This window comes from Pristiophorus japonicus, chromosome 5 (genome assembly GCF_044704955.1).
Source record: "Pristiophorus japonicus isolate sPriJap1 chromosome 5, sPriJap1.hap1, whole genome shotgun sequence".
Classification (NCBI taxonomy): Eukaryota; Metazoa; Chordata; class Chondrichthyes; family Pristiophoridae; genus Pristiophorus; species Pristiophorus japonicus.
Window position 1 is genome coordinate 298,423,973 of NC_091981.1, and position 72,089 is coordinate 298,496,061.

A 72,089-nucleotide genomic window follows, 5' to 3' on the forward strand; every position below is an offset into this window, starting at 1 on the left:
TGAGCTGCAAGCTCTGCAAAACCTGCTAACCACTACATGGCAGTGGAAGATCGGTCCATAGTGGATCAAAGCAATTTCGAGCCACAGAGAGAGGAGGCAGATGCTGAAGTATACAGGGTGCACACATTTGAGACGAAATATCCACCTATAATGCTAAACGCAAAATTGAATGACTTACCTGTAGCCATGGAACTGGACACTGGCGCTAGCCAATCTATCACGAGTAAAAAGATGTTTGAGAGACTGTGTTGCAACAAGGCACTCAGACCAGCCCTGAGCCCCATCCACACGAAACTGAGAACCTACACCAAAGAGCTTATCACTGTCCTGGGCAGCGCCATGGTCAAGGTCACCTACGAGGACACGGTGCACAAACTGCCACTCTGGATTGTCCCGGGCGATGGCCCCACATTGCTTGGAAGGAGCTGGCTGGGCAAAATCCACTGGAACTGGGATGACATCCGAGCGCTATCACATGTCGATGAGGCCTCATGTACCCAGGTTCTTAACAAATTTCCTTCTCTTTTTGAGCCAGGCATTGGAAACTTTTGCGGGGTGAAGGTTGGTCCCAGAGGCACGACCCATTCACCACAAGGCGCGAGCGGTACCTCACATGATGAGGGAGAGTGTGGAAATCGAGCTGGACAAGCTGCAATGCGAGGGCTTCATCTCCCCAGTGGAATTCAGCGAGTGGGCCAGCCCGATTGTTCCAGTACTCAAAAGTGATGGCACGGTCAGGATTTGCGGTGATTATAAAGTAAGTATTAATCGTTTCTCGCTACAGGACCAATACCCGCTACCTAAGGCAGACGACCTATTTACGACACTGGCAGGAGGCAAGACGTTCACCAAGCTCGACCTGACTTTGGCCTACATGACGCAGGAGCTGGAGGAGTCTTTGAAGGGCCTCACCTGCAAGAGACTGTTCATCTACAACAGATGCCCATTTGGAATTCGGTCGGCTGCAACCATCTTCCAGAGAAACATGAAGGTACCACGCACTGTGGTTTTTCAGGACGACATATTGGTCACGGGTTGGGACACCGTCGAGCACCTGGAGGTCCTCCAGCGACTGGATCGAGGTCGAAATGCATCTTCATGGCAACAGAAGTGGAGTTTTTGGGGAGGAAGATCGCCTGCGGATGGCATTCGGCCCACAGACGCGAAGACAGAGGCCATCAGGAACGCGCCCAGGCCACAGAATGTCACGGAGCTGCGGTCGTTCCTGGGACTCAACTATTTTGGTAACTTCCTACTGGGGTTAAGCACCCTCTTAGAGCCCCTACATGTGATATTGCGTAAAGGTGAGAACTGGGTATGGGGAAAATACCAAGTAATTGCTTTTGAGAAAGCCAGAAACATTTTATGCTCCAACAAGCTGCTTGTATTGTATAACCTGTGTAAAAGACTCGTGCTAGCACGTCGTCGTATGGAGTCGGGTGTGTATTACAACAAGCTAATGTCGTGGGGAAGTTGCAACCTGTCGCCTATGCTTCCAGGAGTTTGTCTAAGGCCGAGGGGGCCTACAGCATGATTGAGAAAGAGGCATTAGTGTGTGTGTGTGTGTGTGTGTGTGTGTGTTCGGGATAAAGAAAATGCATCAGTACCTGTTTGGCCTCAAATTTTAGCTGGAAACCGATCACAAGCCCCTCATATCCCGGTTCGCTGAAAAAAAGGGGATAAATACTAATGCCTCAGCCCGCATACAAAAAGTGGGCACTCGTGCTATCAGCAATGTATTCAAATCACAGATTGATAGATTTTTAACCAATAAGGGAATTCAGGGTTATGGGGAGCGGGCGGGTAAGTGGAGCTGAGTCCACGGCCAGATCAGCCATGATCTTGTTGAATGGCGGAGCAGGCTCGAGGGGCTAGATGGCCTTATGTTCTTATGTTCTTATGACTATAGCGTCCGCCATAGGCCAGGCACTGAGAACTGTGTGGATGCTCTCAGTAGGCTACCATTGCCCACCACGGGGGTGAAAATGGCGCAGCCTGCAAACTTGTTGATGGTGGCGCAGCCCGTAGACTTGTTGATGGTCATGGAAGCGTTTGAAAATGATAAATCACCTGTCACGGCCCGCCAGATTAGGACTTGGACCAGCCAAGATCCTCTGCTGTCCCTAGTTAAAAAAAAACTGTGTGCTGCATGGGAGCTGGGCCAGCATCCTCGTTGAAATGCAAGAACTAATCAAGCCGTTCCAGCGGCCAAAGGACGAGCTGTCCATTCAGGCAGACTGCCTGTTGTGGGGTAACCGCGTAGTGCCACCCAAAAAGGGCAGGGAGACATTCATCTCGGATCTCTACAGCACACACCCGGGTATAGTAATGATGAAAGCGATAGCCAGATCCCACGTGTGGTGGTCCGGTATCGACTCTGACTTAGAGTCCTGTGTACGGCAATGCAGCATGTGTGCTCAGTTGAGCAACACGCCCAGAGAGGCACCACTAAGTTTGTGGTCCTGACCCTCCAGACCACGGTCGAGGATCCATGTCGACTATGCGGACCCGTTTCTCGGTAAAATGTTCCTGGTGGTAGTGGATGCCTTTTCAAAATGGATTGAATGTGAAATAATGTCGGGAAGCACCGCCACCATTGAAAGCCTGAAGGCCATGTTTGCCATCCACGGCCTGCCTGACATACTGGTCAGTGACAACGGGCCATGTTTCACCAGTGCCAAATTTAAAGAATTCATGACCCGCAATGGGAACATGTCACCTCGGCCCCGTTTAAACCAGCCTCCAATGGGCAGGCAGAACAGGCAGTACAAACCATCAAACAGAGCCTTAAACGAGTCACAGGAGGCTCACTCCAAACCCGCCTGTCCCGAGTACTGCTCAGCTACCGCACGAGACCCCACTCGCTCACAGGGGTGCCCCCGGCTGAACTACTCATGAAAAGGACACTTAAAACCAGACTTTCGCTGGTTCACCCCAACCTGCATGATCAGGTAGAGAGCAGGCGGCAGCAACAAAATGTAAACGATGGTCACGCCACTGTGTCACGGGAAATTGATCTGAATGATCCTGTGTATGTGTTAAACTATGGACATGGTCCCAAGTGGATCGCGGACACGGTGATAGCTAAAGAAGGGAGTAGGGTGTTTGTAGTCAAACTAGACAATGGACAAATTTGCAGAAAGCACCTGGACCAAACGAGGCTGCGGTTCACAGACTGCCCTGAACAACCCACAGCAGACACCACCTTTTTCGAGCCCACAACACATACCGAAAGGATCAACGACAGCACGCTGGACCAGGAAATCGAACCCATCACGCCCAACAGCCCAGCAAGGCCAGACTTACACAGCAGCCCTGCAGGGCCAACAACACGCCAGCCCAGCGAGGGCACAGCCAACACACCAGAACAGACCTTTGTACCGAGGCGATCCACCAGGGAAAGAAAGGCTCCCGACCGTCTCACCTTGTAAATAGTTTTCACTTTGACTTTGGGAGGGAGTGATGTTGTGTATTTGTAAAGTATGCACTCACATGTTCTGCCACCAGGGAGCACATCCCCTGAAGTCCCAAGGGATCCCAGCATCTCTTGGGAGCACTGTATATAAGCCGGCTCCTAAGGCTTGTTCGTCACTCTGGAGTGTCTTAATAAAGACTGAGGTCACTGTTACTTTAAGCTCCCTGTGTGCCGTCTCCTGTGTTACGAACACAACAGGTTCCTCAGACGCTTCACACTCCACAACATTACACATGACCTTCTGGGAATGTGGAAAGTGGGGGAAGCAGGTTCGGGCGGACAAGGCGAGAGCAAGGTCATGATTCCTCTACTCTCTATGGTGCTCATGAAGGGAACACTACCTTAAGTGGTTTTGTGGATTCCTGGTATGAGCAAGGAGGGATAAAGTTACAGGACATGAGAGCTATCCTTGGTGAAGTGGGACCTGCACCGCCTCAGGATCTTAAGTTTGCCCAATGATGGTGTAATATTCTGGGATGGTGGCAGTCAGGGGACATATCGGAAGAACAGAGGGTTCACACGATTCTGTAAGCTTTAGGAAATCATCGGGGAAAGGGAGGAGGTTTTGAAACAACTTCCAAGGTTCTGCTTGGTCGAATCATAGTTGCAATCTTTGGTGCTCACTCAGGGCCACAATTAATAAAGTGGCTTGCATTATTACCAGTGGAAGGACCCAGGGAGGCAGGGGAACATATTCCAGTTGTGTACAAGTTTGGGAAGTAATTAGATTGATATCAGTCATTACGGGGATGATACACAGATCATTTTGATTCTCCTATCCCCTTCACTAGTTCTGGAAGTAGTTGCCTGGGGCAGGGACGACCGTTTTGATAAATGGTTGGCAAGGTTAGAAAGCTTGTATCAGAGAGCTACAGGTATCCCAGTTATGGAAGTGAGACAGGGGTTACAGCGATGGAAAGCAGAAGGACCTGAGTGGATAAATCCCAGGATGAGTCGTATGAGAGGAGCAAGACCAGGTGGTGCCTGGATCCTGACCTGGCAGTTGATAGATGACAGGGATAGGCTGGCTAAAGAATTGGAAAAGTTAAGAAAAATTGAAGAATCAGGAAAGAGAAGCTAGAGTCACAGACAGGAATGATACTTCGGTTCAGTTGGTGAGGTCAGAGTAACATAGAAACATAGAAAAATAGGTGAAGTAGGCCATTCGACCCTTCGAGCCTGCACCACCATTCAATTGGTAGATTCTCCAAGTGAGGGAAGATTGCTATAGGAATGCCATGCCTTAACCACATGTTGTTCCTTTAGGACCCTTACTTCTGGATGGGGGTGGCCATACCCTTAGGCGCTTGTGTGGAAGGGCAGCAGGAAATGGACACAGGAAATGGTCTGCTGGACAAATGAAGGTTGAGGTGCTCCTGGAGGAAGGGGATTCCCCTCTTGAGGCAGTACCCCAACACCCCAGATGCACGAGCAGTTATTGAACAGTCAGAGATGAAAGCAGTGGGAGAAGCTTGTTCAGAAGCATTTAAAGTTTCTGTAGGAACGGGCTGTCTCAGAACTGATGAGATGTTCAGTGAAAAACTCAAATGTGGGAGTTACAAATATGATCTTAAACAATGCAAAATAGAAGTTGAAGCATTGCAAATGTCGAGAGGGAATTACAGCAGTTCCAAAGGGTGAACTGAAAGAATAACTGGGACTCAACTGACTATTCAGCATTTCCGTCATCCTTTACTCTATGTTGTTACACTTCTTCCACAAAGCAGAGGAAATTGTAAAAAGCTGTGCAGAGGGCAACAGACTTGGTCAAAGACACCGATTGCAAGTTTACATTTCTGAATGTAAACAGCATGGAATTCAGTCGAAAACATCAAAAATTGAGAGTTGACTGAAGTGAAAATGGATATGGTGATCACAGACCAATGGACTTTAAAATGGCATCCTGAGAATCAGAGTCTGCAACAACCCTACTTTGACCCTAATCATGCTGCTATTTGGAAGAAGGAAATGTGGAAATGCAGTACAAAATTTCAACAGCTACTGAGTTTAAATCAAGCAATTGTTGTGGACATTAACCATCACACTGCAGAAATCGAGAACGTTCGCACAACTTTGGACCAGATTGAACATGTAAGCTGGTGGGAGTCGTTGTTCAGATGGTCATCATCATAGGCAGTCCGTCAGAATCAAGGAAGATTTGCTTTCACACTTAGCATGAGTTCTTAGGTGAGAACCACATTCTCCATCACAGGTCGGACAGATAGTCGTTTAGGGAAAGGGTGGGCAGGGAGCCTGGTTTGCCACATGCTCCTTCCGCTGCCAGCGCTTGATTTCTGCATGCTCTCAGCGATGATACTCGAGCTCAGCGTCCTCCAGAATGCACTTCCTCCACTTAGGATGGTCTATGGCCAAGGACTCCCAGGAGTCAGTGGGGATGTTGCACTTTGATGGAGCCCAATGGCAACTGGCGTGATGAACACAATGATGCACAGGAGGGCAGGAAAGAGAGTGGGAGAGCTATAGTGGTAGGGGATTCTATTGTAAGGGGAATAGATAGGCTTTTCTGCGGCTGCAATTGAGACTCTAGGTTGGTATGTTGCCTCCCTGGTGCAAGTGTCAAGGATGTCTCGGAGCGGCTGTAGGGCATTCTGGGGGGGTGGGGGGTGAACAGCCAGTTGTTGTGGTGCATATAGGTACCAACGATATAGGTAAAAAAACAGGATGAGGTCCTACAGGCTGAATTTAGGGAGCTAGGAGTTAAATTAAAAAGTAGGACCTCAAAAAGGTAGTAATCTCAGGATTGCTACCAATGCCATATGCTAGTCAGAGTAGAAATAGCAGGATAGTTAAGAGGAATACTTGGCTTGAGGAATGGTGCAAGAGGGAGGGATTCAAATGCCTGGGACATTGGAACCGGTTCTGGGGGAGGTGGGACCAGTACAAACCGGAGTGTCTGCACCTGGGCAATACCAGAACCAATTTCCTAGGGGGAGTGTTTGCTCGTGCTGCTGGGGAGGGTTTAAACTAATATGGCAGGCGGATGGGAATCTATGCAGGGAGGCAGAGGGAAATAAAATGGGGCAGAAGCAAAAGGTAGAAAGGAGACAACTAAAAGTGGAAGGCAGAGAACTCAAAAGGCAAAAATCAAAAAGAGCCACGTTACAACATAATTCTAAAAGGACAAAGTGTTAAAAAATGAAGCCTGATGGCTCTGTCTCAATGTGAGGAGCATTCGTAATAAGGTGGATGAATTAACTGCGCAGACAACCGTTAACGGATAGGTAATTGGGATTACAGAGACATGGCTCCAGGATGATCAGGGCTGGGAACTCAACATTCGGGGGTATTCAACATTCAGGAAGGATAGAATAAAAGGAAAAGGAGGTGGGGTAGCATTGCTGGTTAAAGAGGAGATTAATGCAATAGTTAGGAAAGACAGTAGCTTGGATGATGTGGAATCTATATGGGTAGAGCTGCAGAACACCAAAGGGCAAAAAAACGCAAGTGGGAGTTGTGTACAGACCACCAAACAGTAGGAGAGGGGTTGGGGACAGCACCAAACAAGAAATTAGGGATCTGTGCAATAAAGGTACAGCAGTTATCATGGGTGGCTTTAATCTACATATAGATTGGGCTAACCACACTGGTAGCAATACGATGGAGGAGGATTTCCTGGTGTATTAGGGATGGTTTTCTGGACCAATATGTCGAGGAACCAACTAGAGAGCTGACCATCCTAGACTGGGTGATGTGTAATGAGAAAGGACTAATTAGCAATCTTGTTGTACGAGGCCCCTTGGGGAAGAGTGACCATAATATGGTAGAATTCCTTATTAAGATGGAGAGTGGCACAGTTAATTCAGAGACTTGGGTCCTGAACTTAAGGAAAGGTAACTTCGATAGTATGAGACGTGAATTGGCTAGAATAGACTGGCGAATTATATTTAGAGGGTTGACGGTGGATAGGCAATGGCAAACATTTAAAGATCACATGGATGAACTCCAACAATTGTACATCCCTGTCTGGAGTAAAAATAAAACAGGGAAGGTGGCTCAACCATGGCTAACAAGGGAAATTAAGGATAGTGTTAAATCCAAGGAAGAGGCATATAAATTGGCCAGAAAAAGCAGCAAACCTGAGGACTGGGAGAAATTTAGAATTCAGCAGAGGAGGACAAAGGGTTTAATTTGGAGGGGGAAAATAGAGTATGAGAGGAAGCTTGCGGGAACATAAAAACTGACTGCAAAAGCTTCGAGAGTTATGTGAAGAGAAAAAGATTAGTGAAGACAAACGTAGGTCCCTTGCAGTCAGATTGAGGTGAATTTATAATGGGTAACAAAGAAATGGCAGAGCAGTTGAACAAATACTTTGGTTCGGTCTTCACGAAGGAAAACACAAATAACCTTCCAGAAGTACTAGGGGACCGAGGAACTGAAGAATATCCTTATTAGGCAGGAAATTGTGTTAGGGAAATTGATGGGATTGAAGGCCGATAGATCCCCGGGCCTGATAGCCTCATCCCAGAGTACTTAAGGAAGTGACCCTAGAAATAGTGGATGCATTGGTGATCATTTTCCAACAGTCTATCAACTCTGGATCAGTTCCTATGGATTGGAGGGTAGCTAATGTAACACCACTTTTTAAAAAAGGAGGGAGAGAGAAAACGGGTAATTATAGACCGGTTAACCTGACATCAGTAGTGGAGAAAATGTTGGAATCAATTATTAAAGATGAAATAACAGCACATTTGGAAAGCAGTGACAGGATCGGTCCAAGTCAACATGGATTTATGAAACAGAAATCATGCTTGACAAATATTCTGGAATTTTTTAAGGATGTAACTAGTAGAGTGGACAAATGAGAACCAGTGGATGTGGTGTATTTGGAATTTCAAAAAGCTTTTGACAAGGTCCCACACAAGAGATTGGTGTGCAAAATTAAAGCACATGGTATTGGGGGTAATGTACTGACGTAGATAGAGAACTGGTTGGCAGACAGCAAGCAGAGAGTCGGGATAAACGGGTCCTTTTCAGAATGGCAGACAGTGACAAGTGGGGTGCCAGAGAGCTCAGTGCTGGGACCCCAGTTATTTACAATATACATTAATGATTTAGATGAAGGAATTGAATGTAATATCTCCAAGTTTGCAGATGACACTAAACTGGGTGGCGGTGTAAGCTGTGAGGAGGACGCCAAGAGGCTGCAGGGTGACTTGGACAGGTTAGTGACTTGGAGTGGGCAAATGCTTGGCAGATGCAGTATAATGTGGATAAATGTGAGGTTATCCACTTTTGGGGCAAAAACACAAAGGCAGTATATTATCTGAATGGCAGTAGATTAGGAAAAGGGGAGGTGCAACGAGACCTGGGTGTCATGGTACATCAGTCATTGAAAGTTGGCATGCAGGTACAGCAGGCAGTGAAGGCGGTAAATGGTATGTTGGCCTTCATAGCTAGGGGATTTGAGTATAGGAGCAGGGAGGTCTTACTGCAGTTGTACAGGGCCTTGGTGAGGCCTCACCTGAAATATTGTGTTCAGTTTTAGTTTCCTAATCTGAGGAAGGACATTCTTGCTATTGAAGGAGTGCAGCGAAGGTTCACCAGAATGATTCCTGGGATGGCTGGCCTGACATATGAGGAGAGACTGGATCGCCTTTATTCACTTGAGTTTAGAAGGATGAGGTGATCTGACAGAAACATAAAATTCTGACGGAACTGGACAGGTTAGATACAGGAAGAATGTTGCTGATGTTGGGGAAGTCCAGAACCAGGGAACACAGTCTGATGATAAGGGGTAAGCCATTTCGGACTGAGAGGAAGAGAAACTTCTTCAGAGTTGTTAACCTGTGGAATTCCCGACCGCAGAGTGTTGTTGATGCCAGTTCGTTGGATATATTCAAGAGGGAGTTAGATGTGGCCCTTACGGCTGAAGGAATCAAGAGGTATGAAGAGAAAGCAGGAAAGGGGTACTGAGGGAATGATCAGCCATGATCTTATTGAATGGTAGTGCAGGCTCGAAGGGCCAAATGGCCTACTCCTGCACCTATTTTCTATGTTTCTATGTTAAACGATCTGGTTTGTGTATAGTAATTCAGAAAGCAGTTAGTCGTGATTTCAGGACAATGCCATTTTGATTCTACATCGTCTGCATGTTAATTGTCTAAATGTACTATGCAAGGAAACAAAGTTCAAAGGCTTTTTTGGTATAAAGATGACTTTGTCTCACACACACACATTATACATGAGACATTAGACACTGGAAGCTCGGATGGTGTGTGTGTCTCAAGCAGCCACGGGAATCGGAGCAAGCAGAGAGCTGCCTTTGTGAAGTGTTTGCTCTCAGTAAGTTTCATGCTTGGTTTGTATAGCATGAATGTCTGAATAAAAGACCCTGCATTTACTACAACTGAGTGTGTAATTCAACGTTTAAAGTAACAAAGTGAAAAGAGCAAGACAGCCATACAACATATAACATGACCCAGCAAGTGTAGCCTGGGAGATTTTACTTCGTGTCCCTCCACAGTGAATATATTCCATCCCTTGTCTTCCCTCATAATAAGTTGTATTATCTAGCGTCTTGAACGTCGTAAAATGTCCCAAGGTGCCTCACAGGATTGTTAGGAGAAAAAAAAATTGACACCGCGCCATAGAAAATTAGGGCAGGTGAGCAAAAGCTTGTTCAAAGAGGTAGGTTTTAAGGAGCGTTTTAATGGAGGAAAGAGAGGTAGAAAGGCGGAGAGGTTTAGGGAGGGATTTCCAGAGACTGGGGCCCAAGCAGCTGAAGGCACGGCCACCAATGGTTGAGCAATTATAATCAGGGATGCTGAAGAGGGCAAAATTAGAGCAGCGCAGATATCTCGGGGGGTTGTGGGGCTGGAGGAGATTCCAGACATAGGAAGGGGTGAGGCCTTGGAGGGATTTGTAAACAAGGATGAGAATTTTGAAATCGAGGCATAGCTTCTCCGGGAGCCAATGTAGGTAGTGAGCACAGGAGTGATGAGTGATCGTGACTTGGTGCAAGTTAGGACACGGACTGCTGAGTTTTGGATTACCTCAAGTTTACGTAGTGTAGAATATGGGAGGCCAGCCAGGAGTGCGTTGGAATAGTTGTAAATGTGGATTCTTTTCCCTCAATCTGGTTCAGTGAAATCACTGAGTCGAATACCGATTGTGCTTTAAACAGAGCAAGCTTTTATTTAAAAAGCAAATCCCGATCGGGGACCTTATCAGACAGAAGGAATGCAACTCTGATAGAACGCACTCACTTCCTACGGACAAAGTGACGTTACATTGTAAAGGGACGACGGTTATACATTTTCGTCAAAAGATAACAAGATAGGGCTAGAGTGACATCCTAGTTCAGCCTATCCCTTTTGATCCCTCTTTCCCTTTGTCCACTCATAAGCCGACCTAAGTATGGTCTGATTTTAAACAAAGACCTTCTGTTAATGTTTCAGGTTAATAACATGATTTAATAAGACCTTGAGGTTTTTCTGCAAGCTGTGGGTTTTGTTTCAATATGTGTTAGTATTGTAACATTTTGCAGTCTCGAGTCTGAGATTTTCATGGCTATTCCTCCATGAATTCTTTGTTAGCTTATACTGTCCATATATAATTCCCATGTTCTCAACTTCTCGACTTTAATGGCTGTATACATTTTATATCCAGTTCACTTCACTGTCTTTATTGCTTATACATTTTCACATATCCACATTCCCCCCTTTTATCATTCCATGATAACACTTAGGATCATTCTAGGAGTATCGCATTCATCCGTTCACACTCTATTTCCTGAATCAGATTGTTGTTATTGTCGAATAGTTCTTTAGTTCGTTGGATCATAACCCGGGAGCCCTTGACCACAAGAGGGTTTGCTAATCTTGCCATCATGACTTTATCACAAAGGTTAAAGCAACCAATAATCAAGCAACAGGTAATTATTATTACGATGCGAATAATTGCTCCATGCATTAGATACGATCCCCAAGATCCACCTAACAGCCAATCAAACCAGCCTACTCCTCCTGCAGGGGTGGATAACTTCTTTACCTCCCTTCTTATGTGATCAACGAGATTGGTTATGTTTTCTGAATTATCGGGGATGTAAGTGCAACATTCAGATCCTATCAGGGCACACGTTCCCCCTTTCTCAGCTAACAGATAATCGAGGGCCATTCGGTTTTGTAATGCTACGGTCCTTATTGCTACCATTTCAGCTGTGATGCCCTCCAGAGCTTCAGCAATATTGTTAGCTATCTGTTCCAATATCGTCTCTAGGTTCTGTACTTCATCCATGAGATGTCCTATCCCGATTGGGAACATCATGACCCCAAAGAACTTGTCGGCGGGGGTGATGGTTCGCTTGTATCGGCTGGAGGCATGTGCTTCCGCCAGGGTACGTACTTGCTGCACAAATGGCACCACATTTCCCAGATAACAGGACTCTGTCCATCTTCCGGGTCCCAGGACTGGGCCCACAAACCTCCACCTGTGTTATCCGGAAGGTGAGAGAGGATGTTGACTCGTGCACCTGTGGTGATGTTGAGACTGTGTGGGCATCTGCTATACCCTATGATATGTCCCTTGTTACTGGTGTCATTTCGGATTAGACATATGTCCCCGGTTGGCCTCCCAATCCCTGAGGTATTGGTCAGGGCTATGAATGGGGGTTCCTTTTCACGGTTATAGGTTGGTACCATCCCTGGAACGTCTGACTAATGGGGTCTCCAGCACTCTCCCACTTGGTGACCTCCACTTGGTTGTTCACGTGGTAACGGTATGATACTCCTCCTGATCTCCGTGATCCCTCTTTTGACCCGCCTTTCCTCTCTCGTATTTGTATTGGCCCCCCTCCTCTTGTGATAGTTTGACTCTGAATCCATCTGACAGTCTCAGTTAGGGTTAGTGGAACGGGGCGCAAAGGAATTCCCCCTTTGGAATGTATAGGGAAATGTATAGGGAATGTGAACACACCCAACATCTAGAAAAGTTCCCATTTTGCACATAAACATAAGACATGTACAAAAAGGTGTTTACATGGAGCTCTCGTCTCTGTCTCCCCTCCCATGCGCCGAAACTGTCATATTATACAGACTGTGGCATACAGACACAGTTTCATCTTATGGCTCAGGATTCAGATAAATAATCCATTTATTTTGCTGATTAAAAGAGTTCAGTTCTCCCGTCTCTCTTCTTAGGTCACCGTCGGTGTAGCTAGCTGTCTATCACTACGGGTAAAAGTTCAAACTGGTCCATGTTACAATTAGGATGTCAATGGCCTTGTTCAGCTATGGAGAAGAGGAAATCTGAAACAGAAACAGGAATTAGAATAACCAGTAAAATAGGTTCGTTAGTGGGTGGTGAGCTTACAGTGGTGCAGGTGAACCCAGGCACTTTTCCCCTCAACCTTGGCTGCAGTGGAGGTAGGGAGTAACACCTGAAAAGGCCCCTCCCATCGTGGCTCTAATCCCTTCCGAATCCATACTTCCCTGGTGCCATGAGGGACAATTCGGGTAAAACTGGGAGGTCGAGGTGAGCCTCTCGAACCTGGTTGTGAGCTAGTCGCAGAGCCTGAGTCAGAGAAAGAACATAGGTGGTCATCAGTTGAGCTGAGATACCATATCTAGGAACAATTTCCCTCATTAACACCTTAACAACAGTTTGAGCCTCATTGTCCAGGGTAGGGTAGGCTTCAATCCATCTGCTAAACACATCTACTATTACTAACACATATTTGTAACACTGAACTTTTTGCAACTCAATGTAGTCCAACTGAAATGTCTCAAAGGGATCTTCGGGTAGGGGCGTTTTACCCCAATCACAGGGGACTCCCTTCCCTGGATTATGTTGCTGGCAAACCAGGCAACGACTACTGATGTTCTGGGCGAGCGCCTGGAGTCTAGGGTGCCACCAAGTAGCCAAAAGTGTGTCACTCGTGGTCTTTGCTCCACAATGAGTAGCAAAATGCATACATTCAATAACCCATCGAGCCAACTCGTCAGACATGCAAGTCTGTTCCGCGGGAGTGGTCCAGAGTTTAGAAACATTGGCATAAGTACATTCATAATTTTTCCACAACAGTTTTTCTTTTTCAGGAGCGTCCTCCTGTGCTTTAATAACATCTTGGATGGTTGGCATTGGTTTTTCCGAGGCTAACTTATCCTTCGCAGGATTTTTAGTCTGACTCATCATTTTGGGCACTACCATCTGTTGGTCACGAGAGGCCTGTTTAGCCTCTTTGTCAGCACAGTGGTTCCCTATATCAACCGGGGATTTTCCGGTGGTGTGGGCGGTACATTCAACAACGGCAATGCGCTTGGGGAGCATGAGGGCTTGCAACAAATCAGATACTAGTTACTTATGGGATATCTCATTCCCCTGTGAGGTTAGGAATCCCCTATTTTTCCATAATTGTCCGAAATCATGGGTCACCCCAAAGGCATACCTAGAGTCGGTATAGATATTGACTGAGATCTTTGGCCAAGATACAGGCTCGGGTGAGGGCGAATAGTTCAGCTTGTTGGGCAGAATAGGCGGTTTCAAAGGCGACAGATTCCAAGACCTGATTCTCCTGTTTTACTATGGCGTATCCTGAGATTTGTGTACCTTCTGGATTAATAGAAGAACTTCCGTCAACATACATAATACAGTCTGGATCTTCCATTGGTACATCAACTAAATCTTCCCTGACTGATGTGGCCTCTTGAATTAAAGATAAACAATCATGACTGGGTTCTTCCTCATCTTGGGGTGGCTCAGTAAGAAAACAGGCCGGATTAATGGCAGCACAGTGTCAAAAGGTCAGCTTAGGATTATTTAGTAAGTAGATCTCATATCTGCTTTGCCTGGCCATGGTAAGGTGTTGAGTCTGCAGTTGACCCAGGAGGGCAGCTATGGAGTGAGAGGTGTACACAACAATATCCTGCTGGAGGGTGATGTTGGCAGCGGATTGGAGGCTATTGTAGATGGCGGTTAATATTTGAGTGCATACAGGGTGTCCCAAGGCAACGGGGTCTATTTTGGAAGAGTAGTAGACAACAGGCCTATGCTTATCCCCGTGTTTCTGAGTTAAGACAGCAGTAGCACAGTCTTTCAGGATTGTACAGTACAGTTGAAAGGGCCGGTCATAGAGGGGCCGGCCCAAAGCCGGAGCTTGCAGCAGGGCTGTCTTTAGTTCCTTAAAGGCTTGGACGTCTGCGGTTTCTATTTCAAAGCTGACTTACTTATTTGTATACGGGGTGAGGTGCTTAGTCATCAGGGCAACATTAGGGATCCAGGATCTGCAGTAATTGATCATTCACAACCACTGTCGCATTTGTTTAGCCATGGGGACTGGAAACTGGCAAATTGGTTCGACTCGGCTAGCCTCCAAAGCTCGGTGGATACTCGGTATTGCCTGTGATTTAGGTGGGTACTGTCGGATAGAGGGCCAGTCCACATTTGCACATCCCGGCTGGTAGGGTCAACCTCGTCTATAGCCTGGCGCACCATAACTCCCAAATCTTTAGCGTGGTGGGGAGGTAATACTTCGAGTAATATGTGGTGCCACCGTTGGGGGCTGTCCATTTCCACAAAATCTGCCTTCCCTTCTGGTGCAGTCACTCTAGCCCTTAATAGAATTTCCTTCACTTCCCCTTCGTGATCCTGATAAAAGTTCTGCAGGTCCTGATTCTTTCCACTGGGATCGTATGCTAGGGTGACGTGATAGGGTGCCTGCGGCAGGTCCAGAGACCACCACTAAGGGGTTCTAGTGGTATAATACTGCCGCTTAAGGGTTCCCTGTTTTACAATAATCCCATCATCTCCACACTCCAAATGCAACTGGAATTTGCAGAGGAGGTCTCTAGCCATCAAGTTACAGTCCAGATTGGTTGTGATAACAAATCGATGTTCCACCGATTCTTCCTGGTAACCCATTTTAACCGGTTCTGACACCGGGAATATAGATACTTGTTCCAGGAATCCTGACAGTCCCTGTGTTTCAGTGAAGGCAGGAAGTTTAAGCTTTGATTGTACAGAAGACATGAAGGCTCCCGTATCTATCAAGGGTTGCCACTCATTCCAAATTTTTAACAATATCATCGGTTCGTCATCCGGGGAGGGTCCCTGCACAATCAAGCTGCGTAGTCAATATGAATCGGGGGACGGTTGGCCAAAGGGGTTGTTCTGGGAGAAGTTAGTGTAAGATCCCCGTCCTCTTCCCCCCTTGCCCCCCTCCTCTTCCTCCCCTTCCTTTTTCATGCTGACGGGAGGGACAATTTCTATTCCAATGTCCTTCTTGCCCACAAATAAAGCATCCATCTCGTCTTTCCCAGCCCCGACCTCTTCCCATTCCAGGCCGGGGACAGTAGGGCGGTCCGTAATTAGCAGGGCCCGGGCCATTTAGGTGTTTGTTATAACCATATCCCTGTTTATCCACCCAACCCTGCACGCAATTCTGCGGTTCCATCTGGTATCCCCTTGGGTCGGGTTTTGGTCCTTCCACCCGAGGCGGCTCTTCCTTTCTAGTCACGTATTCAGTCTTGACCCGGGTTGGCGGCGCACCTCCCCCCTCTCCTTTCTTTTCCTGCCAATAATATTTAACCGCCCTTTCCATCTGGGCTTTACTGTTATCTGCCCAATTCATATTATTTGTCCGGATAGCGTGAGCAACCGAATAGGGCAGGCACTGAAGTAGGATAGCGCAGAATTGAGGAGAATCCTCTCCTGCCCTGAAGGCATTATCTCCCGATTGACTTCCGTATATTTGAATAAATCTTTCCATGAATTCATCGGCAGTTTCTTCTCGTTTGGGTTTAGTTTCTAATACTGCGGCCATACTGATGGGCTTCTGAAGGGTCGTGGTGAGAGCATTAAAGATAGTGTTTAGGTGATCCTGGACATCGTTAGGGTGAGCAACCAACAATGCATCATGAGTAGCACGTCCTCGGTGAGTTAGAAATCGGGCATGCTCAGTTGGGCTCAGGGTTTGCTTTACCAGGGCCCACAGGTCCCTTGATTCTGCATTATATCCATGCATGTCGAGGTCACTCCGTGAAATCGGAGGTCAGGGTTAAGTTGGGTTTGTGGATCCCTTTCAGCTTATTTATCTTAGCCTTTTAACTCTTCAATTTGTTTTGTTTGAGTATCTATTTCTTTATTGTATCAGACAAGTATTATTACATAAGCTAGTTCTGTTTTTATTTTTATTCTGACTATTGCACCATTCCTCTGTTAGGTGAGTCTTTTTTCTATTAAGAAATCCAAATTGATAATGTTCAGTATGAAACAGCTGTCAATGGAAAGGGTTAACTCCTTTACAGGTTTGTAAGAAGACCTGATGTCATTACATGACTTCACGTAACCATCTGAAAAAAAAATCTTATCAGGAAAGGCAGCATTTGATTAAACTCCAATATTTTTTTACTTCTTATTCAAGTACTTGCCAAAGATATTTTTTTTAAAAATTGATTTAAAACGAGACCACACATTTTTAATAGCTATTTGTTTACTGAAACTCAATTTCGTCATCAGCCTCGGTCAATGCAAAGCCAACCATTTTAACTAAGTAGTCTATCGATACCTTTCTCAGAGGTCCCAGTGGAACTCTTAGTACGTTTCTCGTGCGTGCACTCTTTCTTTAAGACATCTACGGTTTTTAATATGTCCTCCTTCTGTCAATGAAAGCCCTAATTTAATGGAGTTTTTCTGCCAACTGGACAGGGGTGATTTTTTTTTAGACTGCAATGGAATTTTTCTCATAATTTAAAATCTCAGAACACTTTTTTTCAGCACCTATTTAGTACGTTTCATCTTTTTTTTTTCCATAACTAGAGGGAAGTCTGGCACGTAGGCTGTGGACTGCTTTTCGTTATCTCAATTGTTCCAGCCTCAAGGTCGTGTTATTTAATATAATATTTTTTTTGAATCCATCTCAGTTGTTTTGCTGTGCCTTCTCTGAATGTTTTCTTTCGACAAGTAAGTGAGCATGTCAAATCCTTTTTTAACCACCGGGACCATGTATTTTTTTCTTTTTTTTTTTAAAAACTCAACAAACCTATCCTCTGTGCATTTCCTGGCTCCGTAACTTATCATCCGAATATACGTAATTCAATAAGGTTCACACTCAATCTTCCCACATACAGGACAACACTACGAAGGGTTAAAAAAAACCTCTCATTCGGTTTGAAAAAGTGGGTGGAGCTTAAACAAACCACAACTCCCCGGCTTTTTTTTTTTAAAAACAGTAAAAATCACACAAGCATTTCTCATTTAAAACAGACGTTCACAAGAGTCTCTCTTCTTTCCTATTAATTTTTGGATCCATGACCTTTCAGGGAATTCGTAGTTTTATCTAAATTACCCATCCTGTGTCGCCGCACATTGGATCAGGGTCCTAATTAGTCCTGATTGTCTCCACGTCGCCCCGTGGTGGTTTGTTATCTTACCCAGAGTCTAGGCGGACCAAGTGATATACAAGATCGACGCCGTACCTGGCGTAAGTACAATTTAAAATTTACACAGTCCCGCGTAGTCCTGTGGCTTAATTTTACGTAATTCCCTAACCTCAGCGTTTCCCTACGTGGTTCGCGCGATTCTATCTCTCTCTCCGCGTTGCCGCGCGGTTTTACTTGGGCCTCGAACCCACACAGACACTGGGCCTCGAACCCAGGCAGGCTCTGGGCCTCGAACCCGGCAGGCTTACCTATTCTAACCTATCTTTCTGAGTCGCCGCTTGGTTTGCGTCATCGCGCAATTTCCCTATCTCTATCCCTATTCTAAGTTTGAAAGGTATTCACCAGATTGTCCTGGATCTTGTTCAGACACTACCTGAGAACCAGCGAGTGGCTAAACTTTCCTCAGACTTTTGAAACCGGGGGAAACTGGAGCAGTATTGAAATCATACTCACTCCAGTGGCCACTTTCCCCTCGTCTAGTCCAAGGCTCGTCTGGCTCTTAATTCGCAAGTTTTCGGCAGTCGTCCGTTGAGATCCCACTTCTGACACCAAATGTAAATGTGGATTCTTTTCCCTCAATCTGGTTCAGTGAAATCACTGAGTCGAATACCGATTGTGCTTTAAACAGAGCAAGCTTTTATTTAAAAAGCAAATCCTGATCGGGGACCTTATCAGACAGAAGGAGTGCAACTCTGATAGATCGCACCCACTTCCTACGGACAAAGTGACGTTACATTTTCGGCAAAAGATAACAAGATAGGGCTAGAGTGACATCCTAGTTTAGCCTATCCCTTTCGATCCCTCTTTCCCTTTGTCCACTCATAAGCCGACCTAAGTATGGTCTGATTTTAAACAAAGACCTTCTGTTAATGTTTCAGGTTAATAACATGATTTAATAAGACCTTGAGGTTTTTCTGCAAGCTGTGGGTTTTGTTTCAATATGTGTTAGTATTGTAACATTTTGCAGTCTCGAGTCTGAGATTTTCATAGCTATTCCTCCATGAATTCTTTGTTAGCTTATACTGTCCATATATAATTCCCACGTTCACAACTTCTCGACTTTAATGTCTGTATACATTTAATATCCAGTTCACTTCACTGTCTTTATTGCTAATACATTTTCACATATCCACATTGTCATGTCTAGAGGTAACAAAGGCATGAATGAGGTTTTCAGCAGCAGAAGAGCTGAGGCAGCGGCAGAGGCGGGCAATGTTACGGAGGTGGAAATAGGCGGTTTTAGTTATGCCGCTGATATGTGGCTGGAAGCTCATTTCAGGGTCAAATATGACACCTAGGTTGCAAACAGTCTGGTTCAGCCTCAAACAGATGCTAAGGAGAGGGATGGAGTTGGAGGGTAGGGAACGTAGTTTATGGTGGGGACCAAAGACAATGGCTTCGTTCATCCCAATATTTAATTTGAGAAAATTTCTGTTCATCCATTCCTGGATGTTGGACAAGCAGTCTAACTATCTAGTGACCTTGGAGGGGTCGAGAGACGTGGTGGTGAGGTAGAGCTGGGTGTCATCAGCGTACATGTGGAAACTGACTGTTTTCGGATGAGGTCGCCAAGGGGCAACGTGTAGATGAGAAAGAGCGGGCCAAGGATAGATCCTTGGGGGACACTAGAGGTAACGATACAGGAGTGGGAAGAGAAGCCGTTGAAATTGATTTTCTGGCTACGATTAGAGAAGAATGGAACCAGGCGTGTGCAGTCCTACCCAGCTGGATGACGGTGGAGAGGCGTTGGAGGAGGATGGAGTTGTCAACCGTGTTAAAGGCTGCAGACAGGTCGAAAAGGACGAGGAGGGATGGTTTACCTTTGTCACAAAGGATGTCATTTGTGACTTTGATGAGAGCTTTCAGTACTGTAGCATTGGCGGAAACCAGATTGAAGGGATTCAAACAGTTACAGGAAAGATGATCATGGATTTGGGAGGCGACAACACGTTCAAGGACTTGAGAGGAAATGGGGGTTGGAGATTGCAAGCAAAGTGGGGTCAAGGGTTGTTTTGAGGAGAGGGTGATGACGGAAAATTGGAAGTAGAGGGGGACAGTACCCGAGAGAGAACCATTAATAATGTCAGCTAACATGGGGGCCAGAAAAGGAATTTGGGTGGTTAGCTGTTTAATGGGAATAGAGCCAAGGGAGCAGGAAGTGGGTGGACAAGATGAATGTGTAGAGATCATCAGGGGAGATCAGAGTGAAACTGGAGAAATATGCGAGTTCAAAGCTAGGGCCAGGGGGCAACCTCAGAGGAAGTTTGGCCCGGTGGGCTAGGGTAAGGAAGGGAAATGTCATAGGCAGCTGAACGGATGGTCTCAATCTTTGAGACAAAGTCGTCCATGAGCTCCTCACACTTGTTGTTGGAGTTGAGTGTGATGGAGACACGGGAGAGGGGTTTAAGAAGACAGTTAGCAGTAGAGAATAATAGCTGAGGGTTATATTTGCAATCCAGAACAATCCTGGAATAGTGTGCAGTTTGGCAGGCAAGAGTAGGACTCGATAATGCTTTATGTGATCCAGCCAGATCTGCTGGTGAATGGTAAAACCAGTTGTCCGCCACATTCACCCATTCAAGTCTGTATCCCTTGGACTTGAGGGAGCAAAGATGAGGGCTGTACCAAGGGGAATGGCCAGAGTGAGAGAAAGAATCGGTTTTAATCGGGACTAGGGCATCAAATGTGCTAAGGGTGTGGTTGAGCAAATCTGTGACTGCAGAAATATCATGGGGAGTGGAAGGCCAAAGGGTTGACAGTTTGGAGTTTATAAATGCAGTTGTAAGAGAGGTTGGAGAGTTTTTTCCAGAGGCAGATGCAGAAGGATGGGGAAAGAGGGATGTGGGTCGAGTGTGTAATATAGTTCCACCTAGTGGACTATTGCTCCACTTAGTGGACTATTAAGGTAATACAGCTATTGCTGTTTATAATAAAAGCATCAGGTGACAGGTCACCTGACAAGTTCCTGTCTTGAAGCCATCTTGTGAAGTCTGTGTGTTTGTAAAGTTGTAAAGAATATATCACATTGGCGATGAAGGATAGGATTCCTGGATACCATAGCTGAAATTTGTGTTGGTGAATGATTCCAGCCAAACAACAGAGAGACTAGAGGTCCTTTGTTTGCAGAACAGCTAAAGATCCAAGGTAAACTACAAGCACACTTGGCTTAACTAAAGAATCCAGATGGCCGCACCTATGGGAATAATAGGGCGCTTGGGTGAATTCCTTTGTGACCAATACTTTCGGAGTGTATGTGGAGCAGCTAGAAATGTTTTTCACAGCGAATAGCATCATTGAAGTCCCCGATGATAAACCGTGTTGGAAAGTAAACAGGCTATTTTCCTGACTGAGACAGGCCCCGAGGTGTATGAAACCCTGAAAAATAGGCTTGTTCTCATGAAGCCGAAGGACACGGTACTGATGGATTTCTAAGGAAGTTAGAGCAGCACTATTGTCCTGAGCCCCTAGAAATTGCTGGAAGTTATCATTTCGGAATACAAGATTAGTTAACCGACAAAAGTATCAGTAAGTACATTTCAGCATTAAAAAAAGCTATCTATTCACTGTCATTTCAGAAACTTTCAAGACCGAGCATTGTGTGACCACTTTGTTTGTGGGATGAAAAATGATGCGATCAGAAGAAAGTTATTGACAACCCCCATCTTGACTTTTGATTTAGCTTGTCAGACAGACATGGCCGACCAATATTCCTGAGAATTTCGTACCATTTCCAGTCATCAGACAACCAAGGTGAATCGCCTGCAGGTTAAAAGTAAAAGGCAGTTGGGGCCCCAAAGTCTCAGCAACTGGCAATGGTAACAGAGCATTGAAGTCATGCTATTGGTGTCTGGGACAACACATTTATCAAAGTTGTCCATATATAAAGGCAGAGTGTTTCTTCTACATGAATTCTGCTTGTGAAGGCATGCTGACTGAGAGTAAACCAACTTTCAAGGATAAGTAGAAAGTACCAGGAGTACATAGCATGGAAGAAAAGCAACAGGATGAAGAGATACATGTGATCAGGAGCACGAGGGCATCTAACAGCGATTCGAAAAGTATCATCCAAGTAGATGTTGCAGGAACCAAGATACCCGTGGAAATCGACACTGGTACATCCGTGAGCATAGTATCGGAATCATAGAAATATAGAAAATAGGAACAGCAGTAGGCCATTCGAATCTGCACCACCATTCAAAATATCATGGCTGGTCCTCTATCTCAACACCATATTCCTGCTTTTTCCCCATAACTCTTGATGCCTTATGTTTCTAGAAATCGATATCTCCCTCTTAAATATATTCAGTGACTTGGCCTTTTGTGGTAGAGAATTCAGAGGTTCATCACCCTCCGAGTGAAAAAATTTCTCATCTCGGTCCTAAATTTCCTACCCCGTATCCTGAGACTGTGACCCCTTATTCTAGACTTCCCAGCCAGGGGAAACATCCTCCCCACATCCAGTCTATCCAACCCAGTCAGAATTTTATACGTTTCAATGAGATCCCCTCTCATTCTTCTAAATTCTAGTGAATACAGACCTAGTCGCTCCAATCTCTCATAGGACAGTCCTGCCATCACAGGAATCAGTCTGGTGAACCTTCATTGCACTCCCTCTATGTTAAGTATATTCTTTCTTGGGTAAGGAGACCAAAACGGCACACAATACTCCAGGTGCGGTCTCACCAAGGCCCTGTACAACTGTAGTAAGACATCCTTGCTCCTGTACTCAAATCCTCTTGCAATGAAGACCAACATACCATTTACCTTCCTAACTGCTTGCTGCATCTGCATGTTTGCTTTCAATGACTGGTGTACAAGGACACCCAGGTCCCTCTGTACATCGACACTTCCCAAGCCATCACCATTTAAATAATACTTTGTTCTTATGTTTTTCCTACCAAAGTGGGTAACTTCACATTTATCCATGTTATACTGCATCTGCCATGTGTTTGCCCACTCACTCAACCTATCTAAATCACCTTGCAGTGTCTTTGCATCCTCCTCACAATCCCACCCAGCAAACTTGGAAATATTACATTTGGTTCCCTCATCCAAATCATTTATATATATATATATATATATATATATTGTGAATAGCTGGGGCCCCAGCACTGATCCCTGTGGTACCCCACTAGTCACTGCCCGACACCCCAAAAAATACCCATTTATTCCTAGTGTTTCCTGTCAGTTAACCAATTTTCAATCCATGCCAATACATTACCCCCAATCCTATGTGCTTTAATTTTGCACACTAACCTCTTATGTGGGACTTTATCAAAGGCCTTCTGAAAATCCAAATACACCCCATCCACTGGTTCTCCCTTATCTATTCTATCAGTTACATCCTCAAAAAACTCCAGTAGGTTTGTCAAACATGATTTCCTTTCATAAATTCATGTTGACTTTGTTTAATCCCATTGATATTATCCAAGTGTGCATCCTTTATAATAGACTCCAGCATTTTCCCTACTACGGACGTCAGGCTAACTGGTCTGTAGTTCACAGTTTTCTCTCTCCCTCCTTTTTTAAATAGTAGGGTTACATTTGCCACCCTCCAATCTGCAGGAACTGTTCCATAATCTGTAGAATTTGGGAAGATGACAACCAATGCATCCACTATTTCCATGGCTACCTCTTTTAGTACTCTGGGATGCAGATCATCAGGCCCTTGGGATTTATCGGCCTTCAATCCCATTAGTTTCTCCAGAACTATTTTCTTAATAATCATTTCCTTTAATTCCTCTTGCTCACTAGACCCTTGGTTCCCTAGCATTTCTGGGATGTTATGTGTCCTCTAACGTGAAGACAGAACCGAAGTATTTATTTAATTGTTCTGCAATTTCCTTGTTCCCCATTACAAATTCTCCTGTTTCTCTCTGTAAAGGACCTATATTTGTCTTCACTAATCTTTTTCTTTTTACGTACTTGTAGAAACTTTTGCAGTCTGTTTTTATGTTCCTTGCAAGTTTACTCACTATTTTTCCTTTCTTAAATCAATCTCTTGGTCTTTTTTGCTGAATTCTAAACTGCTCCCAATCTTCAGGCTTGCTACTTTTTCTGGCAACTTTGTATAACTTCTCTTTGGATCTAATACTATCCCTAATTTCTTTTGTTAGCCATGGTTGGGCCCCTTTTCCTTGTGTTTTTACACCAGAAAGGAATGTATAACTGTTGCAATTCATGCATTTGTTCTTTAAATATTAGCCATTGCCTATCCACCATCATGCCTTTTAATGAATCTTCCCAATCTATCATAGCCAATTCATTCCTCATACCTTCGTAGTTTCCTTTGTTTAGATTAAGGACCCTAGTTTCGGATTGGGCTACTTCACTTTCCATCTTAAAGAATTCAATCTGTTATGGTCACTTTTCCCTAAAGGACCCCGCACAACAAGACTGTTAATTAACCCCTTCTCATTACATAATACCCAATCTAGGATAGCCTGTTCCCTAGTAGACTCCTCAACATACTGGTCTAAAAATCCATCTCATACACACTCCAGGAATTCATCTGCCACAGTATTATTACTAATTTGGTTTGGCCAGTCTATATGTAGATTAAAGTCACTTAGTACCCTTGCTACTAATGGGGAACAATTAAATACTTCGGTTCTGTCTTCACGGAAGAGGACACAGATAACATCCCAGAAATGCTAGGGAACCAAGGGTCTAGTAAACAAAAGGAATTAAAGGAAATGATTAGTAAGAAAATAGTTCTGGAGAAGTACCCACCTGCGAGAAACCATCAGCGGCAGGTCGGGGCCATAAAAGGAGCGGCGTGCAGCCCAGGGAGCAGTGTGGAGACATACTACTACAAGGTACAGCGTGAGCTGGTGCAGGAGGGCAACGGCAGCGAAGAGTGACGTCAGCAAGGTCCAGGTCAGTGATTGGAGCGTGGGCAGATGCAGCAGGAGCGGCGAGATCGGGGCGAAGGAGCTGAGAGAGACTGTGGAGGGATGTGATCAGGGCCCAGGGGAGGCGTGAGTTCGGGGCCAGGGGCAGCACAGGCCAGCCCACAGTGCACACCAGGTCCATGCAACCGAGCAGGTCTCCAGTTGTCTTGGGTAATCCTTGCCACTGGACCAAAACCTAGCTTTGTCAAGCCAGTGTGGTGGCTGGTGTGCAACGGCCACCACACGTTAAAAAAATCTTCCACCCTTGAGAATGTAGTTTGGGTTCTTCATTTGAAATTCACCTGTGAGCTCATCCTTTTTTTTGGAAAAAAGTCATCCTCATTTCGAGGGACTGCTTATGATGATGATGACGACCTTTGCTACATGCATCTCTAATTTCCTGTTTGATGCCATCCCCTGCATCACTACTATTTGCAGGCCTAGAGACAACTCCCACTAATGTTTTCTGCCCTTTGGTGCTCCTTAGCTCCACCCAGACTGATTCTACATCTTGATTTTCTGAGCCAATATCCTTTCTCATTATTGCTCTGATTTCATCCTTTACTAAGAACGCCACACCACCCTCTATTCCTTTTTTCCTGTCCTTCCTAAATATCAAATATCCTTGGATATTCAGCTTCCAACTCTGGTCACCCTGCAACCATGTCTCTGTAATTGCAACTATATCATATCTGTTTACATCTATTTGCATTGTTAATTTGTCTACCTTATTACAGATGCTTCGTGCATTCAGATACAATGCTTTTAAATTTGTCTTTTTAAACATTAGACATATTTTGTACTTTAGCCCTATTTGTCTTAGCTATTTTTTCTTACCTGGACCCTATTTGTTAGTGCACTCTTGTTTGTATGCTCTGTCCCTTCCTGACATAATCTGGTTATATCCTTACCACAATCACTTTCTTGCATTGCTTCTTTTTCTTTTCTCTTTAGCATTCTAGATTGCTCTTTACTGCGAGTGTCCCCCCTGCCCCCACTTATTTATTTAAAGCTCTGTCTGCCTCCCTAGTTATTTCGGTTCGCTAGAACTCTGGTCCTCAAGAAGTGTCCGAAGATGATCTGCGATAGAGGCGGTCTGATCCAAGGCTTCAAAGCGAGTGTCCAAGGAGGACGCAAGACCACTTTACTGCAAGCCACGTCCCGTACCCTATGCACTCGAGAAAGTTGAGCAAGAACTCAAGACTAGAGCCTGAGAACATTATCTCTAAGATAGATCTATGTAATTGGGCTACACCCATTGTTGTTATACCTAAGTCAGATGCTAGGGCAAGGTTGTGTGGTGATTAGAAATTGGTTTATGGTTACTTTACAGAGGGTAATGTCCCCAAAACATTGCCAAATATAGAAGATTTGTTCACAACACTAACAGGTGGTCAGATCTTAAAGTTAGATCTCACAAATGCCTACTTACAACTTGAACTAGATGAGGAGTCCAAGTCATGCTTGACAATAACTACTCATCTAGGTCTATATCAATTTAATAGCCTACCATTTGGAGTGTCTTCCTCCCCTGGTATATTTCAAGGGGTGATGAACCAGATTTTGCAAGGTATTGAAGGGATATTATGTTATTTAGATGACATACTAATTTCAGCACCAAACAGGCAAATCCATAATAACATATTGAATGAAGTGCTCAAACGGCTAGAAAAGTACAGAGTACGAGTGACTTTTCGCAAGTGAGTTATTTCAAAACTCAGTGGAGTACTTAGGGTACAGAGTAGACAAAGATGGTTTACATCCAACCAAGGGAAAGCTGGGTGCAATTAGAAATGCACCCACTCCCAAGAATGTCGCTGAATTTAGATCATTTTTGGGTCTTTTGAAGTTCCTACCAAATTTGGCTACAATATTATATCCACTGAATGAGCTGCTGATAAAACAGGTCCATTGGAAGTGGTCAGAATAATTTGACAGCATTCAAGGAGTGTAAAAGCCAATTGGTAGCAAGCACCATGTTAGTTCACTATAACGTATCTAAAGAGAATCATGATAGAGGTAGAGTAAAAGAGAAGTGTGAAATTAAATCAGGAGTGAAGAACCACCATAAATTGTTAGTGGTTACCAGGAAGAGTGGTGAAGATGTGGTCTTCGCACATATTTGGTCAAGATGTTTGACCATGGACAGGTTAGGTTTGTTCACATTGATCATATTTTACCTACAGTTCACCCGGACCAGACCTGCGCTGTCCCCGGCAGGAAGATCTCTGATAGCCTCGCGCTACTCAGAGATACGATCGCCTACGTGCGGGACAGGAGGGTGGACACCTGCTTAATCAGCTTAGACCAGGAGAAAGCCTTTGACAGGATATCGCACACGTACCTGATGGACGTGCTCTCCAAAATGGGGTTTGGGGAGGGTATCCACAATTGGGTCAAACTGCTCTACATAGACATCAGTAGTGCAGTCCTAATCAACGGGAAACTCAAAGCTTTCCAATCAGATCTGGAGTCAGGCAAGGCTGTCCTCTCTCGTCTGTCTTGTTTGTGTGTTGTATCGAGCCCTTTGCCGAGTCCATCAGGAAGGATGTGAGCATTAGAGGGGTGACGATCCCAGGCAGCGGAGGTGCTCAGGTCAAGACCTCCCTGTATATGGAAGACGCCGCCGTTTTTTGCTCGGATCCGCAGTCGGTCCGCTGATTGGTCACAATCTGCGACCAGTTTGAACTGGCCTCGGGAGCAAAGGTCAATCGCAGCAAGAGCGAGGCCATGCTCTTTGGCAACTGGACCGACCGAGCCTCCATTCCCTTCACCGTCAAGCCAGATTTCCTGAAGGTGTTGGGAATATGGTTCGGAGCGGACGAGCGTATCGCCAAGGTCAAACAGAAACTGGGATGGTGGAAGATGCGCTTCCTCTCCATGGCAGGAAAGAACCTGGTCATCAGGAGTGAGGTGCTCTCGGTGTTGTTGTACGTGGCACAGGTCTGGCCCATCTCTCGCTCCTGCGCCGCGGCAGTCACCCGGGCCGTCTTCCACTTTGTCTGGAGGTCCAAAATGGACCGTGTCCGCAGAGACACGATGTACAAATCTCTGGACAGTGGAGGAAAGGACGTTCCGAACGTGGCCCTCATCCTGACGGCGACCTTTGTGTGTGGCTGCATCAAGCTGTGCACAGACCCCCAGTACGCAAACACCAAGTGTCACTACGTGCTGAGGTTCTACCTGTCCCTGGTGTTGCGAAGGATGGGTCTGGCCACGCTGCCGCGAAACGCCCCCACCAGCTGGACCATGCTTGTCCACCTGTCCTTCGTGGAAAAGTTTTTCACAAAAAACCCCTTTGACCACAAGGCCATAAAACAGTGGTCAGCACGCAAGGTCCTGGACGCCCTACGAAAGAAGGAGATGGTGGACCCTGTCGGGTGGTTCCCTGAGCGAACTGTCGAACTTGTTTGGCAGAACGTCTCATCGCCAGAGCTTTCACACAAGCACCAAGACGTAGCTTGGTTGGCGGTGAGGAGGGCCTTACCTGTCAGAGCGTTCATGCACAGCTGACGTCTCATCAACACGGCACGGTGCCCCCGAGCCGGCTGCGGGGCGGACGAGACTGTCACCCATCTCCTTCAGGATTGCGCCTTCGCAAGGCAGGTTTGGAAAGAGATGCAGTGGTTGCTGTCGAGGTTCATCCCGAGCAGCTCTGTAACACAAGACTCTGTGCTCTACGGGCTGTTCCCAGGGACACACACCGAGACAGACATCACCTGCTGCTGTAGGGTCATCAACTCGGTCAAAGACGCTCTTTGGTCTTGCCGAAACTTGCTGGTTTTCCAGAACAAGGCGATGACCACGTCTGCGTGTTGCAGACTGGCGCAATCCAAGATCCAGGATTACGTGCTGAGGGACGCACTTAAAATTGATGCAGTCGCCACAAAGGCACGGTGGGGAATGGCCACAGTTTAAAGCCCTTCTGCCACGGAAAACCCAGGGGCAGGAATCAGTACAAAACCCCCTCGGGCTGTATTTGTAATTTACTTTTTGTGTACATGGAGCACCATGATCTGTAAACACCTATGTAGTGCCATATACAATGCAAGGTCTGCTTCGTAATGCACGTTGAAAAGAAAAATGTAAATGTACCGTCACCCATTCTGTGTACTGTATAGTGACACATGAAATGTAAGTTGTTTGATCCGGGGATCAGCAGAGGCCTATAAAAGGCCGCGAGAGGCGTCGGGAGTTCTTTGGTGAGGTGTGAGTCCGGGGATCAGCAGAGGCCTATAAAAGGCCGCGGGAGGCGTCGGGAGTTCGTTGATGAGGCGCGAGTCCGGGGATCAGCAGAGACCTATAAAAGGCCACGAGAGGCGTCGGGAGTTCTTTGGTGAGGCGTGAGTCCGGGGATCAGCAGAGGCCTATAAAAGGCGTGACTTGTGCAGCTGCAGGGAGAAGGCAAAAAAGTAGTAGAAAGAAACAGAAAGGTGACGTCACAGCCTAGGGGGTAAGTGATTGGCTGGTGATTGGCGAGTAGTTTTTCTTTTTCTTTTTATATTAGTCAGTAACTTTTAACATTGTTGTTGCCAATTTAAGTGTATCTAAGGGTTAAGTCATGGCAGGAGAGCTCGGTCGGGTGTTATGCTCCTGTACCATGTGGGAACTCAGGGACACTTCAGGTCTCCCTGACGACTACGTGTGCGGGAAGTGTATCCGCCTCGAGCTCCTGACAGTCCGCGTTGCGGAGTTGGAGCTGAGGGTGGATTCACTCTGGAGCATCCACGATGCTGAGAATGACGTGAGTAGCACGTGTAGCGAGTTGGTCTTACCGCAGGAGAAGGGTCCACAGCCAGATAGGGAATGGAAGACCAGCAGGAAGAGTAGTGCAAGGAAGGTAGTGCAGGGGTCCCCTGTGGTCATCCCCCTGCAAAACAGATACACCGCTTTGAGTACTGTTGGGGGGGGGGGGGGGTGACTCATCAGGGGAGGGCAGCAGCAGCCAAGTTCATGGCACCATGGCTGGCTCTGTTGCACAGAAGGGCAGGAAAAAGAGTGGGAGAGCGATAGTGATAGGGGATTCAATGGTGAGGGGAATAGATAGGCGTTTCTGCGGCCGCAACCGAGACTCCAGGATGGTATGTTGCCTCCCTGGTGCAAGGGTCAAGGATGTCTCGGAGCGGGTGCAGGACATTCTGAAAAGGGAGGGAGAACAGCCAGTTGTCGTGGTGCACATTGGTACTAACGACATAGGTAAAAAAAAGGGATGAGGTCCTACGAAACGAATTTAAGGAGCTAGGAGCTAAATTAAAAAGTAGGACCTCAAAATTAGTAATCTCGGGATTGCTACCAGTGCCACGTGCTAGTCAGAGTAGGAATCGCAGGATAGCGCAGATGAATACGTGGCTTGAGCAGTGGTGCAGCAGGGAGGGATTCAAATTCCTGGGTCATTGGAACCGGTTCTGGGGGAGGTGGGACCAGTACAAACCGGACGGTCTGCACCTGGGCAGGACCGGAACCAATGTCCTATGGGGAGTGTTTGCTAGTGCTGTTGGGAAGGAGTTAAACTAATATGGCAGGGGGATGGGAACCAATGCAGGGAGACAGAGGGAGACAAAAAGGAGGCAAAAGCAAAAGACAGAAAGGAGATGAGGAAAAGTGGAGGGCAGAGAAACCCAAGGCAAAGAACAAAAAGGGCCATTGTACAGCAAAATTCTAAAAGGACAAAGGGTGTTAAAAAAACAAGCCTGAAGGCTTTGTGTCTTAATGCAAGGAGTATCCGCAATAAGGTGGATGAATTAACTGTGCAAATAGATGTTAACAAATATGATGTGATTGGGATTACGGAGACGTGGCTCCAGGATGATCAGGGCTGGGAACTCAACATCCAGGGGTATTCAACATTCAGGAAGGATAGAATAAAAGGAAAAGGAGGTGGGGTAGCATTGCTGGTTAAAGAGGAGATTAATGCAGTAGTTAGGAAGGACATTAGCTTGGATGATGTGGAATCTATATGGGTAGAGCTGCAGAACACCAAAGGGCAAAAAACGTTAGTGGGAGTTGTGTACAGACCTCCAAACAGTAGTAGTGATGTTGGGGAGGGTATTAAACAGGAAATTAGAGGTGCATGCAATAAAGGTGCAGCAGTTATAATGGGTGACTTTAATATGCACATAGATTGGACGAGCCAAACTGGAAGCAATACGGTGGAGGAGGATTTCCTGGAGTGCATAAGGGATGGTTTTCTAGACCAATATGTCGAGGAACCAACTAGGGGGGAGGCCATCTTAGACTGAGTGTTGTGTAATGAGAGAGGATTAATTAGCAATCTCATTGTGCGAGGCCCCTTGGGGAAGAGTGACCATAATATGGTGGAATTCTGCATTAGGATGGAGAATGAAACAGTTAATTCAGAGACCATGGTCCAGAACTTAAAGAAGGGTAACTTTGAAGGTATGAGGCGTGAATTGGCTCGGATAGATTGGCGAATGATACTTAAGGGGTTGACTGTGGATGGGCAATGGCAGATATTTAGAGACCGCATGGATGAACTACAACAATTGTACATTCCTGTCTGGCGTAAAAATAAAAAATAGGAGGTGGCTCAACCGTGGCTATCAAGGGAAATCAGGGATAGTATTAAAGCCAAGGAAGTGGCATACAAATTGGCCAGAAATAGCAGTGAACCCAGGGACTGGGAGAAATTTAGAACTCAGCAGAGGAGGACAAAGGGTTTGATTAGGTCAGGGAAAATGGAGTACGAGAAGAAGCTTGCAGGGAACATTAAGGCGGATTGCAAAAGTTTCTATAGGTATGTAAAAAGAAAAAGGTTAGTAAAGACAAACGTAGGTCCCCTGCAGTCAGAATCAGGGGAAGTCATAACTGGGAACAAAGAAATGGCAGACCAATTGAACAAGTACTTTGGTTCGGTATTCACTAAGGAGGACACCAACAACCTTCCGGATATAAAAGGGGTCAGAGGGTCTAGTAAGGAGGGAAATCTTTATTAGTCGGGAAATTGTGTTGGGGAAATTGATGGGATTGAAGGCCGATAAATCCCCAGGGCCTGCATCCCAGAGTACTTAAGGACGTGGCCTTGGAAATAGCGGATGCATTGACAGTCATTTTCCAACATTCCATTGACTCTGGATCAGTTCCTATCGAGTGGAGGGTAGCCAATGTAACCCCACTTTTAAAAAAAGGAGGGAGAGAGAAAACAGGGAATTATAGACCGGTCAGCCTGACCTCAGTAGTGGGTAAAATGATGGAATCAATTATTATGGATGTCATAGCAGTGCATTTGGAAAATGGTGACATGATAGGTCCAAGTCAGCATGGATTTGTAAAAGGGAAATCATGCTCGACAAACCTTCTGGAATTTTTTGAGGATGTTTCCAGTAAAGTGGACAAGGGAGAACCAGTTGATGTGGTATATTTGGACTTTCAGAAGGCGTTCGACAAGGTCCCACACAGGAGATTAATGTGCAAAGTTAAAGCACATGGGATTGGGGGTAGTGTGCTGACGTGGATTGAGAACTGGTTGTCAGACAGGAAGCGAAGAGTAGGAGTAAATGGGTACTTTTCAGAATGGCAGGCAGTGACTAGTGGGGTACCGCAAGGTTCTGTGCTGGGGCCCCAGCTGTTTACATTGTACATTAATGATTTAGACGAGGGGATTAAATGTAGTATCTCCAAATTTGCGGATGACACTAAGTTGGGTTGCAGTGTGAGCTGCGAGGAGGATGCTATGAGGCTGCAGAGTGACTTGGATAGGTTAGGTGAGTGGGCAAATGCATGGCAGATGAAGTATAATGTGGATAAATGTGAGGTTATCCACTTTGGTGGTAAAAACAGAGAGACAGACTATTATCTGAATGGTGACAGATTAGGAAAAGGGGAGGTGCAACGAGACCTGGGTGTTATGGTACATCAGTCATTGAAGGTTGGCATGCAGGTACAGCAGGCGGTTAAGAAAGCAAATGGCATGTTGGCCTTCATAGCGAGGGGATTTGAGTACAGGGGCAGGGAGGTGTTGCTGCAGTTGTACACGGCCTTGGTGAGGCCACACCTGGAGTATTGTGTACAGTTTTGGTCTCCTAACTTGAGGAAGGACATTCTTGCTATTGAGGGAGTGCAGCGAAGATTCACCAGACTGATTCCCGGGATGGTGGGACTGACCTATCAAGAAAGACTGGATCAACTGGGCTTGTATTCACTGGAGTTCAGAAGAATGAGAGGGGACCTCATAGAAACGTTTAAAATTCTGACAGGTTTCAACAGATTAGATGCAGGAAGAATGTTCCCAATGTTGGGGAAGTCCAGAACCAAGGGTCACAGTCTAAGGATAAGGGGTAAGCTATTTAGGACCGAGATGAGGAGAAACTTCTTCACCCAGAGAGTGGTGAACCTGTGTAATTCTCTACCACAGAAAGTAGTTGAGGCCAATTCACTAAATATATTCAAAAGGGAGTTAGATGAAGTCCTTACTACTCGGGGGATCAAGGGGTATGGCGAGAAAGCAGGAAGGGGGTACTGAAGTTGCATGTTCAGCCATGAACTCATTGAATGGCGGTGCAGGCTAGAAGGGCTGAATGGCCTGCTCCTGCACCTATTTTCTATGTTTCTATGAATGTACTACAATGTATCCCGTATTGGACCGAATTGCACTTGAACTGGAAAACAAGGAAATGTTACGAACGGAACTGCCGTCAGCACCCAAATAATAGTGTATGGGATTGCTGACCGCAGCTAAATGTATTGAAAGGCCTTTGAATGTACTGTACAGATTTTTTTATGAATAAAGTATATTTTGAAATAAAAAAATATTTTACCTGCAGATGTGGAAGGAGTTGAAAGTTGGAATGATTCGATTATTTCTGAATCAGATAGTTTTATTACAAGTACAGTACCAGTAGCAAATCCTACATCAAATGTACTAGAACACGTGCAAGAGAAAGTCAGAATTTAAGTCCAAGTCAGGCAGACACACAGTCTGAAGTTGCAGAGTTCTAATGTAGATCTAGAGCATCCCTTGGAGGGAAACTTTCCTCAGGATCAGCCTAGAATGAATCTAATCTCAACACCATGTTTGGAAAGTTCTGTTCGAGAGCGAAGGTACCCTCGTTGAAACAGAAAACCTGTGGTTAAATTTGATTTGTAAATATAGCAAAATAAGTCCATATCTTTGCCCCAAGTTTCCACATGATTTGTGCCTGATTTTTTAGGAGCAACTGGTGGAGAATGGACTATCTTAGAATTCGCAATTCTCCACATTTTTTTTTCTGCAGTTCCAGTCAGGTAGAACAGAACAGAATTTTTTCTTCAAAAGGGGGCGTGTCCGGCCACAGACGCCTGATTTGAAAGTTTCCAGTGAAAATGTACTCCAAACAAAAGTAGAATGGAGCAAGTGAAGATTTTTGTAGAACTGAAAAAACCTGTTCTACACATTAAAAAAATCAGGCGCAGGTTACAAATCAGGTGTCCAGAACGAGGTGGGGGTGGGGAAGGGAACTCATAAAATTCTACAATGAATCCTTATTTATACTTATACAAATAAATCCAACCTGAATAAACATTTATAAGCAAAGAAAAGATTAAATAAACCATCTTCCTACCTGTGTGAAAGTGCTTCAGCCAGGAAGAATGGTGCAGCAAGCCTCACAAAACGAGGGAGCCGACCGAACGCGGGCGGGGGGGGAGGAGGGAGCCGACCGAACGCGGGCAGGGGGGGGGGGGAGAAAGGAGGGGGCCGACCGAACGCGGGCAGGGGGGGGGGGGGGCACCGAACGCGGGGGGGGGGGGGGGGGGGGGGGGAGAATGGAGCCGTTCCAGACGGCTGGGGGGAAAGAGAGAAGGCTGCAGGAAGCCTCAGAAATTGAGGAGCCATTTCCCAACGGTAAAAGGGGGAGGTCGTCGGGAAACGGCTGCCTCAACTTTGAGGCTTCCTGCAGCCTTCTCACTGCTACAAGAAGCCTCTGTGCTGATGGCAATGTACTTTTATTTAAAAATGGTCAAAAACTAAACAGCTACAAAGAACTACAAAAATGGCAGAGTGCCAATGTTTTTTTCACACTGAGCATGTGCGAACACTCCAACGCGCACGTGCAGCGTTGCCGGCAGGAAAAAAACTAATTTAAATAGTACCCGCCCCCCCCCACTTACAAAATCGGCACGAGTGTAGGCTCCGCCCCCCTGGGCGCCGCGCCAGGCAGACAAGGAGCTGCAAAGCGCTCCAGAATCGCTCGTTTTTTTTCCGGCTCCGTTTTAGGCGCGAAAAACGGACGCCCAGCTCGGAGGGGCGCCCGTTTTTTAATCATGTGGAAACTTGGGCCCCTTGTGTTATGTACAACCAGTCAAGTTATGTATGATGATTGTTGGTATAATGACTTCATTGAGGGAGAACTACTGCTCCACCTAATGGACTACTGTGGTAAAGCAGCCGTTGCTGTTTATAATAATAAAAGCATCAGGTGACAGGTCAGCTGACAAGTTCCTGTGTTTAAGCCAACTTATGAAGTCTGCGTGTTTGTGAGGTTGTAAAGAATATATCAGAGCGATACAAGGAAATGGTCAGAGATGGCCTTATCTACAATTAACAGTAGGAATAGCAAGGCCACAAGAGGTGGCAAGGTCAAGGGGGTGGCTGTGAATATAGGTTGGGGAGTTCACATGGAGGGAGAGATTACAGGAGGACAGGAGGGGAGTGAACTCAGAGGAGAGGAGCAAGCTGAATTGAGATGGAGGTTGAAATCACTGAGGATGAGAAGTCACTCGGTGCAGAGGCTGAGGGAAGAAAGCAGTGAAGATATATCCGTGATATAAATGTTATCATACTTGGGTGGGCGGTAGAGAATGAGAATTTTAGATGAGAGATAGTGAGGGGTGCAAAATGAGGGGAAGATGTTCAAAAGGAGAAGAAAGTGCTGGAGGAATGGGGGGCAGACCAAGGTGGGGAGGGTTTTTAATAAAGTGTTTTTATAACTTTATTTTAAAATGTTTGTGTATTTTTAAACACTTGTATCTGTAACAGTAGGCTATACGCCTGCTTTTTCAGGTGCAAGATTTTTGAGCACATTTGCTGGGCAAGATAAGCGTAAATATCGGAAATCTTGCCCTGCAAGTGACCTCGCTCCTGATATGCGTGAGATCTGTCAAGCTAGAAACTTGACAGATCAGAAAAGCCGGTTTTCAGTGCATGTGCATTGCGTGCTGAAAACCGGCTTTTCCGATGCCTTCCCGGGTCCGTAGAAACTTCATACGGACCCGGGACAGCGGAATTTCAGCACAATAGTTTTATTTTAGCAGATTTTTGACACAGCTGCATCTCACCTCCATAGCCCTCGATACTCTTACACAACAAAAATCTATCCATCTAAATCGTGAAAGCTCCATTTCACCCCCAGCATCCACAGCTTTTTGGGGCGAGAGTTCCAGATTTCCACTGTCCTTTGAATGAAGAAGTGCTTCCTAAGCTCACCCCTGATCTTAGCTCTATTTTTAAAGTTATGCCCACCTTGTTCTGGACTCCCCCCACCAGAGGAAATAGTTTCTCTCTATCTACCCGATCAAATCCTTTTACTATTCTAAACAAGTCTCCTGTGGGGCACAGCTGACATTTTATCTCCTGCATTCCTCTTAATAATCTAATTGTCTGATCGGTACTCCATCCACCACCTTAAACATTCACACCGTGACTGCAGTGTGTACCATCTACAAGATGCACTGCAACAGCTCGCCAAGGCTTCTTCACCAGCATCTCCCAAACCCGCGATCAAGATGTTGAAACAGTTTGGGTCGAGATAAGGAATAATAAGGGGAAAAAGTTCACTGGTGGGTGTAGTCTATAAGCCCCCTAACAATAGCAACTCTGTTGGTCTTAGTATAAACCAGGAAATAGTGGGGGCTTATAAAAAGGGAACAGCAATAATCATGGGTGATTTCCGTATTGATTGGACAAATCAACTTGGTCATGGTAGCCTTGAGGAAGAGTTCATAGAGTGCATAAGGGACGGGTTCCTTGAGTAGTATGGAACAGAACCAACCAGGGGGCAGGCTATATTGGATCCAGTCCTGTGTAATGAGACAGGATTAATAAATAATCTCCTAGTAAAGGATCCCCTTGGAATGAGTGATCATAGAGTGGTTGAATTTCATATTCAGGTGGCGGGCGAGAAAGTTGGATCTCAATCCAGGGTACGGAGCTTAAATAAAGGAAACACTGGGCTAGACTTTCCACTTTCAGGCTAAGGCCGAAAAAAATGGGCCTTGTTCCAGCGATGCGGGACCTATTGCCCGTGCTGATCGCCGGCTCAAGGCCCATTTTTTTTTGCGATTTTCCACTCGGCCTTAGCCCAGTGATGTCAAATGGGCGATGTCATTTCTCGCCGATCTCCTGATCGCCCAAAGAAAACGGAAGTGAATGAAAAAAAATGCTTCCCGAGCAACGCATGTGCAGGTTGATGCTTCTTCCTGCGTTTTGAGAGATCGCGAGAGAGATCGAGATCGAGGAAGCAGGTCAGAAAGTCTTGTCCAAATTACAGATAAATTTAAAGAATGGAGGGAGGTGCAGGAAAGAGAAGGGCCAAACCCTTCAGCGAAGAGGCAAATGAGGCCCTCGTAAATGCTGTCAGCTCCAGGTGGGAGGATCTGACACGGGGTGGGCAGGGGAAACCTCCACCCCATGCATATCGCAGGAATTGGTCTGAAATAGCCGACTTAGTCACATTGGCCTCCAATGAAATGCGCACACCGGACCAGTGCCGCAAACGGTGGAACAGCCTACTGGCAGCTGCGAGAGTAGTTGAAATTTATATTTATGTATTATTTAATGATCCAAATAGTAACTAGAAACTGCAATGTTATTGGGTCACTTGGCCGCATGACAGAGATGGTCACTTGGGTAAAAATGTTAATTTCTTCTTGTAACGTTTTGGGGATTTTGAGGGAAGGGTGGGTTGGTGCGGGGGGTGGGGGATTGGAGGGAGGGCGTTGTTCATTAGTTCTTTGTTTAATAAAAAAAAAAAAATTCTACAACTTTTGAACCTTCTCACTTACATAAGTTTTACAACATAGTTCTTCATGCAGATGTTTGTTTATTCTGTTTCCTCATGGAATATCATTAAATAACTTCACTATTTAAAAGCTATTTAACAAATCATTCCAATATATGCATAAATAAGGTGATAATACCTATTTTTATTCCCTGTCCCAAATTTCTGAGTACAATTTGCATCAATTTTACTCTCTAAATAACTCAGAACAATTCTCCATCCTTCCTCACAGGTTAAAAATGGCATCTGTAGTGCCCATTTCCCTCTCTAAGGCCCTGAAAAAGCACTATTTTTGAGCACTCTTTTGGGCCTTGCATCGGCCCAGCGAAGTGCATGCAAAGTGCTGAAACTTGGGATGGGCATTGTGTGGGCGATCATCTCAGCGATCAAAGTGGAAACTTGGGGGCCTATTTTTCCAGCGATATTTTGGGCCTAGTTTCCACTTTTTGCTCAAAATGGGCGATAGAGGTCCATTTTGGGCCACAGATGGGAGATGTGAAGTGGAAAGTCTAGCCCTATGAAGTATGAGGGCAGAGTTGGCTAAAGTGGACTGGGAAAATAGATTAAAGTGTAGGACGGTTGATGAACATTGGCGTACATTTGAGATATTTCACAACAAGAAAAATATATTCCAGTGAGGAGAAAAGGGTGTAAAAGAAAAGAGCCATCTGTGGCTAACTACAGGACGGTATCCAATTAAAAACAAGGGCATCCAAAGTGGCCAAAACGCCTTGGAGGACAGAAGATTGGGAAGCTTTTAAAAGCCATCAAAGAATGACTAAAAAAATGATTAAGAAAGGGAAGATAGACTATGAAAGCAAACTAGCACGAAATATAAAACAAATAACAAGAATTTCTACAGGTATATAAAAAGGAAAAGAGTGGCTAAGTAAATGTTGGTCCCTTGGAGGACGAGACTAGGGAATTAGTAATGGGGAACACGGAGATGGCAGAAACTGAACAAATATTTTGTATCAGTCTTTACAGTAGAGGACACAAACAATATCCCAACAGTGGATAGTCAAGGGGCTATGCGGAGGGAGGAACTTAACACAATCACAAAGGAGATGGTACTCAGTAAGATAGAAACATCGAAAATAGGTGCAGTAGGCCATTCGGCCCTTCTAGCCTGCACCGCCATTCAATGAGTTCATGGCGGAACATGCAGCTTCAGTACCCCATTCCTGCTTTCTCGCCATACCCCTTGATCCCCCTAGTAGTAAGGACTACATCTAACTCCTTTTTGAATATATTTAGTGAATTGGCCTCAACAACTTTCTATGGTAGAGAATTCCACAGGTTCACCACTCTCTGGGTGAAGAAGTTTCTCCTCATCTCGGTCCTAAATGGCTTACCCCTTATCCTTAGACTGTGACCCTTGGTTCTGGACTTCCAACATTGGGAACATTCTTCCTGCATCTAACCTGTCTAAACCTGTCAGAATTTTAAATGTTTCTATGAGATCCCCTCTCATTATTTCTGAACTCCAGTGAATACAAGCCCAGTTGATCCAATCTTTCTTGATATGTCAGTCCCGCCATCTCAGGAATCAGTCTGGTGAACCTTCGCTGCACTCCCTCAATAGCAAGAATGTCCTTTCTCAAGTTAAGAGACCAAAACTGTACACAATACTCCAGGTGTGGCCTCACCAAGGCCGTGTACAACTGTAGTAACACCTCCCTGTCCCTGTACTCAAATCCCCTTGCTATGAAGGCCAACATGCCATTTGCTTTCTTAACCGCCTGCTGTACCTGCATGCCAACCTTCAATGACTGATGTACCATGACACCCAGGTCTCGTTGCACCTCCCCTTTTCCTAATCTGTCACCATTCAGATAATAGTCTGTCCCTCTGTTTTTACCACCAAAGTGGATAACCTCACATTTATCCACATTATACTTCATCTGTCATGCATTTGCCCACTCACCTAACCTATCCAAGTCACTCTGCAGCCTCATAGCATCCTCCTCGCAGCTCACGCTGCCACCCAACTTAGTGTCATCCGCAAATTTGGAGATACTACATTTAATCCCCTCGTAAACATCATTAATGTACAATGTAAGCAGCTGGGGCCCCAGCACAGAACCTTGCTAGTCACTGCCTGCCATTCTGAAAAGTACCCATTTACTCCTAGTCTTTGCTTCCTGTCTGCCAACCAGTTTTCAATCCACATCAGCACACTACCCCCAATCCCATGTGCTTTAACTTTGCACATTAATCTCTTGTGTGGGACCTTGTCGAAAGCCTTCTGAAAGTCCAAATACATCACATCAACTGGTTCTCCCTTGTCCACTCTACTGGCAACATCCTCAAAAAATTCCAGATAATGGGACTAAAGGCAGATAAATCCCCTGGACCTGATGGTTTGCTTTCTAGGGTCAAGAGAAGTAGCGGCAGGGCTAGTGGATGCATTGGTTGTAATTTACCAAAATTCCCTGGATTCTGGGGAGGTCCCAGCAGATTGGAAAACTGCAAATGTAACGCCCCTATTATAAAAGGAGGCAGACAAAAAGCAGAAAACTATAGACCAGTTAACCTAACATCGGTGGTTGGGAAAATGTTGGAGTCCATTATTAAAGAAGCAGCAGCAGATTTGGAAAAGCATAATTCGGTCAGGCAGAGTTAGCATGGATTAATGAAGGGGAAGTCATGTTTGACAAATTTGCTGGAATTCTTTGAGGATGTAACAAACAGGTTGGATAAAGGGGAACCAGTGGATGTGGTGTATTTGGACTTCAAGGCATTGTGGTGTATTTGGACACAAGGTGCCACATAAAAGGTTACTGCACAAGATAAAAGTTCACGGGGTTGGGGGTAACATATTAGCATGGATAGAGGATTGGCTAATTAACAGAAAATAGAGTCGGGATAAATGGTTCATTCTTGGGTTGGCAATCAGTAACTATTGGGGTGCCACAGGGATCAGTGCTGGGACCGCAACTATTTACAATCTATATTAACGACTTGGAAGAAAGGACAGAGTGTAACGTAGCCAAGTTTGCTGATGATAGAAAGATGGGAGGAAAAGCAATGTGTGAGGAGGACAAAAAAATCTGCAAAAGGCGAGACAGGCTAAGTGAGTGGGCAAAAATTTGGTAGATGGAGTATAATGTTGGAAAGTGTGAGGTCATGCACTTTTGGCAGAAAAAAAATCAAAGAGCAAGTTATTTAAATGGAGAAAAATTGCAAAGTGCTGCAGTACAGTGGGACCTGGGGGTACTTGTGCATGAAACATAAAAGATTAGTATGCAGGCTCAGCAAGTGATCAGGAAGGCCAATGGAATCTTGGCCTTTATTGCAAAGGGGATGGAGTATAAAAGCAGGGAAGCCTTGCTACAGTTATACAGGGTATTAGTGAGGAGACACCTGGAATACTGCGTACATTTTTGGTTTCCATATTTACGAAAGGATATACTTGCTTTGGAGGCAGTTCAGAGAAGGTTCACTAGGTTGATTCTGGAGATGAGGGAGTTGACTCATGAGGAAAGGTTGAGGTTGGGCTTCTACTCATTGGAATTATGAGAGGTGATCTTATCGAAACGTATAAGATTATGAGGGGGCTTGACAAGGTGGATGCAGAGAGGATGTTTCCACCGAGGGGAGACTAGAACTAGGCGCATAATCTTAGAATAAGGGGCCGCCCATTTAAAATTGAGTTGAGGAGGAATTTCTTCTTAGAGGGTTGTAGATCTGTGGAATTCGCTGCCTCAGAGAGCTGTGGAAGCCAGGACATTGATAAATTTAAGACAGAGATAGACAGTTTCTTAAATAAGGGATAAGGGGTTATGGGGAGCGGGCAGGGAAGTGGACCAGAGTCCATGATCGGATCAGCCATGATCTTACCGAATGGCGGAGCAGGCTCGAGGGGCCGTATGGCCTACTCCTATTTCATATGTTCTTATGACCGCCTCCACCGAGAAGGACAAGGGCAACAGGCACATGGGACACCATCACTAAGTTTCCCTGTAAAGCTGTACATTTAAAGCAATACTCATTTACATTGGGGAGAAAAAATTATAGCCTGTTACTTCATAAGAGGAATTTTGAAAATACAAACATTAAAAAAAAATGATCTTACCTGAGAGTTCTTGCAGGAAGGACAAGGGTCACAACAGAAAGTCCAGAGATCCTAAAGTGAGAAATCAGGCTGTTCGTACCTGGAAATGCGAGATGAAGTTTCATTACTGACGCGTTCAGTCTTGCCACATAGTGAAGGTCTTAGTACAGCCCTCCCGTTAATCACGGGGATATTACAGACCCCATTTAGGCAAATTCTGAACTCGTAACTGCAATTAAATTGGGGAGACAGTTATAAACCTGAGGAATAGAATAAGCCACATGAGCTTGCCACACCTTCCCATACCTCAGTCTTGGTCTCCTGCAGTCTGGTTATATAAAGCTGGGAGTGGCAGGAGACAGAGTGCACACAAGTTAGTCACGAGGGAATGATATGGGCACATGATTGGTGGGAAATGACTCTCTGTAAAGCAGTTCAGTAGATGTATCAAATTTCCAATTTGTAACAACTGCCATTAATGTGGGTGGAAACTGCATTCATTTGTTCCAGGATGGGATGGGTTCCAGGCTCTGTGCCCAGCCACGGACCAAGGAGGAGGCGGACTGCTCCATCCCCGAGACACAACCCGTGGGCTTCCATGCACTAAGCATTTGGTTTGTTGCACCCATCAGCGTTCTTCTGAAGACTGGTCCTGCAAGGTCCTCATCTGAATGCCCTGCAGCAGACTGGTACACGACCTTGTCCCCCGGAAAGGTGGCACTTGTGATATCCCTTCCACTCAGTGTGGCTGCTGCCCCCTGGTGCTTGGTGTATCCCTCTTCTACCCTAGCCTCCAAGTTATGCAGGGTACTGGTCTCTGAGCGGGAGACTGACAGTGGCAGCCATTAATGCAGTGCATTCGCCCTTGCTATCTTCCTCCTCCTCTTCCTCCAGGGGGCAAAGTGGTTGTTGCTCTCGCTGAACCTGCTCCATGGGGCGAGGTGCATCTTGCTCCTGGAAGCCCGCAATGCTGAAGCTGGAAGGGTTAAGGTGCAGCCTGTGTGGCACTATAAGCAGGATGTGTATGATGAGACCATATGGAGGTTGAGAGTGAGGATAGCTTTGGGTGATTAGGGATCAGGAGTAGTTGAGCATCTTCAAGGAAGCTGGAATGGCCACATACCTCGAGGCAAAAGGTCCCTTTACTGCGTCTCTGGGCACAGCAAATCCCACACCTCCCCTCCCAATCACAGCCAGCACTGCATCCTCAAGCGGAGTGATGTCATGAGTTTGTGCTTTGCCTCCCCAATCAGGTCCTGCTGCCGTCTCATTTGCACTAATTGTTCCAAAACGAGAAAGAGATGATTGTGAATGAGTATTGGCAGGTGTATTTGTGTGTGTGATGCCTCACATGGATGAAGAATTGTGAGGTGTGCCTGAGGTGCGAGTAGTGCCTGTGAAGGATGCAGTAGTGTGGGGTGTGTGAATGTCAGTGTAGTTAGATGGAGGATGAAGTGTGTTGAGGTTGTGATGCTGGTGATACCGTTAAGTGTCGTTGTGAGATGGGATCTTACCTTGACCAGTTGTGTTAAGTCATTACATTTCTTGCGGCACTGGAGCCATGTCCCAGGGCTCCTGGCTCTGACCACCTGGGTGATCTCTTCCCACATGTGGCACATCAGCTGTCTGTGGCCTCCTCCCCTCCCTGCAGGTAGAGAATATCTCTCCTCCTCCCTAACCCCTCCACCATGATCTCCAGTGCATCAGAGAATCTGGGGCATCCTCTCATGTTCCTTGCAATATCCTTCCACTGCTAACCATCGCACACCACACCTTCGGAAGTGAGTGAATGCAGGCTGCATATACAGCTCCACAAAAATTGCATCTATCCAGGTGAAACAGCGATTTACTTGTACTTTCAATTTAGTATACTGTTCACTGCTCACGAAGTGGTCTCCTCTACATTGGGGAGACCAAGCATAGATTGGGTGACCGTTTTGCGGAGCAATCCGCAAGTGTGACCCTGAGCTTCTGGTCGCCTGTCAGTTTAATTCTCCGCTCCACTATGACCTCGGTCTCCTACACTGCTCCAATGAAGCTCAACGCAAGCTCAAGGAACAGCACCTCATCTTTCCTTTAGGCACTTCTCCTACCCCTTGCAGTGCTTCTTAAGGACGTGTTCTTTCCAAACGCTCCAGTTCTGACGAAGGGTCACTGACCCGAAACGTTAGCACTTTGTCCACAGATGCTGCTTGACCCGCTGAGATGTCCAATATTTTATGTTTTTACTCCAGATTCCAGCATCTACGCTATTTTGCTTCTGTAATTGCACCTAACTAGTGCTTGTGCTAGTACTGCAGGGGGGCAAAGTGCAGTGTCTCAGAAAGACCAGTTATTGTCCATTTGCAGCAACCACGTGTTGCGATCCTGTGGCCACCGCCGCTTTGGGGTCAACTGGCCGACCCGACCCAAATTCAGGTCGGGGATTTTTCGGCCTGGCCCCAATACCGCCTGATGCTGATGACCGCCACAAACACGTAATCACAATGTGTACCATCGCTTATTCTCACCTTAAAAATGCGCCCACCGAAATTCAGGTCGAAAAATCGTGGCCCTGCCACGCAGTGCCCTTGACAGCTTTTTCTGTCGGTGCACCTGCTGCTGACTATTAAACATAGAAACATAGAAAATAGGTGCAGGAGTAGGCCATTCGGCCCTTCGAGCCTGGACCACCATTCAATAAGATCATGGCTGATCATTCACCTCAGTACCCCTTTCCTGCTTTCTCTCCATACCCCTTGATCCCTTTAGCTACCTCCCTTTTGAATATATTTAACAAACTGGCCTCAACAACTTTGTGGTAGAGAATTCCACAGGTTCACAATTCTGAGTGAAAAAGTTTCTCCTCATCTTGGTCCTAAATGGCTTATCCCTTATCCTTCGACTGTGACCCCTGGTTCTGGACTTCCCCAATATCAGGAACATTCTTCCTGCATCTAACCTGTCCAATCCTGGTCAGAATTTTATGTTTCTGAGATCCCCTCATTCTAAATTTGTGAATACAGGCCTAGTCAAGCCAGTGTCAGTCCCGCCATTCCTGGAATCAGTCTGGTGAACCTTCGCTGCACTCCTTCAATAGCAAGAATGTCCTTCCTCAGATTAGGAGACCAAAACTGGATACAATATTCCAGGTGAGGCCTCACCAAGGTCCTGTACAACTGCAGCAAGACCTCCCTGCTCCTATACTCAATTCCTCTCACTATGAAGGACAACATGCCATTTGCCTTCACTGCCTGCTGTACCTGCATGCCAACTTTGTACTGATATTCCATGACACCCAGGTCTCGTTGCACCTCCCCCTTTTCCTAATCTGCCACCATTCAGATAATATTCTGCCTTGATGTTTTTGCCACCAAAAAGTGGATAACCTCACATTTATCTACATTATACTGCATCTGCTATGCATTTGCCCACTCACTTAACCTGTTCAAGTCACCCTGCACCTCTTAGCATCCTCCTCACAGCTCACTGCCACCCAGCTTATGTCATCTGCAAACTTGGATATATTACATTCAACTCCTTCATCTAAATCATTGATGTATATTGTAAATAGCTGGGGTCCCAGCACGGAGCCCTGCAGCACCCCACTTGTCACTGCCTGCCATTCTGAGAAGGACCCGTTTATCCCTACTCTGCTTCCTGTCTGCCATCCAGTTCTCTATCCATGGCAATACATTACCCCCAATACCATGTGCTTTAATTTTGCACACGAATCTCTTGTGTGGGACCTTGTCAAAAGCCTTTTGAAAGTCCAAATACACCACATCCACTGGTTCTCCCTGTAAGGGGGTGGTCTCAGGTTCCCTTCTGACTAACTTGAGCAGTCCGAATCGCTCCCACTCCCTTGGGATCTAGACTCTGGATGTATTTGAGGGATGTGACAAAGCGCAAAGGACACTGGTTTGATGCAAAAGAACTTTGATTTTATTACAGTCAAGGAAATATAAACTTACTACTCTAGTAAGAAAGTACAATGTCAAACTTACAATTGCTCTAAGGAACAATACAAGGAAAAGGTACAATGTCAAACTCATCACTAAGAACCATACACTACACATTCAAAGGGGGTTCACAGTTGAATTATACCTCCCAATACCTAATTCTAGCTAGGTTAGACTCCAGGGCAGGCAGGGATTATGCTTACCAATCCTTTTGACAGTTAACGGTAGATTGCAGTTCATTGGATGTGGTAGGGTCTGCTTACCGTACTCCAAATGTCGGAAAAGACTTTCTGCTGTGCACTCTTCAGTTGGGTTGAGTCCACTGATGCAGTAAGGTGCGTTTTGGATCTATGGTGTAAGTACCCAGTTTTCTTCGTTAGAAATATGATTCTACATTCTTTTAGGTAATGTTTAACCCGTTGGTAGGTCAGGATTAGATTGTAGAGTGAAAACTTGGATTCTTTGGTTTTTCCCCATTGGAGTTTTGTTTGAGTTTGCAGTGGGTTTCCGTTGATACCACATTGGCTGTGGTCAGTTGCTGCCGCGATGGTGATGTTCTTCCTTCCTTCAGGAATTGAGGCTGGAGAAGTTAGTTTACAACTGTCACGCTGGTTTCTCTCCTCGTCTTGACAGCAGCGTAGTATGGTACTAATCTGTCAGTCATGTATGTCATCTGAGGTAGTAGCAACCTTGTAGCTCCTTAGCAACCTAACCTCTTGAAATCAGGGACCAGTTGTACAATTTCAGTGGTTCTGATCTTGGCACCAAGTCTGTTCAGACTTGTGTTTAAATTTGGCAGGCTTGGTCCTTCTTTGTAATATTTTGGCGGGCTCATTAAAAGTTTATGACCTGGGTGGGCTGACATTCAAAAACTGTTTCCTGATGGAAAATTAGTTTGGTAATTGCCGTGCACTTTTGTGCTTAGCTTTTTTTGCACACAGGCTGGATTGGGCCTGTGATGTATATGCTGAAATGGCTTTCCAGATTGAGGGGTAGCTATCTCTGGGTGATTTTGGAATGTTAATGTCTCTTGTGGAGAAGGATTCTCGACTACTCATTTCTCCAGACATGTTACTTGAGTCCTCACACCCAGGTAGTCTCACTTAATCAGGTTGTCTCCTGTTCGTCCTTTTAGGCCCACCCACAGCGTTGAATTTGTCTTGTAAGAGTTCAAAATTCTATAAAAGTTCGTAGTTTCTTCCATAAGCACTTTAGGGTTCCAAATTTTTGGGTAGATAGTCCCAAATTAAATTTCCTTTCGAATGAGCCCAAACACTGGGGGGTTCTTGTGAATCTTGTGAATTCATCCCTTGTCCACTACTAGTTACATCCTCAAACTAGAAGATTTGTCAAGCATGATTTCGCTTTCACAAATCCATGCTGACTTGGGTCGATCCTATCACTGCTTTCCATATGCGCTGCTATTTCATCTTTAATAATTGATTTCAACATTTTCCCTACTACTGATGTCAGGTTAACCAGTCTAAAATTCCCCATTTTCTCTCCCTCCTTTTTTAAATAGTGGTGTTACATTAGCTATCCTCCAGTCCACAGGAACTGATCCAGAGTCAATAGACTGTTGGAAAATGATCACCAATGTATCCATTATTTCTAGGGCAACTTCCTCAAGTACTCTGGGATGCAGACAATCAGGCCCTGGGGATTTATCGGCCTTCAATCCCATCAATTTACCCAACACAATTTCCTGACTAATATGGATTTCCTTCAGTTCCTCCTTCTCGCTAGACCCTCGGTCCCCTAGTATTTCCGGAAGGCTATAGGTGTCTCCCTTCGTGAAGGGAGAAAGTATTTGTTGAATTGGTCTGCCATTTCTTTGTTCCCCATTATAAATTCACCTGATTCTGACTGCAAGGGACCTACATTTGTCTTCACTAATCTTTCTCTTCACATATCTATTAGAAGCTTTTGCAGTCAGTTTATGTTCCCAGCAAGCTTCTCTCATACTCTTATTTTCCCCCTCCTAATTAGACCCTTTGTCCTCCTCTGCTGAATTCTAAATTTCTCCCAGTCCTCAGGTTTGCTGCTTTTTCTGGCCAGTTTATATCCCTCTTCCTGCACCTATTCAAGGGGAGGGCCCACTGCCGCAGCCAGCATGTATTTATTTTTGCCGGCCGACAAGATAGTGCCCACGGGTTCGGCCGAGCCACCAAGCCGCTGGCCCAGCCAAATCCCTCTCTGATGGCCCAGTGGGCGATGATTAAAAAAAAAACTGAGATTATCTCCTTTAACCGCAGGCGAGAGGTGACGCACACGCGCTGTGACATCACCGCTACTCCACTACTGACAGCGGCAGAATCCTGGTTCAACCAAAATTCAGCCCCTCACCCTGCCTTGCTGTGTAAGCCACTCCCTCTGACAGATTTCCATTTGGATTTTAAAACATTTTAAAGTCCTGAAAAAAACCAATCATCTGGGCGAATCATGGATCTCCTCGATAAGTACATTTAAAAAAAAAAAACAGGTGCGCCAGTTTTCTCGAGCTACTGAATTTCGGCCCCTAGGTCTCTGCTTAGCGCCCGCAGGCATGTTATCATAATTAGTTAGCACAAAAATTGTATACTAAATCTGAACTTTCAAACAGGCGCAAACAGGCATTTTAGCACAGCACTTTCTGGGGCAGCTTGTCTCATGGGATGCTTTATTTTCTTCAATAATGTTTTTTGGGGTGGCCAGATGTTCTGATCTGATTCTATTCACGGTCTTTATTTCACAATGAAGTAGAAATCCCAGCCTCCCCGGGTCCATACGGAGTGTACACGAACCCGGGAAGGCATTGCAAAAGCCGGTTTCAAGGCGCTTGCACCGAAAACCGGCTTTTCCGATCTCCTCCGTATCCCCACAGCCAGGACATTCGCAAGGGCAAGATTGCGGTATTTACCCATCTCTTGACCAGCAAATGTCCTGAAAACTCTTGCGCCCGGTAAAAGCAGATGCAGATGCATAGCCTACTTTTACCAGCATAAGAGTATTAAAACATACAAAAATAAAATTTTACATGTTAAAAACCCTGCCCTAATTACAAAACAAAAAGGTATATATTTTTTCTAAGGACATTTATTAACTTTAATTTCAATTAAAGTTAATTACGTGAGGTGTTTATTTTTTATTGTGGTGCTTAGTCTGTTTTTTTCCTCATTAATAGCAATGAGAACTCGTAGATACGGAGCTCTCGCTGCTATTAGAGAAAGCTGTGGAATACTTTACCTGATTGGCTGAGCAGTGACACGTGACTGCTCAGTGTGTTGAAACCTGGAGGACAGGAGCGCGCTTTGTAGCACAGGAAGAGAAGGCCTCCCCACCAGAATCCCAGGCGTCTCTGGGACCACCAGCTAATCCGTAAAAAGTCACCGGTTGGAGGTATTTGTTCGAAAGAAGCCTCCGACCGGATTTTCAGGGCCTATATCTTTCACTTGCATTTGTGGAATTATCAACATTTGAAAACTAAATGTAGGGATGGAGCAATAAGTAAACATATTCTCCTGGTTCCACACAATATTACAGGAGGTACAACAGTGCCAAGGGGAGGCGAGGAGAATTCTCCTTATGCAGTGAGTTGTGGTGATCTGGAGCGCACTGCCTAAAAGGGCGGTGGAAGCAGATTCAATCGTAACTTTCAAAAGGGAATTGGATAAATACTGGAAGGGGAAAATTTCTCAGGGCCATGGGGAAAGATCAGGGGGAGTGGGACTAATTGGATAGCACTTTCAAAGAGCCAGCACAGGCACAATGGGCCGAATGGCCTCCTTCTGTGGTGTATCATTCTCTGATTCTCTCCCTCCAACCTATTTGGTTCTGTCAGGCTGCAAAGTCTTTTGGTAATGTGTGCAATAACCAGTTTATCCAGGTACGAGGCAAGTGTATCTTGTGGTATTTGGGGGTCACAATATTGGCCCTGAAATTCCGATGTCCCGGGTCCGTAAGAAGTTCCTACAGAGCTAGGGAGGCATCGGAAAAGCCGGTTTCCAGTGCGCAATGCGCATGTGCTGGAAACCGACATTTCCGATCTGTCAAGTTTTTGGTCTTGACAGATGGCCGCATCGGAGGAGCCAAGACACTTGCAGGGTAAGATTTACGATATTTACAAATATCTTGTCCTGCAAATGTCCTTTAAAATCCTGTGCCTGAAAAAGCAGGCATATAACCTACTTTTACAGACGCAAGTGGTTAAAAACACATACAAATAATACATTTATAAAAGCATTTTGTTTAAAAATCTCCCCACTACAGTAAGTATATTTTAAGTGTTCTGACTTTTTTTTAAAAACTAACAGCTTTAATATAAATGCATGTTAATTGTGTACTTTATTTTCTATTTTTATTGTTTTTTTGTGTGTTTGGGGGTGGGGGGGGGGTTTCTCATTCATAGCAATAGGAGTTCTGAACTTACGGAATGAATGAGAATATTGCTATGAATGAGAAACTATATTGTACTTGATTGGCTGCTGTCACTAGATCCCAGCCTGCACACGTCCCCACCTGCGCGCACAGTCACCTCTGGGCCTCAGGCTCGGAAGTTCGGAGTGTCGCAGTAGCAGGTAAGTGTGTATCTTTTTGCTTTTTTTTTTCCAAAAGATCGTTTCCCACGGGAAGAGGTCGAACGGAATTTCAGGGCCATTGTGTTTCAGTAAGTCATGTGGTTTCAAAGAAATGTTAACATAATCCATCGTTTCTTCCTCAAATGACGTATCAGGTCTTGACATACTTCACTCAAACTAGTTTCTTCTGTGATGTATTCCATGCTTACTTTTGTTATTACTAATATGTAAAAGCACACATTTTTGTTCGTTTTGCACCATAGCTTTTCTCATTCATGTTTATTTGAAGAAGAGACTTTGGGGCAATTCAAGAAGTTTACTCTTTATCCCTCAAGCAACATCACAAAAACAGATTATCAGGTCATTGGCACTTTGCTGTTTGTGGGAGCTTGCTGTGCATAAATTGGCTGCCATGTTTCCCACATTACAACAGTGACAACACAAAGTGCTTCATTGGCTGTAAAGTGCTTTGGGGTGCCCGGTGATCGTGAAAGGTGCAATATAAATCCAAGTCTTTCTTTTCTCAAGTTAATAATTCACATTCCGGTACAATTTAATAAAATGCAGTTCTTGCAACATCTTTTTCCAAGTTCACTTAATGCAGCACACATGTGAAGCAAAGTAACTATGATTCTCTCTCCCCCCCCACCCCCAACCTATCTGATTCTGACAAGCTCCAGTCCCAGCTTGAGAGGTCCGATTGGGGTTGATATTGAACCTCCATTGCCAGTAGAAACAAGAAGATTTTTCTTGTAAAACATTAAGCTGTCACATGGGTTGAAACATCGAAGTCACCTGAAAGATGGTCACCATGTAAATGGAGAGACTGTCCATGTTTTAGCAGGGCACTTGTATTGCTGTCATAATATATTCCCTGGGGCCCATCAAATGCCAAATATACTGTCAACATCAGGTATTGCTACACGTTCTCACATACACATTAGCTGCTGCAAACTTGGGTCACATCTGTTCTCATATCCCTCAGTCCAACATAGAATGGTTACAGCACAGAAGGAGACCATTCAGCCCATGCTGACTCAGTACTTCAGCTAGTCCCACTCACCTGCCCTTTCCCTGTAGCCCTGCAATTTCTTTTCAGCTACTTATCCAATTCCCTTATGAAAGCCACGATTGAATCTGCCTCAGCACCCTTTCAGGCAGTGCATTCCAGATCCTAACCACTCGCTGCCTAAAAATGTTTTTCCTCATAACAATAGGAGCAGGAGTAAGCCATTCAGCCCATAGTGCCTGCTCCACCATTCACAGATCATGGCTGATCTACTGCAACTCTACTTTCCTGCACTGTCCCCATAACCCTTCATATCCAAAAATCTGTCTTGAATATACTCAGCAACTGAGCTTCCATAGCCGCCAAAGAAGCCTTGGCGAGTTGCTTGTGAATCTTGTAGATGTTACACACTGCAGCCATGGTGTGCCGGTGGTGGAGGGAGTGGATGGGGTTGTAAGATTGAGGATCACAGGTCACTCGCAGATACCCAAAGGGTCTTCGGAGTTATAAGGCAATTTATTAAGGGACGGACTAACAACACAATCAGGATAGACTTAATAGACATACGACCATGATAAATAGCCCCGAACAGATAAACAGTTCTTATCTTCACAGTTTGCCCTTAAATGCCTCCTGGGTCTTATTCCCTTTAGGGGTAGCCCTTGTGTAGAATATTGGCAGGGCCATTTAACCGATGATATTTCAGGTTCTTTGTCTCAACTCTTTGGTGAAACTCTCCTCTTCACAACCTCCCACAGTTGGAATCAGACACACCATTCTTGGTCTTCAGATGTTTGGAGCTGCCCGTTATCAGTTATTTATGTTCACGCTGCTAAAGTTGCTTTAGTTATTGCACCATGGAATGAATCCTTCAATTCTAACACCAGTCTGATGCTGCTTTATGGTCTCGTTATTTCTTACAATTCTTACAGGGTGAAAATCAAGTGGGCTGCTTTGTCCTAGATGTTGTTGAGCTTCTCAGCCACAATCTTATTGAATGGTGGTGCAGGCTCAAAGGGCCAAATGGTCTACTCCTGCACCTATTTTCTATGTTTCTGGAGTGTTATTGGAGCTGCACTCATCCAGGCAAGTGGAGAGTGTTCCATCACACTCCTGACTTGTGCCTTGTAGATGGTGGAAAGGCTTTGGGGAGTCAGGAGATGAGACACTTGCTGCAGAATACCCAGCTTCTGACCTGCTCTTATTGCCACAGTAATTGTGGCTGGTCCAGTTAAGTTTGTCAATGGTGACCCCCTAGAATATTGATGGTGGGGGATTAGACGATGGTAATGCCGTTGAATGTCAAGGGGAGGTGGTTAGACTCTCGCTTGTTGGAGATTGTCATTGCCTGGCACTTGTGACACAAATGTTACTTGCCACTTATCAGCCCCAAGCCTGAATATTGTCCTGATCATGCAGCATGCAGGCATGGACTGCTTCATTATCCAAGTTGCAAATAGAATTGAACACTGCAATCAAACATCCCCACTTCTGACCTTACAAGAACAGAACAGAAGAAATAGGAGCAGGAGTCGGCCATTTGGCCCCTCGAGTCTGCTCCGCCATTTAATATCATGGACTTAGCTCCACTTCCCTGCCTGTTCCCCATAATCCTTTACTCCCTTAAAAGCACTCAAAAATCTGTCTATATCCACCTTAAATATATTCAATGACCCAGCCTCCACAGCACTCTGGGGCAGAGAATTCCATAGATTCAAAACCCCGAGAGAAGAAATTTCTCCTCAACTCAGTTTTAAATGGGCAGCCCCTTATTCTAAAACAATGTCCCCTAGCTTTAGTTTCCCCTAAGAGTGGAAATATCTGCATCCACCTTGTCAAGCCCCCAAATTATCTTAAGTTTCAATAAGATCACCTCCCACTCTTCTGCACTCCAATGCATATAGACCCAACCTATCCTCAAGTCAATACTCATCTCCGGAATCAACCTAGTGAACCTTCTCTAAACAGCCTCCAATGCAAGTATAGCCTTCCTTAATACGGAGACCAAAACTGTCCGCAGTGCTCTAGGTGTGGCCTCACCAATACCCTGTACAGTTGTAACAGGACCTCTGCTTTTATACTCTATCCCCCTTGCAATAAAGGCCAACATTCCATTTGCCTTCCTGATTACTTGCTGTACCTGCATACTAACTGTTTGTGTTTCATGCACAAGGACCCCTCGGTCCCTCTGTAGTGCAGCACTTTGCAATTTTTCTCCATTTAAATTATAATTTGCTTTTCTATTATTTCTGCCAAAATGGATAACCTCACATTTTCCCACATTGTACTCCATCTGCCAAGTTTTTGCCCGCTCACTTAGCCTGCCTATATCCCTTTGCAGATTTTTTGTGCTCTCCTCACAATTTGCTTTCCCACCCATCTTTGTATCAAACTTGGCGACATTACACTCGATCCCTTCATCCAAGTCATCAATATATATTTTAAATAGTTGAGGACCCAGCACCGATCCCGCAGCACCCCAGTAGTCAGTTTGCCAACCGGAAAAATGACTTTTATCCCAACTGTTTTCTGTTAGCCAATCCTCTATTCATGCTAATATATTACCCCCAACCCTGTGAGCTTTTTTCTCGTGCAGTAACCTCAGCCAGTGGAGAGTTGGTTTCCCCCCCAGCCCCCCTCAATTCCCATTGACTTCAGTTTTACTGGGGCTCCTTGATGCCACAATCGGTCAAATGCTGCCTTGATATCAAGGGCAGTCACTCATCTCCCCTCTGGAATTCAGCTCTTTGGCCCAGCCGCACTTCACTACCACCACCTTGCTGGAAAGCACCTTGGTACAGCTCAGTGGGGCACAGTATGGCCAAGACCAATACAAAAGCAAAATACTGCAGATTCTGGAATCTTAAAAACAGAAAATGCTGGAAATCTCAGCAGGTCAGGTAGCATTTGAGGAGAGAAAAACAGAGTTAACATTTCAGGTCAGTCCTGTCCCATACATGAGAGAGGAGATTGAGCTCGAATTGGACAGGCTACAACAAGAGGGGGTCATCTCACCAGTCAAATTTAATGAATGGGCCAGTTCCATTGTTCCAGTGTTAAAGAGTGACAGCACAGTTAAGCTCAAGAATGGGCAGATGTGCAGGAAACACATTGATCAAATCAAGCTAAGACACAAACTGGAACAGTTGGAAGAACACTATGAGCTTAGACAACCAACCAACTTACATCCAGCCATCAGGAGAACCCACTGTGGTCAACATCCAGCTCCAAGTCAAGAGGCTCAGAAAGCACTGGGATTGTACTGAGACGGTCAACCAGGGAGCGAAGGACTCCAGACTATCTGAACTTGTAATATGGATTTGTGCCAAGAACTGTGTGTGTGTGTGGGGAGGGGGATGTAGTAATGTATGTACATAAGGTCTGCTCACCACCAGCAGGCACTACCGTCAGAGGTCCTAGGGTTATAGGTACACATGCTGGACCTGGTATATAACCTGAACTTCACTTTTTATCTTCACTTCCGGAAGCCATTAAAAACTGACCAGGATACACCTAGTCACTGGCTCACAGTAGAGAGTTCATTGCACCATTTCATACACATAAGAACATAAGAATTAGGAACAGGAGTAGGCCATCTAGCCCCTCGAGCCTGCTCCGCCATTCAATAAGATCATGGCTGATCTGGCCGTGGACTCAGCTCCACTTACCCACCCTCTCCCCGTAACCCTTAATTCCCTTATTGGTTAAAAATCTATCTATCTGTGACTTGAATACATTCAATGAGCTAGCCTCAACTGCTTCCTTGGGCAGAGAATTCCACAGATTCACAACCCTCTGGGAGAAGAAATTCCTTCTCAACTCGGTTTTAAATTGGCTCCCCCGTATTTTGAGGCTGTGCCCCCTAGTTCTAGTCTCCCCAACCAGTGGAAACAACCTCTCTGCCTCTATCATGTCTATCTCTTTCATTATTTTAAATGTTTTGATAAGATCACCCCTCATCCTTCTGAACGCCAATGAGTAAAGACCCAGTCTACTCAATCTATCATCATAAGGTAACCCCCTCATCTCCGGAATCAGCCGAGTGAATCGTCTCTGTACCCCCTCCAAAGCGAGTATATCCTTCCTTAAGTAAGGTGACCAAAACTGCACGCAGTACTCCAGGTGCGGCCTTACCAATACCCTATACAGTTGCATCAGGACCTCCCTGCTTGTGTACTCCATCCCTCTCGCAATGAAGGCCAACATTCCATTCGCCTTACTGATTACCTGCAAACTAACTTTTTGGGATTCATGCACAAGGACCCCCAGGTCCCTCTGCACGTTGTAATTTCTCCCCATTCAAATAATATTCCCTTTTACTGTTTTCTTCCCCCCCCCCCCCCCCCCAAGGTGGATGACCTCACACTTTCCGACATTGTATTCTATCTGCCAAACCTTAGCCCATTTGCTTAACCTATCCAAATCTCTTTGCAGCCTCTCTGTGTCCTCTACACAACCCGCTTTCCCACTAATCTTAGTGTCATCTGCAAATTGTGATACACTACACTCTGTCCCCTCTTCCAGGTCATCTATGTATATTGTAAACAGTTGTGGTCCCAGCACCGATCCCTGTGGCACACCACTAACCATCGATTTCCAACCCGAAAAGGAACCATTTATCCCGACTCTCTGCTTTCTGTTCGTCAGCCAATTCTCTATCCATGCTAATACATTTCCTCTGACTCCGTGTACCTCTATCTTCTGCAGTAACCTGTTGTGTGGCACCTTATCGAATGCCTTTTGGAAATCTAAATACACCACATCCATCGGTACACCTATATCCACCATGCTCGTTATATCCTCAAAGAATTCTAGTAAATTAGTTAAACATGATTTCCCCTTCATGAATCCATGCTGCATCTGCCCGATTGCACTATTTCTATCTCGATGTCCCGCTATTTCTTCCATAATGATAGTTTCAAGCATTTTCCCCACTACAGATGTTAAACTAACCGGCCTATAGTTACCTGCCTTTTGTCTGCCCTCTTTTTTTAAACAGAGACGTTACATTAGCTGCTTTCCAATCCGCTGGTACCTCCCCAGAGTCCAGAGAATTTTGGTAGATTATAACGAATGCATCTGCTATAACTTCCGCCATCTCTTTTAATACCCTGGGATGCATTTCATCAGGACCAGGGGACTTGTCTACCTTAAGTCTCATTAGCCTGTCCAGCACTACCCGCCTAGTGATAGTGATAGTCTCAAGGTCCTCCCTTCCCACATTCCCATGACCAGCAATTTTTGGCATGGTTTTTGTGTCTTCCACTGAAGACCGAAGCAAAATAATTGTTTAATGTCTCCGCCATTTCCACATTTCCCATTATTAAATCCCCCTTCTCATCTTCTAAGGGACCAACATTACTTTAGTCACTCTTTTCCATTTTATATATCTGTAAAAGCTTTTACTATCTGTTTACACCACAGACCTAGGCTCAGCTACTTCAGAGACAGAATTCCAGATTTCCACTAAACTTGTGACATGATTCCAGACATCACCCTAAACAGCCAAGCTCTTTGTTGTTATGCCCCCTTGTTCTGGACTCTCCACTAGAGAAACACTTTCCTCGACCTACCCCATCAAAGTACCTAACTCACCCCTTAATCTTCTGTGAGAGAGAATACAAGCCGAGTCTATGCAACTTGTTCTCAATGTAACCCTTTCAGCTCCACGATCATTCTGGTGAATCTGCACTGCATCCCCTCCAAGGCCAATATCTCCTCGAGGTGTGTTGCCCCGAACTGATGCAGTCTAACTAGAACTTTATAGCTCCCCATTATCCATCCCCTTTGTATTCCAGACCCGGAGAAATGGTGAACATTCCGTTAACCTTTCAATCATGGTTTGTAGCTGCCCACCGGCTTGTAGTGATTGCTATCCCCAAATCCCTACACAATTCCGGGTGGTCCTGGAAAGCGCTGGCCCACAATACAGACGGCCCGAGAATACACCCACCTGGCAGATTGTCCAGTGAACGGAAACACGGCGGCACATCCCGGCTCCCGGCATCAAAACAACAGTCTCTCCCCACACACACTCACTGCCTTCAATTCCCGGAAAGCCGCAGTCTTGGCGGAATTTAGCCAACATTTATCGGCGGAGAGAAGGAGAGAGGGCGGTTGAGATGAACAGATTGCCACAAATAACCAGCCCAGAACCCGCAATCCCTCCATTATAACAAGCGACCCCTCCCAGGTGATCGCTTTTTATCCCAGCGCTCAGTAAATGAATGTCCCAATCAGCCTGAGGCTCAGTCCTCGCTCGGGCTCCCGAACATCAACCTGCATTCCCACGGCTCACACGGAGGTGGGGCCTGTTTCTAATAAACCAATAAAGGTCACACTGGGTGTAAAGACAGTTCCCCCAGCGCCCAATGGAGGGCTCTCCACGCTCTCTCCCCGACATCTATTGGGGACATGAACAAGCCATTCCTTTCACACTCATCACCATTGCGGGGTTGTGTTATGTCTGACCATTCAGTAGAAGAATGAGAGGGAATATCATGGATACATATAAAATTCTGACAGGATTGGACGGGTTAGATGCAGGAAGAATGTTCCCGATGTTGGGGAAGTCCGGAACTGGGGGTCACGGTCTAAGGATGGGGGCTGGGGCGGGGCGGGGAGGGGGGGTAGACCATTTGGGACCAAGATGAGGAGAAACTTCTTCACTCAGAGAATTGTGAATCTGTACAGTTCTCTACCACAGAGAGTTGTTGAGAGTTGTTGCATATATTCAAAAGGGAGTTAGCTGTGGCCCTTACGGCTAAAGGGATCAGGGGGTATGGAGAGAAAGCAGGAAAGGGAAGTTGCATGATCAGCCATGATCATGTTGAATGGTGGTGCAGGCTCGAAGGGCCGAATGGCCTACCCCTGCACCTATTTTCTATATTTCTAGTATAACTCACTAAACCACTTCCAAAGATGCACACATATCTGTCCAAGAACACAAAGGGGCAGAAATGCAGCTCCCCAATAAGGCCTGTTATTGTCGGATTACGCTGGCCATGTGGCGGAGTCGATCGGCTGCAGATTTCTGGTCGAAATACCGTCACAAACTAAATTAAGCAGGGGTGGTTTTCTGGCAGTCCTCACTTCTGCCCTGCCACTGCCGAGCAGCCATGCATGTGTCATCAGTGCATGCTTCACCAGGACCCCCCACCTGCCGCGAAATTTAGCGAGCAAAATGTTATTGTCCCCGAGCAGTGCTCCCATCAGCTTTTTCTCTCGGTGCACCGTTCATTTCCTCTGTCAGCCCTGGCAGTGTGACGACTATTAAAGGCCAGGGCCCAATGCTGTGGACACCATTTTATTTTTTTCGCCGGCTGACTTCGGTGTCAGCCGGATTATTGTGGCCCCCCCGGGTTCGGCTGGGCCACCAACAGGCCGCTGGCCCGGTCGTAAACTCTCCCTGGTGGTCCAACGTCTGTTAGCGACTGGTGGCCGATTCTCTCCCCTTTAATGGAGGCGAGATACGTGGTGACAGACACGCAATGACGTCACCACTGACAGCGGCGCAGAATTCTTCCCGCCTCCACTTCCGCCCCTCACCAGCACTTACCGCCGCACTGCCACCCCCTTTATTACCGACTTCCCGGCCCATTCAAAACAAGGCACAGAGGTGAATTTCACGAAGGAGTCGACCTCTTCCGAAACAGTGGTAGAAACTCTTAAAAAATGTAGGTGCATCATTTTCCGGCGGGACTGAATTTCGTCCCCAAGTGTTCAAAATTCAGATTTCAATGTTTGACAACACATTCGCAAAAACTCTACATGAACATGGGCTAAAACACCCAAGTGCCTATCTTTGTGTGTGAGATAGTATGATTGGACAATGATGAGAGAGAGCTAGTGAGATGGAGATGTGACAATGTAGGCAGAGAGAGAGAAAGGGATGGGTGGAGGTGCAAGGTCAGTTGGTGTGAGTAAGGATGCGCAGGAGCAGGGTAGGGAATGCATAGTGATGAGGATGAGAGGCACAGCAGGATGAGGTTGAGTGTGGCTTTGCAGTAACGTTTCGTGATCTACTGAGATCATTGAAAGGTTTATGCCAGAACAGCCTGATTCTCCTGACGACATCCCTGCTTCTGTCCTCCTGTGCAATGTGCAACCAGGCTGCGTTGGTGTTCTGGGGGGTCTCTTCCATCCATTAGGAGGGAAGAGAACCACCCTGCATACTGTAAGTGTTATGTATTTAACCCTTTGTAACCTGCATGACACCTGACCACCAGAGGGCCCACCTGTTGGAGGCCCAAGGGATCCCAGCATCCCTCGGGAGCACAGTGTATAAGCAGGCCACCCACGCGGTACCTGCACTCTGGAGTCTTATTAAAGGAGCTAAGGTCACACTTGCTCATTGTACACAGTACTCAGTTTCATCCTTTATTATGAGTGTACCAATTGGCGACGAGGTAACGAACAACCACGTGAAAATGCAGTCGATATCCTGGAGAAGTTCTCAGAAGGGGATGTTTGGGAGGCCTTCGTGGAGAGACTCAACCAATACTTCGTGGCCAACGAGCTAGATGGGGACAAGAACGCTACCAAACGAAGGGCAATCCTCCTAACTGTTTGTGGAGCAACAACCTATGGCCTCATGAAGAATCTCCTGGCCCCGGCAAAACCAACAGAGAAACCCTACGAAGAATTGAGTACGCTGATCCGGGAACACCTAAATCCTAAGGAATGCGTTTTGATGGCGAGATATCAGTTCTACATGTGTCAACGATCGGAGGACCAGGAAGTGGCGAGCTATGTCACCGAACTAAGGCGCCTCGCAGGACATTGTAAGTTTGAGGGATTCCAAGAACAAATGCGCAGAGATTTTTTTGTACTGGGCATTGAACATGAGAAAATTCTTCGCAAACTGTTGACTGTAGAAACTCTGAATCTAAGTAAAGCCATAACGATAGCCCAGGCATTTATGTCCACCAGCGACAACACCAAACAGATTTCGCAGAGTAAAGAAGTTTCAGCCAGTAATGTGCATAAAGTAACGTCGGTCTCAAGCAGAAATGTACATGGCAGAACTTACACGCCGGCTGCTGCAGCCCGACCTTAATTGACCCAGAGCCCACCATCAATCGTTAATGTGAGGTAGTTAACATCTTGTTGGCGCTGTGGAGGTAATCAATGCCACTTTAAGCGCTATGCGTGCAATGGTTGCAGAACAATGGGACACATCCAACGAATGTGCAGGTGAGCTGCAAATCCTGCAAACCCTGCAGGTTGCAGAGGAAGGGTTGATCCACTGTGGATCAGGCTGAATTGGAGACTCGTACTGAGGAGGCAGAAGTGTGCGGGGTACACACATTCAGTACAAAATGTCCACCAATAATGCTGAAAGTTGAACTGAACGGTATTCCAGTATCTATGGAACTGGACACGGGGGCAAGTCAGTCCATAATAAGTAAAAAGGCCTTCGACAGACTGTGGGGCAAAAAGGCACACAGGCCCAAGCTCAGCCCTATTCACACCAAACTAAGGACTTGCATCAAGGAACTAATCCCTGTAATTGGCAGTGCAGAAGTCAAAGTCTCCTATGAAGGAGCACTACACGAACTCCCGCTGTGGATTGTGCCAGGGGATGGCCCCACGTTGTTTGGCAGAAGCTGGCTGGGAAAAAACCGCTGGAACTGGGACGACATCCAAGCGCTTTCATCCGTCGACGATGCCTCATGTACCCAGGTTCTGAGCAAGCTCCCATCGTTGTTCGAGCCAGGCATTGGAAGCTTCTCGGGGGCGAAAGTGCAGATCCATTTGGTTCCCGGTACGCGACCCATCCAACACAAGGCACGGGCAGTACCGTACATGATGCGTGAAAAAGTGGAAATTGAGCTGGACAGGCTGCAACGTGAAGGCCTCATCGCACTGGTGGAATTCAACGCCTGGGCCAGTCTGATTGTCCCGGTACTTAAGGAGGACGGCACGGTTAGAATTTGTGGGGACTATAAAGTAACGATTAACCGTTTTTTGCTGCAGGACCAGTACCCGCTACCCAAGGCAGACGACCGATTTGCGACCCTGGCTGGAGGGAAGACGTTCACCAAGCTGGACCTGACCTCGGCCTACATGACGCAGGAGCTGGAGGAGCCTTCGAAAGGCCTCACCTGCATCAACACACATAAACATAAGAACATAAGAATTAGGAACAGGAGTAGGCCATCTAGCCCCTCGAGCCTGCTCCGCCATTCAACAAGATCATGGCTGATCTGGCCGTGGACTCAGCTCCACTGACCCGCCTGCTCCCCGTAACCCTTAATTCCCTTATTGCTTAAAAATCTATCAAAAATACATTCAATGAGCTAGCCTCAACTGCTTCCTTGGGCAGACAATTCCACAGATTCACAACCCTCTGGGAGAAGAAATTCCTTCTTAACTCAGTTTTAAATTGGCTCCCGCGTATTTTGAGGCTGTGCCCCCTAGTTCTAGTCTCCCCGAACAGTGGAAACAACCTCTCTGCCTCTATCTTGTCGATCCCTTTCATTATTTTGAATGTTTCTATAAGATCACCCCTCATCCTTCTGAACTCCAACGAGTAAAGACCCAGTCTACTCAATCTATCATCATAAGGTAACCCACTCATCTCCGGAATCAGCCTAGTGAATCGTCTCTGTACCCCCTCCAAAGCAAGTATATCCTTCCTTAAGTAAGGTGACCAAAACTGCACGCAGTACTCCAGGTGCGGCCTCACCAATACCCTATACAGGTGCAGCAAGACCTCCCTACTTTTGTACTCCATCCCTCTCGCAATGAAGGCCAACATTCCATTTGCCTTCCTGATTACCTGCTGTACCTGCAAACTAACTTTTTAGGATTCATGCACAAGGACCCCCAGGTCCCTCTGCACCTCAGCATGTTGTAATTTCTCCCCATTCAAATAATATTCCCTTTTACTGTTTTTTTTTTCAAGGTGGATGACCTCACACTTTCCGACATTGTAATCCATCTGCCAAACCTTAACCCATTCGCTTAACCTATCCAAATCTCTTTGCAGCCTCTCTGTGTCCTCTACACAACCCGCTTTCCCACTAATCTTAGTGTCATCTGCAAATTTTGCTACACTACACTCTGTCCCCTCTTCCAGGTCATCTATGTATATTGTAAACAGTTGTGGTCCCAGCACTGATCCCTGTGGCACACCACTAACCACCGATTTCCAACCCGAAAAGGACTCATTTATCCCGACTCTCTGCTTTCTGTTAGCCAGCCAATTCTCGATCCATGCTAATACATTTCCTCTGTCTCCGCGTACCTTTATCTTCTGCAGTAATCTTTTGTGTGGCACCTTATCGAATGCCTTTTGGAAATCTAAATACACCACATCCATCGGTACACCTCCATCCACCATGCTCGTTATATCCTCAAATAATTCCAGTAAATTAGTTAAACGTGATTTCCCCTTCATGAATCCATGTTGCGTCTGCTTGATTGCACTATTCCTATCTAGATGTCCCGCTATTTCTTCCTTAATGATAGCTTCAAGCATTTTCCCAACTACAGATGTTAAACTTGTCATGTATTCAACCAGCATTGTAACCCATGTATAATCTGACCTAAGTTGTACACTGTGAGAACACTGACCACTAGGTGGTGAACTTGTGGGAGACACTCCTAACCTGGACCTTCAGATATAAAAGGGGAAGCTCCATCCACTTCCTGCACTTGAGTGCTATGAAATAAAGGACAGGTCACAGACTGACCTTCTCTCAAGCATGGGCCTCGTGTGCATTTATACTGTATAGTAAGGACGTATTAATGGCGACAAGAAACTGGGATTCAAACCACGCGAGCATGGCCACTAGCAATAAAAGGGGCAGTCAGGGACGATCGACTGGCAAGGGACCTTTTGTTTCAAACTGCAGCTCATGCTGGAGGCGTGGAGGCACACACTCAGCCGGAGTTTGCAGAGGTGAGCAAAATATCTGCAGAAATTGCATAAATGAACGCTGGGGGAAATCGTTGGAAGCTGAAGTTCAGCGAGTTCATGTGGAGCACGTATACATTTCATACACCAGGACGCCACCGATAATAATGAAAGTTAACCTCAATGGCATCCCAGTATCAGTGGAGCTAGACACGGGGGCCAGCCAGTCCCTGATGGGTATCAAACAGTTCTAAAATTTGTGGGAGGCCAAAATTATCGCCGATTGACGCACAGCTACGGACTTACACAAAGCAGATCATTCCGGTGCTAGGCAGCGCCACGGTAGTCGTGACCCACAAAGATTCGGAGAACAGGTTGCCACTCTGGATTGTCCCAGGGTTGGTCCTGCACTACTGGGGAGGAGTTGGCTTGCTGTCATGAACTGGAAATGGAGCGATGTCAATGCAATTTCCTCTGTGGAGCGAGTATCATGCTCACAGATCCTGGACAAATTTGACTCACTATTTCAACCCGGCATTGGCACTTTCATGGGGGCCAAGGTAGTGATTCACATAAACCTGGACGCCAGGCCAGTACACCACAAGGCCAGAGCGGTGCCGTACGTGATGCGGGAAAAGATAGAAGGCAAATTGGATCGCCTGCTGAGGGAAGGCATCATCTCGCCAGTCGAATTCAGTGACTGGGTGAGCCCGATTGTGCCGGTGCTCAAGGCGGATGGGTCGGTCAGGATACGTGGTGATTACAAGGCCACCATCAATCGGGTGTCACTCCAAGACCAGTACCCGCTACCGAGAGCGGAGGACCTCTTTGCGACACTATCCGGTGGCAAACATTTTTCAAAATTGGACTTGACCTCACCTTACATGACCCAGGAGCTGGCGAGTGAGTCGAAGAAGCTGACCACCATCATGACACACAAGGGGTTGTTTGAGTACAACAGATGTCCGTTCGGGATACACTCGGCCGCCGCGATCTTCCAACGAAATATGGAAAGCCTCCTCAAGTCGATTCCAGGGACGGTGGTTTTTCAGGACGACATCCTCATTACGGGTCACAATACTGAAGAATACCTCCACAAGCTGGAGGAGGTGCTACGCAGACTGGACCGGGTAGGTCTGCGACTGAAAAAGGCGAAGTGCGTCTTCCTAGCTCCAGAGGTAGAATTCCTGGGGATGAGGGTAGCAGCAGACGGGATCAGCCCTACTGTGTCCAAAACGGAAGCGATCCAGAGAGCACCCAGACCCCGTAACACGACGGAACTGCGTTCATTTCTGGGGCTCCTGAACTATTTTGGTAACTTTCTTCCCAAATTGAGCACGCTACACATGCTCCTACGCAAAGGTCGCGAATGGGTCTGGGAGGACAACCAGGAAAGGGCATTTAATAGAGCACGCAAATTGTTATGTTCCAACAATCTGTTAACGCTATATGACCCATGTAAGAAACTTGTGTTAATGTGCGATGCATCATCCTATGGTGTCGGGTGTGTGTTGCAGCCAAGGGTCAGTTACAGCCGGTAGCTTATGCCTCCAGAAGTCTGTCCCAGGCAGAAAGGGGCTACGGGATGGTAGAAAAGGAGGCGCTCGCATGTGTATATGCGGTAAAGAAAATGCACCAGTACCTGTTTGGCATGAAATTTGAGCTGGAGACAGATCACAAACCCCTAACGTCCCTTTTGGCCGACAACAAGGCCATAAATGCAAACGCATCGGTCCGCATACAGAGGTGAGCACTCATGTTAGCCGCCTATGACTACACAATTCGGCACAGACCGGGCACCGAAAACTGCACCGATACACTCAGCAGGCTCCCACTAGCCACCACTGAGGGGGCTACTGAGCATGCTGCTGAGATGGTCATGTCTGTTGAAGCTTTCGGAAGCGAAGGCTCACCCGTGACAGCCCGTCAGATTAAAGTCTGGACAAATAGAGATCCACTATTGTCTCTAGTCAAGAAATGTGTCCTGAATGGGGACTGGGCAGCCATGTACAGGGCGTGCCCTGAGGAATTTAAATCATTTCACAGGCGCAGGGATGAACTCTCGATTCAGGCCGATTGCCTACTGTGGGGAAACCGTGTAGTCATGCCCCAGATGGCCAGAGAGGTGTTCATCAGAGTACTCCACAATGGGCACCCGGGCATTGTCGCGATGAAGGCAATTGCCAGGTCACACGTTTGGTGGCCAGGGATAGACGCAGATCTGGAACTTTGTGTTGGCAGGTGCAACACGTGTGCCCAGCTGGGCAATGCGCCCAGGGAAGTCCCCCTTAGCCCCTGGCCATGGCCCGCCAAGCCTTGGTCACGCATCCATGTGGACTACGCAGGTCCCTTCATGGGGAAAATGTTTTTGGTTGTAGTAGACGCCTACTCCAAATGAATCGAGTGTGACATTTTGAAGTCAAGCACATCCTCTGCCACGGTAGAAAGCCTATGGGCAATGTTCGCCGCCCACGGTCTACCGGACATTTTGGTCAGCGACAATGGCCCGTGCTTCACAAGCACTGAATTCCAGGACTTCATGGCAGGCAATGGAATTAACCATGTTAGAATGGTACCGTTCAAGCCGGCCTCAAATGGCCAGGCAGAACGAGCAGTGCAGATAATCAAACAGGGGATGCTCAGAATCCAAGGGGGTTCCCTACAATGCCGCTTATCACGCCTCCTGTTGGCCAATAGATGCCGACCACACTCGCTCACAGGGGTTCCACCCGCAGAGCTGCGAATGAAAAGGACACTCAAAACCCGGTTATCCCTTATACACCCCACCATGAAAGAAATTGTCGAGAGCAGGCGCCAGTCACAATTTGACTGCCATGACAGGAATGCGAGGGCGTGATGTATTGATGTAAATGACCCTGTTTTTGTCCTCAACTACGCTGCAGGGCCCAAATGGCTCGCAGGCACTGTGGTTGCCAAAGAGGGAAATAGGATTCTGGTAGTTAAACTTAAACAAATCTGCCGCAAACATGTGGATCAAACAAAAAGGAGGTTCAGCAACCCCATAGAAGAAGCAGAGGAAGAACACGATGTAGAGTTCACTCCACCACAGGTGACTGAACACTGGAACCAAAGGGAGGAGAGCCCAGTCACCAGTCACTGTGGGCAGTCTGGACAGGCCTGAGGCACCGCTAACAGCAGACACTCAGGCCAGCGCCCAACAACCGGAGCCCCAACAACCAGAGCCCCAACTCAGATGCTCTACAAGGAAGCGTAAACCACCAGAGAGACTCAATCTGTAATCCCAATAAGACTTTGTGGGGGGAGGTGATGTCATGTATTCAACCAGCATTGTAACCCATGTATAATCTGACCTAAATTGTACTCTGTGAGAACACTGACCACTAGGTGGTGAACTTATGGGAGACACTCCTAACCTGGACCTTTAGATATAAAAGGGAAAGCTCCACCCACTTCCTGCACTTGAGTGCTATGAAATAAAGGACAGGTCACAGACTGACCTTCTCTCAATCATGGGCCTCGTGTGCATTTATACTGTGTAGTAAGGACGTATTAAAACTAACCGGCCTATAGTTACCTGCCTTTTGTCTGCCCCCTTTTTAAAACAGAGACGTTACATTAGCTGCTTTCCAATCCGCTGGTACCTCCCCAGAGTCCAGAGAATTTTGGTAGATTATAACGAATGCATCTGCTATAACTTCCACCATCTCTTTTAATACCCTGGGTTGCATTTCATCAGGACCAGGGGACTTGTCTACCTTGAGTCCCATTAGCCTGTCCAGCACTACCCCCAATAGTGATAGTGATTGTCTCAAGGACCTCCCTTCCCACATTCTTGTGACCAGCAATTTTTGGCATGGTTTTTGTGTCTTCCACTGTGAAGACCGAAGCAAAATAATTGTTCAAGGTCTCAGCCATTTCCACATTTCCCATTATTAAATCCCCCTTCTCATCTTCTAAGGTACCAACATTTACTTTAGTCACTCTTTTCCGTTTTATATATCTGTAAAAGCTTTTACTATCTGTGTTTATGTTTTGCGCAAGTTTACTTTTTTAATCTATCTTTCCTTTCTTTATTGCTTTCTTAGTCATTCTTTGCTGTCGTTTAAAATTTTCCCAATCTTCTAGTTTCCCACTAACCTTGGCCACCTTATACGCATTGGTTTTTAATTAGATACTCTCCCTTATTTCCTTGGTTATCCACGGCTGGTTATCCCTTCTCTTACCACCCTTTTTCACTGGAATATATTTTTGTTGAGCACTATGAAAGAGCTCCTTAAAAGTCCTCCACTGTTCCTCAATTGTGCCACCGTTTAGTCTGTGTTTCCATCTACTTTAGCCAACTCTGCCCTCATCCCACTGTAGTCCCCTTTGTTTAAGCATAGTACGCTCGTTTGAGACACTACTTCCTCACCCTCAATCTGTATTACAAATTCAACCATACTGTGATCACTCATTCCGAGAGGATCTTTTACTAGGAGATCGTTTATTATTCCTGTCTCATTACACAGGACCAGATCTAAGACAGCTAGCTCCCTTGTAGGTTCTGTAACATACTGTTCTAGGAAACAATCCCGTATGCATTCTATGAATTCCTCCTCAAGGCTACCCCGTGCGATTTAATTTGACCATTCGATATGTAGGTTAAAATCCCCCATGATTACTGCCGATCCTTTTTCACAAGCCTCCATTATTCCCTTGATTATTGCCTGCCCCACCGTGAAGTTATTATTTGGGGACCTATAAACTACGCCCACCAGTGACTTTTTCCCCTTAATATCTCTAATCTCCACCCACAATGATTCAACATTTTGTTCATTAGAGCCAATATCGTCTCTCACAACTGCCCTGATATCTTCCTTTATTAACAGAGCTACCCCACCTCCTTTCCCTTCTTGTCTATCTTTCCGAATTGTCAGATATCCCTGTATGTTTAATTCCCAGTCTTGGCCACCCTGCAACCACGTTTCTGTAATGGCCACCAAATCATACCCATTTGTAATGATTTGTGCCGTCAACTCATTTACTTTATTTCGAATGTTGCGTGCGTTTAGGTAGAGTGTTTTAATACTAGTTTTTAAATCATGATTTTTAGTTTTGACCCCTCTTGCAGCCCCTTTATATTCATACACATTGTCCCTTCCTATCACCTTGTGGTTTACACTAACCCAGTGCTACTCTGCTCTGTTGCCTCCTGCCTTTTGCATTCTTTCTTGGGATCCTGTTCATCTGAGCTCTCACCCATTCTAACTAGCTCAGAGCCCTCTCCTATGTTCCGAATACTCCTTTCATTGAGGCACCGAGCTTTCATGCTTGCCTTTTTATTACACTTTGACCCTTTAGAATTTTGCTGTACAGTGGCCCTTTTTATTTTTTGCCTTGGGTTTCTCTGCCCTCCACTTTTACTCATCTCGTTTCTGTCTGTTTATCTACAAGTGGTGCCCGTTCGGGATTTGGTCGGCCGCGGCTATCTTCCAATGGAGCATGAAGAGCCTGCTAAAGTTGGTTCCTTGCACAGTGGTTTTCCAGGACGACATACTGGTTACAGGTCGGGACACCATGGAGCACTTGAAGAATCTGGAAGAGGTTCTTAGTCGCTTGGATCACGTGGGGCTCAGGTTGAAACGCTCGAAGTGTGTTTTCCTGGCACAGGACATCGAGTTCTTTGTAAGAAGAATCACAGCAGACGACATCAGACCCACTGACGCCAAGATGGAGGCCATCAAGAACTTGCCGCGAACACAGAACGTGACGGAGCTACGGTCGTTCCTGGGACTTCTTAACTATTTCAGTAATTTCCTACCTGGGTTAACCACCCTGCTAGAACCCATACATGTGCTACTGTGCAAGGGAGACAACTGGGCATGGGGGAATTCACAAGAGGCTGCCTTTAAGAAAGACGAAAATCTGTTGTGTTCAAACAAACTGCTTGTCCTGGATAACACTTGTAAATGATTAATGCTAGCTTGTTATGCGTCGTCATACGGTTTCGGGTGTGTGGTACAACAGGCTAATGAATCGGGGATTTTGCAACTGGTCGCTTATGCGTCCAGGGGTTTGTCCAAGGCCGAAAAGGCCTACAGCATGATTGAAAAAGAGGCTCTGGCGTGCGTCTACGGGGTGAAATAAATGCACCAGTACTTATTTGGCCTCAAGTTTGAGCTTGAAACTGACCACAAGCTGCTCATATCGCTGTTCTCTGAGAGCAAAGGGATTAATACCAATGCCTTTGCCCGCATCCAAAGATGGGCACTCACGCTGTCGGCAAACAACTATGTAATCTGCCACAGACCGGGAATAGAGATCTGTGCAGATTCTCTCAGTTGGCTACCATTGCCCACCACCGGGGTGGAAATGGCACAACCAGCGGACTTGCTCATGGTCATGGAGGCATTCGAGAACGAGAAGTCCCCCGTTACGGCCCGCCAGATCAGGACCTGGACCAGCCGGGATCCTTTACTGTCCTTGGTTAAAAAAAACTGTGTCCTCCATGGGAGCTGGTCCGGTGTCCCACTGGAGATGCAGGAGGCGATTAAGCCATTCCACATGGCAAAGATGAGTTGTCCCTGAAGGCGGTCTGTCTATTGTGTGGCAATTGCGTGGTCTTGCCCAAGAAAGGCAGAGACACGTTCATATGTGAACTGCACAGCACCCACCCAGGCACCGTAATGATGAAAGCCATAGCCAGATCCCATGTGTGGTGGCCCGGCATCGACTTAGATTTAGAGTCATGCGTGCACCAGTGCAACACTTGCTCTCAGCTGAGCAATGCACCCAGAGAGGCACCGCCTCCAAACCGTGGTCGAGGATCCATGTAGAGTATGCGGGCCCATTTCTAGGCAAATGTTTTTGGTTGTCGTGGACGCTTACTCAAAATGGATTGAATGTGCAATAATGTCGATAAGCACTTCCACGGCCACTATTGAAAGCCTACGAGCTATGTTTGCCACGCACGGCTTACCTGATGTCCTAGTCAGCGAAAATGGGCCATGCTTCACCAGTGCTGAGTTCAAGGAATTCATGACCCGCAACGGGATCAAACACGTCACATCTGCCCAGTTCAAGCCCGCATCCAACGGCTAGGCAGAACGGGCAATTCTGACCATCAAGCAAAGCTTGAAACGTGTGTCGGAAGGCTCCCTGCAGATCCGGCTGTCCCGAGTATTGCTCAGCTACCGCACCAGACCCCACTCACTCACCCGGGTTCCCCCAGCCGAGCTGCTCGTGAAAGGGCGCTTAAAGCAGGGCTCTCTCTTGTCCACCCTGATCTCCATGATCACGTGGAGGGCAAGCGGCATCAACAAAGTGTGTACCATGACCACGCAAAATTGTCACGTGATATTGAGGTCAATGATCCTGTGTTTGTGCTCAATTATGGACATGGTCCCAAACGGTCACAGCCATTGTACACAGTACTCAGTTTCATCCTTTATTATGAGTGTACCAGTAAGCATCTGGCAGAAGTCATTGGAGAGCCTGGGTGCAGCCCTGCACCTTTGTGCGGTGCTTGTCAGTGTTTGCAGCACCTCAATGCTGTGGAACACTGAGAACAACTGTTAAACAAAACTTGGCCATAGCCCCTTTAAGGAAATTGGCTGATGACTCATCAGCAAATGATGACATAGGACCCGCTTCCTGTTAATTGGCCGGGAACCTCGCAGGATTCAACGGGAAGTTGTGTTGTGAGGGCTGGATGGAGCCGGGAGCACGTTCTCCACATACCACCAATTCCGGCCGTAGAGTGTGAGATGTTGCACCCACCTTTCCACAAGTTGAAGGGGCTATTCCTAGATTTCTGACTGCACTTCAGTCCCGCGCTCCTGATCTTTGGTCACCCGGTGCAGGGAGGGAGCGGGCAGGCCGGAGGGCCTCCTCGTAGGACTGCTTCGTGGCCTGGTCAAGGAGGCCATTAACCGGTCCTGGCAGTGGGCGGTGAAGTGGGTCGTTCAGCCCGACTGCCTGCCTCTCGTCCACAGCTATGTTCGTTCCCGGGTGTCCTTGGAGATGGAGCAGGCGGTGACCACCACCATGCTCGCGGCCTTTGCATGACCGATGGGTACTGGAGGGACTGGAGTGCATCAGCACCCCTGGGAACAACATTTTAAATTGTTTATTAAGTTGCATTTCCAATTAGTTAATTTTCAGTATTTATTGGTCGTGTCCCTTCAAAAGGGCACATGCTTGAACCTTAATTGGCAATTGTCAATATTTAACAGTCGCCTCTTAACGAGGCAGCACTAAAATAATTCAGATATCATATCTCATTAACTAAAGAAATCTATAACTGTAAATGATAACAGTGTTGTTTGTGTCAATGAGACACTGGTACCTTGCGGTGCAGAGAGAGGCTGCTTCCATCCCATGCACATTGGGGAACATTGATTCAGCACCACTCCTAACACCTGTCAGTGATGTGGATAGAGAACTGGTTGGCAGACAGGAAGCAGAGAGTCGGGATAAACGGGTCCTTTTCAGAATGGCAGGCAGTGACTAGTGGAGTGCCGCAGGGCTCAGTGCTGGGACCCCAGCTCTTTACAGTATACATTAACGATTTAGACGAACGAATTGAGTGTAATATCTCCAAGTTTGCAGGTGACACTAAACTGGGTGGTGGTGTGAGCTGTGAGGAGGACGCTAAGAGGCTTGGACAGGTTAGGTGAGTGGGCAAATGCATGGCAGATGCAGTATAATGTGGGTAAATGTGAGGTTATCCATTTTGGGGGCAAAAACACGAAGGCAGAATATTATCTGAATGGCGGCAGATTAGGAAAAGGGGAGGTGCAACGAGACCTGGGTGTCATGGTTCATCAGTCATTGAAAGTTGGCATGCAGGTATGTTAAATGTGGATTCTTTTCCCTCAATTTGGTTCAGCAAAATCACTGAGTCGAATACCGTTTCTGCTTTAAACAAAGCAAGCTTTTATTTCA

At 46.1% G+C, this 72,089-nt stretch overlaps 1 long non-coding RNA gene across 1 annotated transcript; it reads right to left on the minus strand.

Moving 5' to 3' along the window:
- Positions 1 to 10,571: 10,571 nt before the first annotated feature.
- LOC139264039 (uncharacterized) lies at positions 10,572 to 57,465 on the minus strand. The gene is made up of 3 exons (XR_011593286.1): positions 57,273 to 57,465; positions 41,835 to 41,913; positions 10,572 to 12,741 (listed from the first exon to the last, which is right to left on the minus strand). It is a non-coding gene; the product is annotated as an uncharacterized lncRNA (long non-coding RNA).
- Between the last annotated feature and the right edge of the window lie 14,624 nt (positions 57,466 to 72,089).